This window comes from Glycine soja, chromosome 10 (genome assembly GCF_004193775.1).
Source record: "Glycine soja cultivar W05 chromosome 10, ASM419377v2, whole genome shotgun sequence".
NCBI lineage: Eukaryota > Viridiplantae > Streptophyta > Magnoliopsida > Fabales > Fabaceae > Glycine > Glycine soja.
In genome coordinates this window covers 38,907,586-38,979,674 of record NC_041011.1, presented here as the reverse complement: position 1 = coordinate 38,979,674, position 72,089 = coordinate 38,907,586, and the positions used below count along the sequence as shown (strand labels likewise).

Genomic DNA, 72,089 nt, shown 5'->3' with positions numbered 1-72,089 from the left:
CGCTATTTAAGTTTTATAAAATACTTTAATGATTTCAATTAATATGTTGCTCATAATTAATTTATTATTTATGTGCTTAGATTAATTTAATTATATGAGTTTGCATGTATAATTTTTATTGATGATTATACATATGATAAATAATTAAATTAAATGGTTTAGCACATATATGGTTATGAATTATTTAATGCATTTTAATGTATTTAATTATTTGTTTATTTATTTTAATTGTATGTTTAAATTTGATATTTATTTAAGCATGTAGTATTAAGTTAAATAATTTATGCACATTAAAATTAATGATTAAAGAGCTTGTGTGGTTTCCTTTATTCAATAATGATATGTATATATTGTTTATTTATTTCTTAAATTTTGTATGTATGATTTTATGATTAGTGTACATGCAAAATTATGTTAAATAATATTTATGTAATGTTATTCAATTATTTGCATTATTTAGGATATTATGTAAATATTTAGTTCTTTAAGAATTAATTAATGTTAAGTGATTAATATAATTTTTAATTGATTAGAGAGTAGCCACAACAACTTCAATTGATTAGAATTATAAATAAAGTTTTAGAATCACATTTAAGACATTAGTTGTAATTAATCATATGTGGTATAATGAAATCTAGCCATAGGAATTTTGTTATATTTGTATGATTAATTAGGATAAAATATCAGGTTATATTTCTTAATCTACCCTCAAGAATAAGAAAAGGGACATAATTTGGTAGTTTTGTCACAAGGTTATTGAATAGGACTTTAGTTCAAAGGCAAGTTTTATGTCACTAGATTTATACATTAAGACATGGTTTACATTGGTAAGGCACAACATTTTATTCTAGTCTCAAATTATGAGTAATGAGCATGTATGTTTGAACTTTGCAATTAATCAATTTGCGAACATTTCTTGTATTAAGTGTGATGCTCCCGAATTAAAAATGGGACAATTATAAGGTTTGGAGGGAGAGAGAAAGAGTTCTTCTCCATTTAGGCTGGATTGACATTGACTACGTCATTACTGAAACTAGCACTCCAGATACTATTGATCTTTTTGAAAAATAGGAGAGATCTAATCATCTCTCTATGATGTTCATAAAAATCAAATTATCTGCTACTTTTCGTAGTTCTGTCGATCAACATGAGAAAGTTAGGGGTCTTTTGAAGGGCATTGATGGTTAATTTGTTAGATCTGATAAGGCCCTTGCCAGCAGCATCCTTATAATGCAGTTCTCATCCTTAAGGCTCCATGGGATAAAAGGTGTGTGTGATCACATCATGCACATAAGGGATATAGTGGCTCAGCTTAAAGCCTTAGAGGTTACCATGCCAAATTCTTTCCTAGTACACAATATTAGGTGTACTCTACCTCTACAGTATGCCCCTTTCAAAATATCTTATAACACACATAAGGATAAGTGGTCAATTAATGAGTTATTGACTATGTGAGTTCAAGAAGAGGAAATGTTGTTTATGGAAGAGGGCGAAAGGGTGAACTTAACTCTTCATGGAAAAAAGAAAGGGGATCAAGCCAAGAATAAGGGCAAGATTCTTGATCATTCAGTTATAAAGAAAGAGCCAAAGTAATTCTTTTGCAAGAAGAAAGGACATATGAAGAAAGTGTTGGACAAGTGGCATCAATAACTTAAGAGGGGGGTGAATTAAGTTAAAAAATTTCTCATTTAATTGACTTCTAAATCCCCTTTTAAATCTATATGATAAGAATATTGAAGATGAAGATGAAAATTATATCAACAGAATACTTCAAGTGTGCAAGATAAATAAAATATGCAAGATAAAGTAATCAAGATAGGAAAGAGAGAAATGCAAACTCAGTTTATCCTGGTTTGGCCACTTCCTCTGCCTACGTTCAGTCCTCAAGCAACCCACTTGAGATTTCCACTAACTTTGTAAAAAATCCTTTTTACGACTTCTGAACACCCGAGAGATCCATTTCTCTTGTGTTCAGGAAACTCACAATTCAAGAGACAAACAACCTCTTGATCTCAATAGTCTTTAAAGAAAGTACAAATGTTTTTCTCTCTTTTAGAGAAGAAGATACAAGAGAAAGTTCTTAAAAGAATCCTTAATTAATTTGCAAGTGTTTAGCCAATGATTTGTTTTTGAGAGGATAAGACAATAATGTTATGAAAAACTCTCTAAAAACTTTTGTAGATAAGTCACATATTTATAGGCCCTTGGTGGTTTTTAAAAACTTATGAAGGGATGTGACTTTTTAGAGTAACTTTTAAAATTTCTCCACTGGTAATCGGTTACAACTCTTTGGTAATCGATTACATAGTTATATAATGAGGAGTCATGACTTTTCAATTTGAATTTTTGTAGTTCGGTTACTGGTAATCAATTACAGACAAGTGGTAATCGATTGCAGCTTTCAAATTTCAAATTTTAAAATTTAAATTTTAAATTTCAAATTTTCTAAAAAGCTTTTTAAAATAATTTTACTTCTGATAATTGATTACGAGGGGAAAATTCCTTTTTCAGAAATGTTAAAAAATATTTTAAAATCTTTTTATAATCAATTTAAAAACTATGTTGTGAGGTCAAACCTTTGCAATCACTAAGAGACTCTTTTAACAAAGATAGACTAAGACTTAGCTTTCTTCTTGATCTTTGTTTTCTTGGTCTTGATTTGGACTTGAAATCAAACTTGTGTTGCTTCTGTATTGGCATCATCAAAACCTTCATACACATACATTCACATTCTTCTCCTTTTTATGATGACAACCAACTGAAATCATTTACTGAAAATATTTCTTTTTTGAGACGATCACTCCCCCTTAAGTTTGCAATCATTGCTTAGTAGAAAATATTTTCAGAAAGGGTTGCAGGAAAAAAAATATACCTTGTACCTTATATGATTCTCTCCGCCTTTGGCAACATCAAAAAGACGATAACACCAGAATAGAAACAAGCATTCACATACTCAGGAGAAAAAAATAGAAGAAGCGAAATAAACCCATTCATGGACAGAAATAATCAAGAAGTCACAAAGGAATCAACCAATTGCAAAACACATCAAGTCTTAAACAGTAATAAGAATGACCAAAGCATTCAAGAACAACCAAGTCCAAAACAAAAATATAAAGAACCAAATCCGAAATAAACCCAATGCAGAAAGTTTGAAATATCATGGAAATTAAAGACAGATAATGCTAGAAATCAGGACAAATATGTGATTATAAGTAATCAATACACAATTAAGTAATCAAAAATATTTATGAGTATGAACAATCACAAAAAACAACCATCAAATTGCAATTATTATAAACATTCAAAGTGATCAATCATCATAAACAAGCAAAACAACCGTTTCACTCAACCAAAGTAAACAATCATCATAATCAAGCTTGAAAAATAACTATCAAACACAATCATTTTACTCAACCAAAGTAAACAATAATCATAATTAATCATGATAAACAATCAAAGTTAAACATTCATCACAATCATCATAATCAAGCATGATAATTAAACAGTATAAACATCCAAAGTGGCTAGGATTCTAAGTTATTTAGGTCTATGAGTCCTAATTCTCTTCTAATAGCAAAGAAGTTTTCTTTGGGGAAAGGTTTTGTGAAAATATCAGCTAACTGATTCTTTGTGTCAACAAATTCTAATATGCAATCCCCTTTTTGAACATGATCTCGAAGGAAGTGATGCCTTATTTCAATATGCTTTGTTCTAGAGTGCAAAATAGGATTTTTGGACAGATTAATTGCACTTGTATTGTCACAGTGGATAGGTATATGATCAAGTTTTAAACCATAGCAGAAAGTTGTTGTTTCATCCAGAGTATTCATGCACAACAACTTCTAGCAAAAATATATTCCGCCTCTGCAGTGGATAAGGCAACAGTATTTTGCTTTTTACTATGCCATGATACTAGAGTAAAACTAATGAAATGACAAGTGCCACTAGTACTTTTTCTATCAATTTTGTATCCAACAAAATCAGAGTCAGAGTATCCTACTAAGTTATAAGAGTAATTCTTAGGATACCATAACCCTAGATTTATAGTGCCTAACAAATATCTCATTATTCTTTTAACGACACTAAGGTGAGATTCTTTAGGATTTGCTTGATATCTTGCACACATACAAATACTAAACATTATATCAGGTCTACTTGTAGATAAATAAAGAAGAGATCTGATCATACCTCTATATTTCTTTTTGTCTATTGATTGACCGGTTTCATCCTTATCCAGATAACAAGTAGTGCTCATAGGAGTGGCCATTTGTTTTGCATTTTCCATCCTAAACCTGTTAATTAGTTCTTTGCAATATTTTGACTGACTAATAAATATTCCATTCTTTGTTTGCTTTATTTGTAGTCCAAGGAAGAAATTTAACTCATCCATCATGAACATTTCAAATTCATTTTGCATATCTTGAGAGAATTTTTGCATATAGAATCATTAGTTGACCCAAAAATTATATCATCAACATATATTTGTACTAAGAGAATATCATGAAATTTTCTTTTGATAAAAAGGGTGGTATCAACCTTTCCTCTTGAAAATCCATTTTCTAAAAGAAATTTACTTAGACGTTCATACCAAGCCCTTGGGGCTTATTTTAAACCATATAAAGCCTTTTTCAATTTAAAGACATGATTGGGCTTTTCTGAGTTTTCAAAACCAGGTGGTTGATCAACATATATTTCTTCTTGGATGAAACCATTTAAAAAAACACTTTTAACATCCATTTGATAAAGTTTAAAATACATTATGGATGCAAAGACCAATAGCATTCTAATGGCTTCTAATCTAGCTACTGGAGCATAGGTTTCCTCATAATCTATCATTCTTCTTGATTATATCCTTTGGCCATTAGCCTAGCCTTATTTCTAATTATTATTCCATGTTCATCCAATTTGTTTCTGAATACCCATTTAGTTCCTATAACTGGATGATTATTAGGTTTGTCAATTAATTCCCAGACTTTATTTCTTTCAAATTGATTTAACTCTTCTTGCATAGCAATAATCCAGTGTTCATCAATTATGACTTCATTTAAATTTTTAGGTTCAATTAAAGAAAAAAAAGTCATATTATGGCATGCATCTTTGCGAGAGTGTCGAGTTGTTACCCCTTTTGAGATGTCACTGATGATATTATCAAGAGGATGATGCTTTGAAGTTCTCCACTCTCTTGGAAGATCTATATTTGTTTTATTTTCATCAATTTGACAGCCTTCTTCATTTCCACTTCCTTTGCCTTTGTGCCCTTTCTCATCAATGTGCATGTCTTCTAATGAATTTGTAATATCATCAAGTGTTTCCTTTCTTGGCCTTATAGGGTTAGTCTCATAAAAAAACAACATGGATAGATTTTTCAATAATCATAGTTCTTTTGTTATAAATTCTAAAAGTTTTACTATTTAAGGAATAGCCAAGGAATATACCTTCATTAGATTTTGCATCAAACTTACCTAAGTTGACTTTCCCGTTGTTTAGCACAAAACACTTACATCCAAAAATATGAAGATGAGAAATGTTCAGTTTTCTTCCTTTGTACAATTCATATGGAATTTTCTTTAAGATTGACCTAATTAAAGCTTTATTCATTATATAGCATGCAGTATTAACAGCTTCAGCCCAAAAATATTTAGGAAGATTTGTATCATTAAGCAAAGTTATGGCTATTTCTTCTAAAGATCTATTTTTCCTCTTAACTACTCCATTTTGTTGAAAGGGTTCTAGGTGCAGAAAAATTATATTCAATGTTATTTTCATCACAAAATGATTCAAAATCCTTATTTTCAAATTCTCCTCCACGATCACTCCTAATAGATGCAATATTGAGATTTTTCTTGTTTTGAATGATTTTAGCAAGTTTCTTAAAAGCATGAAAAACATCTCTTTTGTGAGTGAGAAATAATGTCCATGTGAATCTTGAATAATCATCAACTATAACAAGAGCATAGTAATTTCCTCCAAAACTCATAGTTCTAGAGGGACCAAAAAGATCCATATGCAAAAGTTGTAAGGATTGAGTTGTAGAAACAATATTCTTTGATTTGAAAGAAACCCTTACTTGTTTCCCTTTTTGACATGCATCACACAATTTATCTTTTTCAAATTTGAGTTTTGGTAAACCAATTACTAAATCCTTAGAAATTAGTTTATTTAAATGTTCCATGTTTATATGAGCAATTCTTCTATGCCATAACCAAGAATCATCATCTTTACTAAGAAAACATTGAGCATGATTTGATGTTTTATCTAAATTTATCATGTATACATTATTAGTTCTATAGCCTATATGTTTTATATTTTTATCTTGTTTATTTTCAATAACACAATTATGAGAGTCAAATGATACTAGAAAGCCTTTATCACATAATTGACTAACACTTAGTAGACTATGCTTAAGACCATCAACAAGTAAAACATTTTCAATGAAGGTAGATAGATTCGTACCTATTTTTTCGATTCTAAGAATTTTACCTTTGTTGTTGTCTTCATAAGTCACATGTCCATTTTCCTTAGGATATATGAGTAAATTTTGATGCATCTCCCATCATGTATTTAGAGCATCCGCTATCAATGTACCAGCTTTTCTTCAAGAAATCCTTCATTCACATAATTATGTTTTTGACTTAGGTACCCAAATTTTTTTGGGTCCTTGATTGTAACTTTTGATCAAAGATTCATTTGGAACCCATATCATTTTAATGTTACTACTATTTTTCCTAAAATAAAATTTTGATGCACTATGTCCTTTCTTTCCACAGTAAAAACATGTTAAGAAAGGAGAACTATTCTTTTGAGAAGATGCAAAGAAGTTTTTATAGATTTTTGCCAAGAGTAAGTTTGGCAAGAGAATCTTTTAGATCTTTAATTTCTACTTTAAATTTATCGCAACATTTACATGAGTGAGATACTTTATTAATATCTTGTGTGGTAGAAGATTGATTTGTATCAATTTTTTTAATGTTTTGACTTCGGTTTCAAGATTTTTTAGTTCTATATTTAATTTCATAACTTCTTTTTCTAAATTTGAAATTTTTTTCTTAGAAACCGAAACTAGTTTAGCAAGTTTGACCGATTCTTTATGCAAGTCATTAAATGCATCTTGAAGTTCATCAAAGGAAATAGATAGGTTATTGTTAGAAGATGTTACCTCTTCTTCACTTTCATAATTTTTAGCCATGAGACTTAGATTCACGACTTCATTTTCTGAATCTCCGGATGAATTCATATTGTTATCTTCCCAAGTGATGTAAGCTTTCTTTGCCTTCTTATCTTTAAAGGTTTTCTTGTCAGATTTTTCCATTCTTCTCTTGAAACTAGGACAATCAACTCTTAGATGTCCAGGTTGATTACATTCATAACACTTTGGAATAGAAGATGAATCTTCTCCTCTTTTATTTGGATTGAAGTTTGTTCTTCTTTGATTTCCTTTGTTCCTTAGCAACTTATTGAATCTCTTTATGAAGAGACTGAAATCATCATCTTCTTCTATTTCATTCAAGTCCTCTTTGTCACTTTCTTCTTGAATGGAATATGAGGTTTTAAGTGCAATTCCTTTCTTTTTCTTGTCGTTTTCTTCATGTTGGTTTAGTCTCATAAGTTCCATTTCGTGTTCCTAAAGCTTTCCAAACAGAGTTGCAAAAGACATGTTAGCATGATCTCTCGATTCTGCAATTGCAATTACCTTTGGTTGTCATTCCCTACTTAAACATCTTAGTACTTTGTTAATGAGATCCTCGTTAGGAAATATCTTTCCTAATGATGCAAGATGATTAACTATACATGTGAATCTCTTTTGCATATCCTGTATGGTCTCATTTTGATTTATTCTAAAAAGTTCATATTCGTGTGTTAGGGTATTTATTCTAGATCTCTTAACACATGTTGTTCCTTCATGGGTTACTTGTAGTGTATCCCATATTTCTTTTGCATTCTTATAATTTGAGACTCTAAAGTATTCATTCATTCATAATGCAGAGGTAATTATATTTTTAGCATTTAAGTTATATTGTACCCTTCTTCTTTCCTCTTCATCCCATTATTCCCTAGGTTTTTCTATAGTTGCATTTCTCATTATCATTTTAAGGATGTAAGAACTGATTTCAAGAGCTTCCCAGATGTTTGAATCTATAGCCTCTATGAAGATTTGCATGTGGGTTTTCTAGTAATGATAACCTACACCATTAAATATAAGAGGCCTATCAATGGAGTTTCCTTTGGGAAATAGGAAGTTTGATGAGGTCATAATTATTCTTGAAGTTTCTAAACTTTATACAAGAATCAAGCTCTGATACCACTTGTAGGACAAGTGATTTCAATAACTTAAGAGGCGTGGAAGGGTGAATTAAGTTAAAAAATTTCTTGTTTAATTGACTTCTGAATCCCCTTTTAAATCTATATGATAAGAATATTGAAGATAAAGATGAAAATTATATCAACAGAATACTTCAAGTGTGCAAGATAAATAAAATATGCAAGATAAAGTAATCAAGATAGGGAGGAGAGAAATGCAAACTTAGTTTATCCTGGTTCGGACACTTCCTGTGCCTATGTCCAGTCCTCAAGCAACCCACTTAAGATTTCTACTAACTTTGTAAAAAATCATTTTTACAACTTTTGAACACCCGAGGGATCCCTTTCCCTTGTGTTAAGGAAACTCACAATTCAAGAGACAAACAACCTCTTGATCTCAATAGTCTTTAAAGAAAGTACAAATGTTTTTCTTTCTTTTAAAGAATAAGATACAAGATGAAGTTCTTAAAAGAATCCTTAATTGATTTGCAAGTGTTTGACCAATGATTTGTTTTTGAGAGGATAAGACAATAATGTTATGAAAAACTCTCTAAACACTTTTGTAGATAAGTCACATATTTATAGGCCCTTGGTGGCTTTTCAAAAACTTATTAAGGGATGTGACTTCTCTGAGTAACTTTTAAAATTTTCCCGCTGGTAATCGATTACAACTCCTTGGTAATCGATTGCACAGTTATGTAATGAGGAGTCATGACTTTTCAATTTGAATTTTTGTAGTTCCGTTACTGGTAATCAATTACAGACAAGTGATAATTGATTACAGCTTTCAAATTTTAAATTTCAAATATCAAGTTTTAAATTTCAAATTTCAAATTTTTTAAAAAAGCTTTTAAAATAATTTTACTTCAGGTAATCGATTACAATGCCTGGTAATCGATTACAATGGAAAAATGCCTTTTTCAGAAATGTCAAAAAATATTTTAAAACCTTTTTATAATAAATTTAAAATTATGTAGTGAGGCCAAACCTTTACAATCACTAAGAGACTTTTTTAACAAAGATAGACTAAGACTTAGCTTTCTTCTTAATCTTTGTTTTCTTGGTCTTGATTTGGACTTGAAATCAAACTTGTATTGCTTCTGTATTGGCATCATCAAAACCTTCATACACATACATTCATAGAAAGATTGCTCAAAATTTAAGAGCTGACTCAATAAGAAAGGTACTACATTTGCTTTTGTTTGTTATTAATCTAATATGGTTAATGTTAATCATAACACATGGTGGATTGATTCTTGTTCTACAATCCATGTTTCTAATACCTTATAAGGTGTGGAAAACCTAAGGAGGTCAATAGGAAGTGAACATTATATTTATTCAGGAGGCAAGATGAGCTTACATGTGGAAGCCATTGGGTCATGCAGCTTAGTTTTAAGCAGCGGTTTCATTTTGTGTTTAGCAAAGACATTTTATGTTTCATGTTTTTCTAAGAATTTGATTTTTGTATCAAGACTTGTATCATTGGGTTTTTCCTTTAATTTTCTGGATTCTGTTTTTTTTTAATAAATCTAGAATTATTGGTTTTGGTGCATTACTTGATGGGTTTTACTTTATTGAATTGCAAAATGATGTTGCTTATAATTCTATGCATGTTACTACTGGGTTAAAATGATGTGTTGTGAATGAGGAATCCTTTATGTTGTAGCACTAAAGATTAAGACACATCTCAATCGAGATAATTAAGAGATTGGTAAATAAATGGGTACTTAGTGCTTTGAATTTTGCTAATTTTGAAATTTGTATAGATTTCGTTAAGGGTAAGCAAACTAAAAAGTCTAAGAAGGGTGCAAAGAAAAGCTCACACACATTAGAAATCATAGACACAGATATTTGTTGTCCAGACATGGACTCAAGTTGTTTAAAATATTTTATCACTTTTATAAACGATTGTTCACGATATATGTATCTCTAATTACTTTATTCTAAAGATGAAGCTTTAGATGCCTTTAAAGTTTTTAAGGCCGAAGTGGAGAAACAATGAGGAGAGCAAATTAAGATCGTGAGATCCGATAGAGGTGGAGAGTACTATGGTAGATACATAGAGAATGGACAAACACCCAGTTTATTTATAAAGTTTCTTCAAGAACATGGAATTGTTGCCCAGTACATTATGTCTGGTTCTCTTGATCAGAATGGTGTGGCAGAAAGAAGAAATCGAACTTTAATGGACGTGGTAAGGAGTATGAAGAGTAATAGAAAACTTCCTCAATTCTTGTGGATTGAAGTACTAAAGACAATTGTGTATATATTAAATTGAGTTCCAACAAAGGTTGTCTCAAAGACACCTTTTGAGTTATTCAAAGGTTGAAAACCAAGTTTGTGACATATACACATTTGGTGATATCCTTCTGAAGTGAGTATTTATAACCCCACAAGAGAATAAACTAGATCCGAGGACTATTAGTGGTATTTCATTGGATATGCTGAAAGGTCCAAGGGGTATAGATTTTATTATCCATTACATAACACTAGGATTGTGGAATTAAGAAATGCAAAATTTCTTGAGAATGACTTGATCAGTGGGAGTTATCAATTTCAAGACATTGCTTCTAAAAAGGATTACTATGAAACTCAACCCTCTGGCTCAAGTGATAGATTGATTGTCATTCACACAAGCTATTGAAAATGACCCTATAGATCAAGTTGTTGATAAGGAACAAGAAGATAATGTTGAACAACCTATTGAACAATCGATTGAACAACAAGTTCCTCAAGAAGATGGTGAGGCAACATTGAGAAGATCTACTAGAGTCAAAAGATCAACAATTCCTAGTGATTATGTAGTGTATATAGAAGAATCGAACTACAACATTGGACTTGTAAATGATCCTGAAATGTTTTCATAGGCCATGAGTTCTAAGGAATTAAACTTGTGGTACAATGCCATGAAAGATGAGATGGATTCTATGGTGTCTAACCAAGTCTGGGATCTCATTGAGTTGCCTGATGGTGTAAAAGCCATTGGATGTATATGGGTCTTTAAAACCAAGAAAGACTCACAAGGCAACATTGAGAGACATAAGGCAAGACTTGTTGCCAAAGGTTTTACTCAAAGAGAAGGAATCAACTATATAAAGACATTTTCTCTTGTATCAAAGAAAGATTTTTTCCGAGTAATTATGACATTAATAACTCATTTTGACTTTGAGTTACATCAAATGGATGTGAAAACGATATTCCTTAATGGTCATCTAGAGGAAAAGGTTTACATGAAACAACCAGATGGATTCTCCTCTAGTGATAATGAACACTTAGTTTGCAAGCTTAATAAATCCATCTATGGATTGAATCAAGTCTCCCGCCAATGGTATTTGGAATTTCATGAGGTCCTCAGTTCATTCGATTTTGAAGATAACATCATGGATCAATGTATATACCAGAAGGTCAGTGGGAGTAAGATTTGTTTTCTTGTGTTATACGTGGATGACATTTTGCTTGTGACTAATGATAAGGATTTGCTATATGAGGTGAAACAATTTTTCTCGAAGAACTTTGATATGAAGGATATGGGAGAAACATCTTATGTCATTGGCATTAAGATCCATAGGGAAAGATCTCGAGGCATTTTGGGTTTGTCTCAAGAGACTTATATCAACAAAGTTCTAGAGAGGTTTAACATGAAAGATTGTTCACCTAGTGTAGCTCCTATTATAAAGGGTGACAAACTTGATTTGAGCCAATGCCTAAAAAAATGATTATGAGTGGGAACATATGAAGAACATTCCATATGCTTTAATTGTTGGAATCCTTATGTATGCTCAAGTTTGCACCAAACCAAACATTGCATATGATGATGGAGTTTTGGGAAGATATCAGAGTAATCTAGGTGTTGACCACCGAAAAGCTGCAAAGAAGGTGATCAGATATCTTCAAGGAACAAAAGACTACATGCTCATGTACAGACAAACTAATGATCTGTAGGTGATTGGCTACTCTGATTTAGACTACGCTGGCTGCATTGATTGTCGAAAATCAAAATCTAGTTACATTTTCATGCTAGCTGGTGGAGCTATATCTTGGAGAAATGCCAAGCAAACCTTGATTGCTACTTCTACTATGGAAGCGGAGTTCGTTTCCTGTTTCGAGGCTACCTCACATGGTGTATGGTTGAAGAGTTTCATATATGAGCTTAGAGTTGTGGACTCTATTTCTAGGCCATTGAAATTGTACTGTGGCAACTCTGTTGCAGTGTTTATGGCTAAGAACAATAAAAGCAGAAGTCGACGTAAGCACATCGACATTGAGTATTTAACCATAAGAGAACGTGTTAAGGAAAAGAAAATGGTCATCGAACACATGAGCACTGAGTTGATGATTGTCAATCCTTTGACTAAAGGCATGCCACCAAAGAATTTTAAGGACCATGTAGTACAAATGGGACTTGGTTCCATGATGTGATTTCATTGTACGTACAATTGTTATTTTTGAAACTCTTATTTAGTTTGATGTTTTCTCATATGGTTTTGTTCACATATTCATTTATTTATTTTGAGAAATACCATTAAGTTTAGATTTTGAATAAATATATGGTTTATTCATTAAGTTGAGAGCTAGCATTTAAAGACTTGATATATTGTGGTACATGGACGATAATACTTGCTATTAGAGAACCTATCACCATGACTCATATATTTTGTTTCTTATTATGACTAATGTTGGGTTAAATGGACCAAGTGGGAGAATGTTGGATTTTCCTGGTTTAGCGAAACAAACTTGCTTTGTTTTTGAATGAATTCCTATTTCTATTTTATGGGAAGAACCATTTCCATTATGGTCCATTTTCCTTTCACGTTCAACCCACGTTGAGCAATGTTCAACAACACCCCATGATCTTATCCATACCCACATTCTGATCCACGAAGGTTGAGCTCTGAGATGGGTAGATCTTTATAAATAGAATCGGGTGCTCTTAGTTTTGCATCACCAAACATACTTCTCTCTTCAGATAAACACACCATCGAGTTTGAGTGAGTGAAGGTATGAAAAACTAAAATTGTGAAGGCTGAAGAAGGTTAATAGCAATGGCTAGAGGTAGGTACCTATGAAATTTATTTTTCTTCTCTGCTTCTGCTGTTTGATCTAAATGTGTTGCTTATGGTTGTCAACATGTTTAGATCGATATTTAGATTTTATACTGTAACCATTCATCACAACAACACAAACACAATTTTATGCTATTAATGAATATAAGCAAATTATAAATAAGCAAATTATTTGGTGGCAATAGGATGTAGAACCATCCCTTAAAAAAAAAGATGCAGAATCAAACCCAAAATAAGGAAAAAAAATAAGGAAAAGTATATTAGAGAAAAAGGAAGATCAATGTGAACAACACCACTCCTTTCGTTTCAAACATGTTTTTGTTTTTATGCTAACTACCAATCATTGGACACAAATTAATTAACAAATAAAATCAAAGAAAATGAAAAAAGCTATGATAAACTAAAATGGCTAGGGTAAGTGTTCGAGTGCAATTATTGTTGTCGAAAACTCATCGACAAATTACAGGTTTGTCGGGGAGCACAAAGATTGGTGAACACTTCCTTCCTACTTCTATAGTGGCCTTCGACTAAGAGATGATGACAACAATGGACCCTTTACATTGCCACTTTGAGCTTTTCTTCAATTCGGTATGGGTCAGGTTTCCTCCCATAGATTGCAACTCATTTGCCTTTTTTGGGTGTGGCGAGGGAAAAATAAAACAAAAAACTACAACGCTAGAGGCGATGGCCATAATGCAGGATTTGGGGAAAAAGGGGAAGGAGGCAGTGAAGGAGGATTGGTGGGTAACAATGACATTTGTGGCAATGATGGGTGGTGACCCAATTGCCAGAGACAATGGAAAGGGAGACAGAGTAAAATAGGGAAAACTTTGATGTGGAGGGTGTATGATAAAAGTGTGTTGTACCTTAGATTAATCTAAGGATTCACAATAATTGTACACTGTGGATCACTTGTGATAGTGGTCCACCCTAAACACCATTCGTAAAATATATGTTTGTGCCTCCTTTTAATTTGATTTATGATTTTACTCCCTCATAATTTTTTTATTGCTTTTAATCCCTCATAAATTGTTATATTTTATTTTTAATTTTTGATATTAATTTAAATTGTGATAACTTAACGAATATAAATCGTGTGAAAAATCTTCTTTTTAAATGTTCATTTTTTTTAATATTTATGGGTGTTTCTTTTCATATGCTAGAAAATTTTCAGTAATTAAAAATCACAAGAAACTTAAATATAAAATTTCCAAGTATAAATTCTATTTATCAATTAACAATTAAAATTAACGTTAAAGATAAAAAATAAAACAAAATAACTTATGATGATTAAAATTGTTAATGAATAAAAGCATTAGGGACTAAAATTAGTTAATTTTTTTAATTAAAAACTAAAATCGAATATATTTAATTAGTAAATAAAAATATAATTAATTCAAATAAAATTGCGAGTAACGAAACACTTACATCAACATAAAATAAAAAACCTACTAGTCTAAAACATATTTTATCCTTTGTTATCAACATAAAGAGTTATTCAATACTTTGTTTCTTATGTGGATAAGACGTACATTTCACTAATTATTATTTTAACTAATAAAATAATAACTCTTTCAATTATTCTCGAAAGGAAAACTTTTTCAATTATGGATTTTATTGATATGCATAAATAAATTTTTACACCCTCAAATTATAACATTTATTTTTTATAAAAAAAATTGAATCTTATCCTAACTATTTTAAATTATGAATTGTAATTAGTTTACAGTATATAACAATTAAACTCTTAAATTATATGAAATTGTTTTATTTTTATTTTTAACTTTATTTACTAAGTTGTCTATTTTAATTTGAAATAATTTATATTTTAATTAAAATTATTCATTATAAATTCAAAATATAATTTTTTTATATATAAAAATATCTATTAATTATAAATTTCTATTATAATATTGTTCATATACTTAAATATATATATATATATATATATATATATATATATATATTAAATAATTGAATAAAAATTTTCATCACGTGCAATAATGCAAACTAGAATACTAGTCATATGTAATAAAAACATATCCATGTTATTGCATTATAGATAATAAATGATACATACACAATTTAGAGAATGAAACTTCCGCCATCTTCACTCTCTTGATTAAACATTATCAACATTTTTTCTTTCTTATCCTTTTGGGTATATCTCTACAACTAATTAAAAAAAAAATATATCATTCAATCATCTTAAACTCTTAAACTATCTTATTTTTTTTTTATCATTATATGTATAATTGATTTTTTAATCCTTTTTTTTAACATACACTCTTTTAATTAAATTTAAGCAATTTTTTTAAAAGAGGTTATAAAAATATAATCAGGAGTGATAGTCTCACTCTTCCACTCTTTTATTAACATTCTCAATACTTTTTTTCTATTTTTTGTTATAAAGTTGCATTTCACTGAGTAATTCTGCAATTAGCCAAAAACTTTTTCCCATAATCATATAAAATTATCTTGTATTCTTATTTTTATCTTAATATATTTTATCTCTATATCTAAATTATATTTTAACATTTTTCTCTTAAATAATCTCTTTTCACAAATTAATTTTTATAGTAAATTTAAAATATATTTTATACATAAAAAGTATTTAATTGCAATATTATTTACATGATTAATTTTTTTATTACAATTTTTAATTTTATAAATATAAGCATATCTTATATATTGCATATGTTAAAATACTACTTATTTATAAATAAGCTGTAATTAGTATTATCATTTGATTGTATATGGATATTATCTAAAAAGATTATAATTTAATTTTATTAATTTTGTTTTAATACAAATTTAACATGGTTTTTATTTGCTAGACATGCATTTTTACCAAAAAAAAAAATCCAAAATATATTTCATTTCTTCAAATAAGTCCTTCAACTTTGTCACTTACTATTAATCTAGTGCCCAAACAGGACTATATTGTTCTTTCGGACTACTTTTTGTTATAATTTTTACTATCTTCAAATACCTAAATATCTTATCTCAATTTCTCATATACATGGACACCAAATTAATTTTTCATGAATTAAATACCTAAATATCTTCTATCCTTCCTCTTTCCTAATCCTAAATATATCATAATTTAGTTTTTTTTAGAAATGACTAACTTTTTTTTTTTTGTAGCATATGACCTAACTTTGTGAAGCTTGACTATTCTAAAAACTTTTTTTCGTAAGCATGTTCTTCCATAAAGTATTTTAGTATCACACTTTGAAAAGGAAGAAAATATTCATATTCTTATTTCCTTATTTCATTCTTATTTGTTAGGAGGTTATTTGTCCTTTTCAATCTCTCAACTTTCTATTTATTTATTTATTTATTTATATACCTGATATTCGTAATCACACACCCTTTTTATTTTATTCTCTTTTATCTTTATCTCTAAATTGAATTATAATAATATAATAATCCATTATAATCCAAAAAGTATAGTTTACATATTCAAAATATTTAATAATTATAAATTTTAAATCTAATCTAATTTATATATTAAAAAATATTTATTTGTTATAAATTTAATCATATAAAGTTAAATATTTTTTTATATAAAAACTAAAATACTAATTTTTAAGAGTTTGTATATAAAAAATGTTTGGGGTCAATTTATTCTTTTTAAGAGAATAAAAATAAAAAATGAGTACGTGTGAAGCATTAATCACTTGTTTGTTAGCACCACTCATATTTCACTCAATGTATAAAAAAGGATTCTGCCAACGATTGTTATAAAATGGTTGACGTCATCAAAGAATTTTTAATATGTTAAACTCTACATTAAACATTTTTAATTTTTGAAAATAAAAATTAAATGGTGATTGTTATGTATTTAATTAATGCAACAAAATATTAATGTTTAATTTTCAATCAGTGTCATAGTTACTCATTTATTTGAACAGATAGCAAAAGAACAAAAGCATGAGGACCTCATAAAGTTGTTTTTAATTCGGAACGTGAATGAAAACAAGAGAAGTAGCAAAAATAAAGTTTGGATTAGGATTAGGAAAAAAAGAAGAAGAAGGATAAGAAGGAAGATAAAATTGAGAGTGATGAGAGTTGTTGTTTGAAGGAGCAGTAGAAGAAGAAGAAGAAGATGACATCGATACCGAAAGAGCCAGAGGAGGTGATGAAGCGGAGAGGAGGATCCGTGTTGGGAAAGAAAACCATTCTCAAGAGCGACCATTTCCCCGGTTGCCACAACAAGCGCTTGCATCCTCACATCGATGGCGCTCCAAATTACCGTCAAGTACGATCATAGGATCATCGTTTCTTTTCGCTTCTTTTCAATTCTCATCATGTTGTTGTTGTTGTTGTTGTTGTTGTTGATGCTGCTAACTAACTCTCTCTCAGGCTGAGTCGTTACACGTGCACGGTGTTGCCATCCCAACCACCGATGGAATTCGAAACGTTCTCAAGCACATTGGTGCTCGAGCTGAGGGCAAGAAAGCGCAAGTTCTTTGGATTAACCTTCGTGAGGAACCGGTATGTATTTATAATATTATTTTATATATTACGTTCTGTTTCTACTGAATTTTACTCTTCTGATAACTGATATATCCTCTACTTCAGTTTCTGCTAACACGAGAAGCTTATTTTATTTTTTCTTCTTCTTATTTTCTTCTCCCGTAAGTGCTTACGGGGAAGTTTATCTAAACTGGCCCGTACATGCACTACAAAATATGAATTACGTGTGTGCTCTTTGCTTGTGCTTCTGGATTTATGAGGAGGACTATCTAGGTCTAGGATCAGTTCAACGTAATCAATAAATATTCGCCACCAATATATTCGTGGCCGAGTTTTTGTTTGGCTGACATTCGTTGAACTTTTATTCTTCTGGCTCTGAATCTGATGATTGACTCTGTTTCAGTAAGATTCTCAGCAGCATCGATCACTCTTTAGTTTTCATTCTCTTACGCTCTTGAAATCAGGTTGTGTACATTAATGGACGTCCCTTTGTTTTGCGTGACGTGGAGAGGCCATTTTCCAACCTTGAATACACGGTATTGATTCATTTTGATATATCCTGTTCTCTTTGTGGTCGATATTCGTGAGGTTATTATGTCTTGGTTCTAAGCTGATGTATTGTGATTTGTGATACTCAACACTTTGGGATTAACTTGATTCAGTTGAATCGAGCTCATTGATGTTTCAACTGAAATTCGTCCGGCTTTTAATAGTTTTGCCTCTTTGTATGTAATCAGGGAATTAATAGGGAAAGAGTTGAACAAATGGAAGCTCGATTGAAAGAAGACATTTTGATGGAAGCTGCAAGGTATGGCTGTGGTTCCTTTTGGTACTTCCCCCTAGTATGCACTGTGGAATTCATGGCATGGATGCCTTAACTGCTATCTAAACTTGCATTGCATGACAAGCAATCTTATTTTTGAAATGGCATAACAGATATGAAAATAAGATCCTTGTGACTGATGAACTGCCAGATGGTCAGATGGTGGACCAATGGGAATCAGTGTCATGTAATTCTGTGAAGACACCACTAGAGGTATGGGTTAAACTTATTTACAGTGGGAGTGTGATTCTACTCAATCATTTTGCTGAACAAAATGCGCCGAAGTTATTTTCTTGGCTGTAGGTGTACCAGGAATTACAAGTGGCAGGATACCTTGTTGACTATGAACGTGTTCCTATAACTGATGAAAAATCCCCAAAGGAATGGGATTTTGATATTTTGGTTAGTTCTTGTGTATTAAATATTTATTCGAATAAAAGCTTATGAACAAGTTTTGTTTGCATGGCAATTATGCTTGATCCTGATTCATGATTTCATCCCATTTGTTTTGATGCCATTTCCTGGACATGTATTCCCTTAATCCAATCAAGAGCTTGGATGATGTAGTATCCTTTATTGTCTTCTCAATGACCGTCTAATAAACATTGTGATAATATTAATATATTTTATTTTGGTACAGTTGCAATAGTTATTGACATAGCAGAAATACTCATATTTAGTTTCCTGAAACCAATGACTTCATGTATCTTAGACACTCTTCGTCTTGATTTTAGGTTCATAAAATTTCACAAGCTGATGTAAATACAGAGATCATTTTTAATTGTCAAATGGGGCGTGGACGAACTACAACTGGAATGGTCATTGCAACTTTGTTTTACCTCAATCGAATTGGAGCTTCTGGTACCTATTTTATTTCAATTTTAACTTTTCTTATATCAACTTCTTTGCTTTTATTTTCCATTTAATTTCATGTATTTCATTGTTCATCACTTCAAATTTGATCTCAAGTTAATGATGTTTTGCATAGTTACATATTTAGCATCTGATGTTAAGATGCATATTTTTTCTGTTTGATGAAAAAATGATAATTTTCTTTAAGATGCACTGCTTTGCCACACTGATACAGTGATACCATAGCACATGAATAAGCATTCCAGTATTTGGTTAAAATGAAATGTCTATAGGTTTTTCAATTTATGTGGCAATTTTTTTGTAAAGCAACATTAGGCAGCAAGTGCATCCTTTTAGTACTTAGAATGTGTTTGAATAGCCATCACTCACATTGAACACTTATGACCATGAGAGTGGGATTGGTGTTCAACATGCCTCAGAAAGTTACAACGAAGTAAAACAAACATACCCTTAGTAGTACTACTGTCTACCCTGGTTGTGTTACATGTTATGAGTTTTCTGGAAGAGCAGCTAACTATTTCTCTAGCTTCTTGTAAAAAGTTATACTTACAGAAATACAGCTCTTTAGGTTTTTTCTGTAGGGTATATTTTTGTTCATACTACTTCTAGTTACAGGTTTCTTGTCTGGCTAGACCACAGGATTGCCATGTGAGTCAGTATATATGTATGAATGATTCTACCATATTACCAGAGAGCACTAACCTACAATAACAGTAAGAAAAAGCTCAATAGTCAATGCACCTGTTGGATTGAGCAATGATGGGCTGAACTAGGTAGTAGGTTGGGATTATCTGTTTTCAAATCCTTACCCATACATACATAAGGGATTTGTTCCAAGAAATTGAGGTTATGATGCATTTGGTAAACATGTTAGAATGGATCAGAACATGTGTTCTATTATAGGTTTGGTTTATTTTAAGAATAAGACAGATCTGGATACGAGGTTAAATAAGTAGTATATCTTGGTTGCACTAAAGGGTGGAAATAAAGAACTACTTTACCATTTATTTCTTTTTATTGAAAAAATTACTAACATTTCTCAATCAGACCGGACTCGCTGGAGTTGTTGCCAGTGCTGTCAGTGATGGAGGAGTGGCTGGGGGTAGAACTGGTGTAGACCCATTGCTGATACATGTGATTTTGTGGTGCTGCCAATTCTCTTTCACAGCTCAACATTCTGGCCATGAACCACCGAAAGCTCTCCTTCGTAGCTGGTCTATGGAATGGTCTCATAAACCAATTCCTTCTCTTTCCCTTCTACTTCACATAATAAATAGGTTTTCAATTTTCTTGAACTAGTTTCTATTTGGTGATTCAATGCCTTGAAACTGTGGCTTTTTCCTATTTTAGATTGTTGATTGTGATTTTCTCTCTCTGTTTTGGTTTTATTTTCAATAGTACCTTGAAAAATAAAAGCTTGGATTGATATGCTATGATGAAGTGTGCTCTTCTGGTATTTATTCATATTTTCAGAAGCAATCTTGATTATGGAATGACATGACTGATAGACTATTACTAGATAATGTAGGGATAGACTAATACTAAATAATCTAGGGGTGTCAGGAATTATTGTTTTGGAACCAAAGAGAAGTTGAAATTTGGGTCAGGATATGGTTATAAATTGAAGAAAGTATTATGTTCACTTAAATAGGTGTCAAATGCAAAATAGGACACTTGTTCCTGTTGTTCTAGAGTTTCTGAACACACTATGTAGTACATCAATGTCCCATGCTCTTCCCTCCTATCAGCATACCAAATGCTACCTGTTAGGGTATTTACTGAATTATCCTTGTTCACTTAGAAAAATAATTGGACTTAAGCTTACAATTATTGAATTTCTTTAATGATTTCAATCAATTTATCCTTTCTTCTTTGTCATTCAGTTTAGATCATAGGGTTACCGGTTGAATTTTCATTTAAAAAAATGTTGAATTTATCCAAATACATGATAGGGATTCCAAGAAGCAATTCAGTTGGTAGAGTTTCTCAATGCTTGACTAATGTTGCTGACTATATACCAAATTCAGAGGAGGCAATTCGAAGGGGAGAATATACAGTCATAAGAAGCTTGATTCGGGTGTTAGAGGTATTGCTGTATTGGTATCAGCTTTAATATTTCTTTTAGACAATATAACATGTTTGTCCTAAATAGTTGACTTACTTCCAGGGTGGTGTTGAGGGGAAAAGACAAGTGGACAAAGTCATTGATAAGTGTGCCTCAATGCAGGTATCTGTTTTGAGGATAGCCTCAGTATTCCAAGCGAGGAATAGTCTCACACCCAAAGGGTTTGAGAAAACCTTGCAAGGACAGGAACCCCCCTCCTAAGTTGGCTGTTTATACTGTTTCTTAGATGTTGCAAATTTCTTGTACTTGGAGGTTGGCATTTTGTGTATCATAAAATTACCTCATTTATTTCTTGTTTTGCTTTTATTTCAGAACTTGCGTGAAGCAATTGGCACCTACCGTAATAGCATTCTGTGGCAACCAGATGAGATGAAAAGAGAGGCATCACTTTCTTTTTTTGTGGAGTACTTGGAAAGATACTACTTTTTAATATGTTTTGCTGTATACATACATTCAGAAATGGCTACACTCTGTTCGAGTTCTGTGGATCGTAGTAGTTTTACTGACTGGATGAGGGACAGGCCAGAGCTCTACAGCATTATTCGCAGGTTACTTTTTTCCCCAATAATTATGTGAAGTCTTAATTTTGCTGATTTTCTTTCATAATGTCACTTGGTCTATGGACCCGTGTCTATTGGTTACTGAATCAAACTGATTGTGACCAGTGAATTGTTTTGGGCCAAGTATACCTACCTAGTGTCAAGTTTGTCAAACTCGATAATCTGTGTAAACTTTTGGAACTTTGATAGACTTGACTTGTAAAATCGTAAGAGTTTTCCTGGAAAAAAAATAATATTAAAAACCTATTAGTGGCATATATGCATAAAATAATACTCTTAGCACAATAATAATTCAACATTTCAACTCCATAATAAAGTAGAGTAGCAACCCACAATAATAAAGTGCGATAGTACAATAGTGCCAATTAAGACCAACCTACATAAATGACCAAATCATTTATTAGTTTCAAAACTGAAAACATTTCAGAAGAGTATTTCTTCAAATCATTTGTGTCCTAGTAAAACAGTCACTGTGGGGTCAATGAGGGGCAAAAATTCCATTTGATTTCAAACTTTAACTCGCTTCTTGACTCGAGAATTTATGTGAGTTTAAACTAGTTAAAGAGTTTATCTAAAAAATTAACTCGTTTTCTCTACCTTGAATTGTAAACTTGTAACAGTTTACTAGCTAACTTGAGAGTTTGACAGCCTTTCCTAGCATTGAAAAATTGAACTACATTAATGCATTTGAGCTTGCTTGTATATTGAGACATCATATTTTGTTCAGTCTGAGGTGGTAGTTGTTAGTTGTCCTTGCACATTGGTACTTCTATTAAAGAAATCCTTGATGTTGATATTGTTTTTTAGGCTCAAAAGTTTAAATAATCAATCAAGTCTTGTCATCAAATATGCTAGTGTGGTTCTTAGATTGCCATTAGCTTTTGATAGTGAAGATCTCTAACGAGTTGTGATGATTGCATGATGCATGGTTAAGTTGAAATGCTTCTTGATTTTCCCAAAGATATCCTTTAAGGATTCCAATTTTTTCCCCCAAAGAAATGAGCCTTGATCTGGAAAATCTATTGGGACATTATGCTATGATTCTGTAGTACCTTTTTGACCTAACTAAACTTTGGCTACTTTGTTTGCTCGTTTGTGTGGCTTGACATCAGTTATCTGGATAGAGGCAAGATGAACTTGACTCCTTATGAAATATTCACTAACCTTATAGTTTAGGGATTTTTTTGGTTGATATTTATTAGAATTGGGAATGGACTAGGCCTAACTCAATAGTCTCACTCTCAAAAGTTAGCTTAAGGGTGGACAAAGTCATTAGAATGAGTATTTGGTCATAGCCTTAGCCAATGAAGGATCGTACCACACCTCTCATGCCTAGGCCTGTACATTTGGATCATGAGGTTTTTAGGATTGGACATCTTATGGCTCAACATTAGGATTGAATTGGTTTTGATGCTGTATTAGAGTTAAGAATAGACTTAGCCTAACTCAACCCCAAAAGCTAGCTCAAGGTGAAAGGATTGCTCAAGCCATGATAGGGACTATTTTGGTCATATCTCTTGCTGATGTAGGATCTTAACAGTATTCACTGAAAGCTGCTATAGAGTCTGCTAACAGTATGGCCTTTTCTTATCTAGTGTTCACCCCTCTCATTAGTCATTACTTGAAAAAAATTTCCCTTCATATTAGTAGGCCAATTATTCATGAATTAGATTTCTGATTGTATTTGTTAACTTGTTGACCTTATGATTGCTAATATTTGGCATGAATCATTTATTTCCTATGCTGCTTATTTGCATTGCAGGTTGTTGAGGAGAAATCCAATGGGTGCACTTGGATATTCCAATTTGAAGCCATCTCTAAAGAAGATAGCTGAATCTACTGATGGTCGTCCTTCTGAGATGAGTGTGGTTGCTGCCTTGAGAAATGGCGAAGTTCTTGGCAGTCAAACTGTTTTGAAAAGTGATCACTGTCCTGGATGTCAACATCCAAGATTACCCGAGAGAGTGGAGGGAGCACCAAATTTCAGAGAAGTTCCTGGGTTTCCAGTTTATGGGTGGCAAATCCAACTATTGATGGTATTCGATCTGTCATTCGTAGGATTGGTAGCTCCAAAGGTGGACGCCCAGTACTTTGGCATAATATGAGAGAAGAACCTGTTATTTACATCAATGGGAAACCATTTGTTCTTCGTGAAGTTGAAAGACCATACAAAAACATGCTGGAATACACGGTAAAAATTACTTTGAATCTTTTACATACCTCTTCAATAAACTTTCAGGTTAAGGAAAGTGGTAGTGCAAACTAGATGTTGATTTTAGAAAAGTTGGTCTCTCCTGTGGTTTTCAATTCACTAGTTCATATACCTCATTTGGCTTTCCAAAATTATCTTGTAGACTGCAGTATGTCAATAGGATGTTGTCATTCTGTTGGCATGAGCTGGTGCATAATAGGGAGAATAGAGTGTCACTGGCATGGTGATATGTGTGTACAGTGTTGCCTTTATTATTTCTGCCAAAGATGCGATTGTGTCATTATAATACCGTCTGCTAGCTCTTAACTGCTTTACCTTGTATGAACACAGCACAGTTTCACTCCGAAATAATATTATGTGAGATAAACTGCAGAACTTATAATGTATGGTCTTGTCATGTGATTTGCTCTGACCTATCATACCCAAAGATTGAAATATGAAATTCATAGCTGAGTGTCGGTTGTAGGGGATATGTAACTGCACATGTGCACATACCTACACATACAGCATTGGTTGAATGCAATTTGACCCTATAAAATCTGGCCAAATCCCCTTCACTTTGTTTGCTGCAGGTTAGGGGAAATTTCAAAAAATATACACATTCATGCTAATGCTGAAGTAGATATAGCATGAAGCATATCTAAGTAGAATCTAAGATGCCATTTGGTGCCTCATAATTTCACAGCAGTTTGTCAATTTTGTGCCAAATTGTCTGAATTGGATATTGCAATTTGTGCTTTCAGGGAATTGGTCGTGAAAGGGTAGAGAAAATGGAGGCTCGATTAAAAGAAGATATCCTACGAGAAGCTGAACAGTATGGCAATGCAATAATGGTTATCCATGAAACAGATGATGGGCATATATATGATGCTTGGGAGCACGTCACTTCTGAAATGATTCAAACCCCACTTGAAGTTTTTAAAAGCCTGGAGGCTGATGGATTTCCGATTAAGTATGCACGTGTTCCCATCACTGATGGAAAAGCTCCTAAAAGCTCTGACTTTGACACTGTGGCTTTCAATATTGCTTCTGCTGCTAAGGACACTGCTTTTGTTTTCAATTGTCAGGTAGTTTCTTCATCCTTTATCTCCTCTTCTGTATTCTTTGTGGACATCTTCATTTATATTTCTGTCTATTGGTTCTTCTCTTGCCTAGTATTTCTCTTTTCGTCTTTTACTGCTAATATCCCTTTCATATATCAGATGGGTAGGGGCAGGACAACCACTGGCACTGTCATAGCATGCCTTGTGAAACTTCGAATTGATTATGGAAGACCTATTAAAATATTGAGAGATGATATGACCCGTGAAGAAGCGGATGGGGGTTTCTCGGGTGGAGATGAAGTTGGGGGCTATGTTACTGCATTAACTCCTGATACTTTGCAAATAATGCCTGACGAGAAACAAAGTCATGCTTTTGGTATAAATGACATTCTCTTGTTATGGAAGATAACAGCATTTTTTGATAATGGGGTGGAGTGCCGGGAGGCCTTAGATGCTATTATTGATAGATGTTCTGCACTTCAAAACATTCGCCAAGCTGTTTTGGAATATAGAAAAGTATTCAATCAGCAACATGTTGAGCCTAGGGTAAGGAGGGTGGCATTATATCGTGGTGCTGAGTACTTGGAACGGTACTTCCGTCTTATTGCTTTTGCAGCATATCTTGGAAGTGAAGCATTTGATGGGTTTTGTGGACAAGCAGAATACAAAATGGCATTTAAGAATTGGATGCATGAAAGGCCAGAGGTGCAGGCTATGAAATGGAGCATCAGATTGAGACCAGGGCGATTTTTTACTGTCCCTGTAATTTTTTTTTCCTACTTAAAGTTATTTTTCTCCTGCCCCCAAAGGATTGAAGTAATTAATATTTCCTATTGTCATTTAATTGTAGGAAGAGTTGAGAGCACCACAAGAATCTCAGCATGGAGATGCAGTAATGGAGGCTTTCGTCAAAGCCCGGAGTGGTTCTGTTCTTGGGAAAGGCTACATACTGAAAACGTATTTCTTTCCTGGTCAGAGAACTTCTAGCCACATACAAATACATGGTGCACCACACGTTTACAAGGTAAGCCTACATATGTAAGGACTGATAAAGAAACAAACTATCATCAAATTTGTGATCCAGAGGGTCAGGCAACACATCCAGTGGAGACCTGCAGGATCATAAGTTGTTGGTAGAATTAGCATCTTTAATGTGTTATTGGTGTAAGTGTATTCATAATTCGGTTGCAGATTTCATTCTGATATTTGTTATCTTGTAATTGGATAATCTCATCTTCCACTGTTACGTTAGAGGTGGTTTTGAGTATCCTTTCTAATTATAGAATAGCAAGTCTTTTCATTGTTTTATTAAATTTAAAGGCTACCGTAGTGACATATAAGCTTGTAAATTTCATCTTGATATTTCTTTTATCAACATAAGTGATATCATGGCAACCAAAAGAATTGGTAACAGAGTGCGATATATACAGGGTTTCTATGTCCAAAAGCTGGCCTCATTGTTTTAAAAACTGAAACTTACCTATTGCCAGATTAATCTGTTGAATTGTGAACTGGCCTGGTTATCAGTCTTTTGCCCCTGTAGATTGAGAACAGTGAAAAATTTGTCAACACTGGATTGAAACAATCAAAATACAGTTATAAAGTTATTTTTATCATTATGAATTCTAATCCATAAGTTTATGTATCTAATATCAATTTCTTTTTTTGATCTAATAATATATGAGCTTTACAATTACAACAATATTTTACTGATTGGGAAAGCTTATGGCCATTTTGTTTGAGAAAATGTTTTCTATTTTCATTTTCTGTTTTAAGTTTGTATAGGAAAAGTGAAAGCATAAAATGGAAAGGGAAAACAATAAAAAATGTTTTTACTGTTTCCTATATAAACTTTTTAAAACAGGAAACAAAGTGAAAATAATGTGGCACTTTTGTAAATAAAAGTGAAAATAGAAAACGAAAACAAAAAATGTTTTGTCAAACCAAACAACCCTTTATTTTCTTGGAAATAATCATTTCTTTTATTCAAAAGCTCTCTCAAGATGACAAAAAAAGGTGTTTAGTTCAACATAAACTGAATCAGAGATGTACTTAGACTATTGTATGTATTTAAATTCACTTACTATTAGATGTAACCCCTGGGCATGTCAATTCCCTTGTCCACCTTGGCTCTGATCCCCTGCAATTCTTCATGGCATACACTCTCACAGTAGGAGATTGCTAACATTTTTAGTTTTTTCTTTTTTTTATGTATACAATTAGCATTTGAGAAAGTAACTACCTACCTTTGAAAAGTAGGGAAGAAGTCTTATGATTTGTCCTTTGTACGAGTGTGTGAATTTTCACATGCTTATTATTTTTCTTGTGTGCATTATGAGAAGAGTATAATCAATGGAAATATAATGTGATATGGCGACTTTGGAAATATCATTATGCCTAAAACTTTTTTTCCCTGCCCAAGGTTGATGAATTCCCTGTGTATAGCATGGCAACTCCAACCATCTCTGGTGCGAAGGAGATACTATCCTATTTGGGTGCTAAGCCTAAAGCAAATGTCTCATCTGCTCAAAAAGTGATATTGACTGATCTGAGAGAGGAAGCAGTTGTCTATATCAAAGGCACTCCCTTTGTCCTAAGGGAGTTGAACAAACCTGTTGATACACTCAAGCATGTTGGAATCACTGGTCCTGCAGTATGTCATCTTGTACAATGTGTCTATTGGAACATATCACAAAATATAATATGTTGCACAACTCATGGTAACTGCAATGCAGGTGGAACACATGGAAGCACGATTGAAAGAAGATATACTAGCTGAGATTAGACAGTCTGGTGGGCTGATGCTGTTTCATCGTGAAGAATATGATCCTTCAACAAATAAGTCCAGCGTCGTTGGATACTGGGAAAATATTTTGGCAGATGATGTGAAAACACCTGCAGAAGTTTATTCCACCCTGAAAGATGAGGGATATGATATTATCTATTCGAGGATACCATTAACAAGAGAGAGAGATGCTTTGGCCTCTGACATTGATGCAATACAGTACTGTAAAGATGAGTAAGTATCCTTCTGTGTGTTAAGTGTTTATAAAGTTTGCTGATATTTTTTTTTCCTTGTGTGGACTGTGTCCATAAATACATTAACTAACCTATGGCTGTTAATAATTTAGCGGATGACTTTCTCTCCAAAATGCAATCACTAGAATCTAGTATTGTAAATTTATGATGGTTTGGATTATCACTAATGTATGGTGCTACTATCTAATGGGTTAAGGGAAGCAAAGATAAGAGTTGCTTTGTTCTTAATATGTTCCATGGGCATCTGTCTGCGTTCTGTTTAGGAACAATATCAATTGTTATTCTTTTGAAGTTATTCCTAGTTTATTTTTAATAATATACTTCTAAACTCTTGCCTTTTGTAGCTCTGCAGAGAGTTACCTTTTTGTATCACACACAGGTTTTGGGGGAGTTGCATATGCAATGGCCATAATCTGTATTAGACTAGGCGCAGAGGCAAGCTTTGCGTCCAAAGTCCCACAGCCATTGTTTGGTCCTCATCAGTGTGCTGCAACCGAAGAGAACTTGGCCTCTCGAGCTTCTAATGAAGCAGCACTCAAGATGGGTGACTATCGTGACATTTTGAGCCTTACAAGAGTTCTCATACGTGGTCCCCAAAGCAAAGCAGATGCTGATATTGTCATTGAAAGGTTATAAGCCAAAATTTGATCCCAAACTTTACTACCCTTATGATATTACCTATAAGAAAACATGTTTATCATCAAAGTGGATGTCATAATTATGTTCTTTCTGACCTTATTTTACCTTTGCAATTACTTTTTGTTTCGATCTTTGTGGTTATGAAATTTAGTAGATTTTGCTTCATTTTCCTGAAAAAAAATTAAATTGATTTGGAAACAGTTTAAATTATTTATTTTCATTGGATGTACTGAATTTTTCTTTGTTCAATAGATGTGCAGGTGCAGGGCATCTACGAGATGATATTCTTTATTATCATAAAGAATTTGAGAAGTTTACAGATGGTGATGACGAGGAACGAGCATATCTTATGGATATGGGTGTCAAGGCTTTGAGGTAAACTTACCTTCCCCACCTACTCAGTAATCAACATTAGTGTTAGAATTGGTACAATTGCACCACTCAACAACATTATTTTGATCATTACAACATTATAATCAATTATTATATAAAACTTGCTTGTGAAGTTTTGGAAAGTTAAAACAAGAATTAGTATAAGATCAAACAACCATTACTTTTGTTTCTTTGAAAAGTATAATTATATTCTAATTTCAATAAATGTTAATAGTGTAGAAAACTGTTTGAATAAACCATAATATCTTGCAATATTTTAGAGTATTTCTTCTCTTAGGATTAGATTCTCTATTTTCTTAGTTTCTTTGTTTCCTAATATTATATGATTGGTTAACGTATTTAGTTAGGATTATTAGTTAGTAAAAATTAGAGTTAGTACTTCAGTTTTATTAATGCATCACATCATCATAAGTCAACATCAATTTGATTGAATTTAGTCTTTGTTCACTCTTTTCTTCCTCCTACATCTAAAACCCCATAATTACAAGGCATCAAAGTGGTACCATTTTTAGGACTTGTCTCACCTTTCTTCCACTACCAAGTTCCTAAATGTGAAGCTCTCTTTATTTTACATGTTTTTTCCACTTCAAAATTAGTTGTCTCTCGCATTTGATATTCAGGTGTCCAAGGAAACTCCTCTTTCTTGTTTAGAAGTTACCGATCAGCCTCATAGGCTATTGGCCATCTTCAACATGTTCACAATGCTAAAATTGGTTGTTCATAACCTAGCTTAGCACTCTGCACTGTTGACCAATGCTGCCTTTCTGACCAGCGACTTTATCAAAAAGGTTTGTTCTATGTTCCTACAAAACCCAGAATCCCACTGCTATGCACATTAGATGATTTTGTCGTTGCTAGCATGTGAAGGCCTAGCTAGCACCACCCTGTCAATCTTGGTCTTGCCACTTCCACCATTTTGTTCACCGACATCCCTTGGATCTATTCTAGGGTTCAACCCATCCTTACCTGGTTCTAGTTTGTGGTTATTGAGAAACCCTATTTGAGTTTGTTGGGGGACATGTTTTGCTGCTGTTTTTAATCCCATTTCTCTGTAAACTCTTTCTCTTGACGTTTCCTATGTCCAAAATCCCACAATTGTGGGAGATCAAGAACCTACAAACTCAAAAACTCGTTCTATTAGGTGGAATTTCTAACATGATTCCTCACACAAGAGCCTTTTATTGTATTATATTTCTAACCCACCTTCTGTTGAAATCAAACTTTTATTAGAAGAACTGGGTAGTGGGGATTGAACTCTAGAGCACTTGATCGTAGAGGCATTGATACCATATTAAGAACCAACAGAGTCCCAAATGCCTTAGTTGTAAAGGTAAAGACTTGTAATTGGTTTTATATTAAATTTCTAACAAAATCAATGCTTGATTATGAAACTTTTGAACTGATGCACATTAAAAAAAAAAAATAGAAGCTTTTGAACATGATGTACATGATACATTCAATCCAATGGTGGATATTGTAAAAAAATAATTTTATAATACTTTCAACTCTATGTATATATTATATAATAGTTATACACACGTGGCCAGTGAATGTTGGCTTTTATATTTGTCGCATGTTGATGTAGGACATATATTATTTTGTTGTGTAGCTATTTTATGTTTCCCCCATCATTTGCAGGCGATATTTTTTCCTGATCACATTCAGATCTTACCTTTACTGCACCTCTCCTGCGAACATGAAATTTTCTGCATGGATGGATGCAAGACCTGAGCTTGGTCATCTATGTAACAATCTTAGAATTGATAAATAATATAGCAAAGCTTATAGTTATGTTAATAATGTACAGTTAGCATTTCGACATCCACTTCTTTCCCCTCCCCCTAGCCTGTCCAATACCCTAAAAATACATACTAGTTTGCAAACTTATGGCTCATAGGCAAAACAACGCATCCTTTAGTCAGCTTCTTTCTGACATTGGGGGCAAATATGGTACATAACTGTTGAAGGAGGAGCAATATCTGTTCGCGAAATCAAGTAGTCCAGAGCACAAGAATTTAGTTCACTGGACTCAATGAGCATTAGGTTACACTGTTAAGAGACGTTACATATTTTTATATATTGTATTGCTATTTTAGGGAGATTTGATTATAGGATCGGTGTAGTTAATTAGATTAATTACGTGGTCCTCCATGTCTTTGATTATTACTAGTTTCAAATCCATCTAGTATCTGTATAACCATTGGAATATGTTAGGTGGTAATTCTGCCAATGAACTTGGATGTATAACCGTATGAGAAGATATGGCCATCAATTTGAATAGTATGAAACTCTTGCCAATTCCCCTAATTAAAAACATTTCGAATGCCACAGGAGATACAGATTAATCAAATTATTTGTCTTAGACAACTAAGAAATTTACCTATCTCTAATTATTGAATTCCAGCAATTGAATGAAATTTTGAAAGGACAACAATATTATATGAATGTTATGCCGTTTACGTCAGTTTTAACTTTTAATGATTCTCTTGTTTGTTAGTGATAAATCACTTAAGACATTAATGATTTACTAAAAGAATGATATTTATATAACCGTATGTATTTTTTTTTTCTGTTGAAGATAGTATTTACCTTCCTTTCTTTATCTGTAATCAATTAAAAAATGTTAAAATAATTATGACTAAAATATTTTTTCTCATAAAATAAAAAATATTCATTTTTGGCCTTGTAAATTTGTTGTATGTTTTAGTCCCTATAAAATTGAAATATATCATTGTTTGATTTGGAATTAAGTTTGGCTTAATTGACCTTATCTTCAACTCATATAATGGTATATTTTAACTTTATAGGAATTAAAAACATCCTAAAAATATTTTAAGAGGATGTATTGGATTATGATTTAAAATAATTTTAAAAGATTTGTGGTATTTAATCAGTATTTTTAAATAATATAAATAAATCTTGTGATATTTAATTATGACTTTTAAATTTTTTTAAGCAAGACAACAAAATTTAATAATATTCAATTAGGATTTTTTTATAACTCATAATAAGTCATTTGATATTAAAAAATATACAAATTTTGATGGATTATTCAATGAATTTTAGTATAAAATATTTATCAAACAATCTTATTCAAACACTTGAAATTTTGTTAGCCTTTTTTCCTTTTTTTTCTCTACTGATTACCATACTTTCATTTTTTTCATCATACATATCCTCTTTTTTCTTTAATATTCTTCAAAAGGCATATATTATATATATTTTTCTTATTCTTTTGGAATAAAAAAATGTCAAATATACTTCTCTCCTCTGTACTTTTTTATTTGTTTTATAAATTAAATTAATGTTTGTCTTATGTGATAAGACTAATTATGCTTTTCTTATATTAATTATGATCATCATTTGCTCGATGTAATATTTTCATAAGTGTATCCCTTAATTTCGTCATCCCCATGATTCAATAATCTTCCTAATAATGCTCCTATCAATTTTTCACCATCACTAGTCTCTTAAAGTATGTTTGGATAGAAAATTTTAACTGAGGAAAGTAATTTATTAGAGAATTTGAATTTCTGTAATCTAGAATTCATTGTTTGGATGTTTTTTTGTGAAGAATTTAAAATTTTGGAATTTTAAAACAGAATTTTAAACAACTAAAAATCTGGAATTTTAATTTCCTTCTAAAAGGTGAGAAATTAAAATTCTCTTCTTACAATCTTCTTCAAGAAACACCGTATGAGATTGTGGAACATCGATCGGATCTGAACGTAGAGGAACACGTATAACTAACACACAAATCATATTTTTTCTTTTTTTCATTCATTTTTTTTCACCCTCATAATTTTAACTTTTTTATCCAAACACAAAATTTTGAAAATAAAAGAATTTCAATTAAAGTATTTGAAATTTTTAGAATTTAAAATTTTTCAAAATTTTAAATTTCTCTATCCAAACACACTCTTATAGTATATACTTATTATTACATCCCACTTAAACATGTCATTAGATTTATTTGAAATAATTATAGTAATTAAAAAAAATAATGTATAATTTTAAATCTATTATTCAAATCCAAAAAGTAAGAATGAAAAATGTTATTACAAAAAAAGTTAGTATATGATAATATAAAATTAGAATTAATATAATTATTAAAAGATTTAAAAAATTATATTAGTTTTACTTTTTTTATCCAAATATCATCTTTTCTTATTATTTTTTTTTTCACTAACTCTTATAATTATGAATATATTTTTAAAAATTCACATAATCCTTTCAAATCTTATAAATTTATAATCTTTTCAAATCTTTTGAATTATTATGATATAAATCCATTAAAATTTAAACTATCATAAAAGTCTTTATAGAATTTTGATAAGTCATAATATTTGTGCATAATTTTTAAAATCCACTAACTTTTTTATATTAAAATAATCTTTTAAAAATTCACAAATTTTTTTATAATAAAATAATATTTTTAAATCCTAATTATATACCCACTCTTACGACAACAAATGAACATTCTCTTTTGTTTTCGACTCCCGTTATCCTCAATTACATTCTTGTCAATGATGTTAATTGTTCTCTTCAATGCAATGTTCATATCACATGTACGATAGTCTCTAGCTATTTGTTAACACGTAAGGCTATAACAGAATAGAAATAAAACTATAGAAGTTAATTTCCTGTACAATGTATCGATGTCTATAAGCCTAAAGTTTTCCCTTTCACTTGCTACCAAGCAAAGCAACACTAAATTGGTAATGTTGAAACTTCTTTTCATTTAACCATCTATATATTTTCTTTTGTTTAACCATCAATATTAAGACTTTTTCTAACAATGCCCAAATGGGATCCAGGTAAAATGGTAGGACATTATATATCTCATGAGTTTTCACTCAATCCGCAAACGTTGGAAAACCTGCATGTGAACAAACTTCTCAATATCAAGCCTTTCAACAATCTTAGCATAGGTAAACTCAACATCAGGAAATTAATTGATCAAAGAAGTTGAATTCAAGAAAAGGCAAGTTCAGAGAAGAAGTCCATTAAAATAAAGGACTTGAGTTGACTCGTTCATCCTTTTACGGCGAAAAAATCCAAACACCACCTTCCTGTTAATTGCCATCTCTCAATTTAAATGCCACAAATTTGCCCGAGTGTCATTACTACTAAAGTTTCTATAACTCCCCCGCCTATATTAACCAATTGTGATGAGTATATATTGCACATTAAGATTTAGATGATGGGAAACAGCCCAATTCAAATTAATCCAATCTTAAATTCCTAATGATCCAATAGTGCCCGAGTATTCCCCAGGCTAGCATAGCACATTCAAACTCCTACCAAGGCATACATATTTCCTGATTAATGAATGTACATATACATCAGAAAATTACCCTCACTAATGATCGCGAGTGGGCTGAAGAAGATGTCGAGCATTATGCAGAAGAGCATTGGCTTCCTCATTTGAAGCATCGAGTGCACGCAGTTCTCTGATTTCTTCTTGCCATTTTTCCACTTGCTCCTTGTGAATCCTGAATATTGTAAAGTTAAAGTTAAAAGGATCGTACCACAGAAAGTCAATAGTATTAAAAGTAAAAGATGTTTAGTGACAACTTCACAGCTCACATAATCAGTTTCTCTTCAAATTCATCGCTTAGCTCCTTCAACATTGTTTTCCCTGATTCTAGGAGCTCAGATACCTACATGCAATCCATCATTCAGCAAGTCAAAAAGTTAGGTGACTTTTTTATACACTACGATTCCAAGCTTTACACGGTGTTCGGTGTATAACTATATATAGCTACCCTCTGAGTATAACTCTCAATCTTCTCAAGAATAAGAGAGACACTGAGTTCCATTTCTTCAGATCCAGCAATGTTGGTCTCGAATTCTTCCTCCTCTACAGTCTTTGATTCTGCTTCATCTCCCGCCTTTTCTGCCACCTATTTTTTGTGGAAAAAAAAATCGAAAAAGTAAAGGATGCTGAAAAGAACGGAAGGTAAATTCAAGACAGAGAAAGATTGAAAGACGATGAAACAAATACCTCATGTTTCATTCGTTTCCTCATAGCTCCGCTCTCTGTGCTTTCCCTTTGAGTTGACATCGGTTACGCCTAGAGATACTAGCCTAAAAGCACTTTTACGCCTATAACCGAAACATTCACAAAATAAATTAACAATAATAAAAAAAAATCAGCATATATTAGAATAAATTGCAATTAATTAGCACCGTGAGTGAACTTGAACATTTGAAACTAGAAAGGCAACGTAAAAGCATATATATTCAGGATAGAGCCGCTACAAACAACAGTAACACAAACACAATGTTAACGAGAACGCAAACTTTATGCGAAATCAGAATCGAAGACATTAAAATTTAAAAAAACGAAAGCAAACAGTATAGTAACGTAGATGATTGATTGAGTAGCAAGAATCAGTTAACCGGTAGAAAATCATAGAAAGGAAACAAAGAAGATCGATGAATTAGATTTTCCGTTCGATTTGTATTTTAAGAGCAAAGAATATGAATCAGTGTAGAAATGTTTTTACCGTTCAAGTCGAAGGTTGATCGTATCAGATCGCGTTGATTGGTTGCTCGCATAGAGTAGCAACTTCAAATCAGAAACATCTCTCGTCAGATTTTGAAATGCGCGCGTTTTCTCGTATTAGAAAGCAGAAGTGAAAGTAAAACCCCAAGATTGTTGGATTGGGCTCTAGTTGATTGGGCCTTCTAGGTTAAGATCCAATAACAATAAGAGTGCTGCTAGGTGCACCCAGCTTTTTTACTGGTGCACCCAGCACTTGTAGTGAAAAGTCCATAATACCCCTTACTTATTTTTTTAAAAATTAATCCGAGACTCTCTCTCTCCCGCCCCGCGTTTCCCCTTCTTCTTCCTGCGGTTTTCTTCTGTTCTTCCTCACAGGCTTTCTGCTTCTTCTTTCTCACATCATCAGCCGTTTCCATTTTCTTCTTCTTCGTTGCCGTTAAGAGGAGGTTGTGGGAAGAGGTTCTTCTTCTTCTTTTTCGTTGAGGAGCTTGCCACCATTGTTGCCGTGAATAGGAGGTTGTTGTGGTGCATCAAGGAGGCTTCCGCGAAGAGCAACGCCGTCGTCTACCGTCGAGGGAGCTTCGTCACCGTCCACTGTCGAGGTAAGTGTCGTGACCCTGTCATTTCCACCATTGTTGCCGGCAATAGTGTAGAATGCTGATCTGAAAGTGGAGTTGTGAGTGTTACGGATCAAGTTGATCCGTAAGCATGTTACGGTCCAAGTTGATCCAAAAGATGCTTACGGATCAACTTGATCCGTAAACTACTCAAAGATAGTTTACAGATCAACTTGATCCGTAATCATTTTCTGGATCAACTTGACCTGTAAAATGTTTACGGATCAACTTGATTCGTAACACCCACAACTTCATTTTAAAAATTGCCAAATATTTGATACATTGTGAATTTTTTTTTTTAAATTAGGAATTTTGGTTATTAGGATCACCTCTGAATGTAATTGCCTTTTATGTAATTGCCACTTAGAACTGAATGTCGTATCGAAAAACTGATTCAAACGCCCAGACAACCTTAGCAAATTAAGTTCAAAAGTAACATGATTAGGAAAAACATGTCTGCATAAAACATTTTTAGTGAAATGTGGATAAATAGATATTTTTTATATAAAAAAACAGTAAACAAAATATATATTGTCATGGTACCATAGGTACCCAAAATCTGTTACAAATCCCTATCCATGTGAAATGCATTCCTGGTTAGATTTATTCATACCTAAAAACAGTATAAAGAAGCTAACCAAAGCTATAGTCACATGTAAGTATGCCTTCGTATTTATTTGATTACCCTCAATTATTGGTAAATAATATTAGAGGAAAAAAATTAGTTAAGAATATTGAAATGTTTATTTAATCTAGGATAAAAAATCAGTCATTGTCCATGCTAAAAAATACATTTTAAATCTATAAAAAAAAAATCATATTTTAAAGAGTTTTAAATTTAGAGAGAAACTTAAAAAACCTTGGTCAGTTTGAAAAATAGAATAATGGGTAACCAAATAGCCAAATTTTATGGGGTGTTAATTATTATTTAACCACTCAAATTTTCCACTAATCAAAATTTGTTGAATACATGAATTAAAGCATACCTTCTTAGATACCTTTGGATGATCCAATGTCACATATTTTGCTTCAATTTCTAAAGCCTGTGCAGGCTCTTTGTTTACATTGTGTGGAATTTCCTTAACATCTTCAGCTTCAACGTTAGGATTTTCTTCTTTACTTCCCCCTTGTTCAACGTAGACAACTTCTTCAAGTTTCTCTATCTGGGAACTACCTGATCTGCTTTCTAGTTCTTCATTCTCTTTCTCTCCTTCAATAGATGAACCTTGATAATCTCTTGAAATTGCAACATCCTCCTCCAAATTACTCTCATCGGTCCTAACAATCTCACCAATTGAATTGGTTTCTTGCTTAAACTTAACCCCTTCCATAAAACCTTGAGTATCATCACATTCTGCATCAGTCCAACAAGTGTTACAACTCAGATCTTCACCATTTTGATGTTGTGATCTAGGAGAATCTTTCTCCTTCTGCTTCGCTTGAGCCAGCAATTCGGCTTTCCGAGCCGCAACATTCTTGTAATGAGCTTCAAAGTAAGCTTTCTTCTAAGCAACTGATCCAGGAGTGGCGCACTTCTCAACTTCTTCCAAGTACTTGTTTGGTGAGAAAGCAGACCATTTCTCCCAAGACAAGGAATCATTCTCAAATCTACCAAATGAAACAGACACTTGCAAAGTAGGATTGGAAGCTATTGTCTCCCCCATCTGCTTACACAGCAGAGAGAAAAGGCATAAACAAAACACAAAAACAAAAACTTTGCATAAATACAAGGAACCAACATAAAGACAATTCACAATAACACAAAAAGCACAAATTTTAACAAATATAAATTGGGGAATCAACAAATCAGTCATTGTCCATGCTAAAAAATACATTTTAAATCTGTAAAAAAAAAAACATATTTTAAAGAGTTTTAAATTTAGAGAGAAACTTTAAAAACCTTAAACTAAACTTAAACTAAACTTTTCAAATACATAAATGTAATGCCGACAACTTTGCAAATAAATAATAGACTGAATGACAGCCCTACAGTCAATGAAATCCTGACAACTTGCGTGACTTTGAGTCAATGAAATTTGCGTTAGACCAATGAAATTTGAGTGAATGAAATCAGTGATGGAATTTGTGGTACTCATTTGCAGATCATGGTTAGGACCAGAGGATTAGGTCATGCCTTAGGTCACGTTACTGGCAGAGGTGTGGGTAGAGGAGATCGTGATGATTCCGATGATGCTCTGCAACGTCGATGGCCTACCGCATCCGCACAGAGGCAGCGAGTACCTGTGACTGCGGCGCATGATGAGCCAGTGGTCCCTATGCCAGATGTAGAGGCTGATGTATTTCCAGATGACCCGATTGCACCAGCTAATGTAGAGGACACTGGGGCAGACATTCCTGCAGACACACGCGCGCAAGCTGTTGAGGATAAGCATGAGGAATTTTCGGGTGGTCCGAGCGACCCATCTGTGCTGACCCAGTATGTGGATCACGTTGCTTGCAGCGTATGGGCGGGAGAGGTATTTATAATATTTATTTTTAGTTATTTGTTAATTATACTTTATGATTGAAATTAGTTTTCCTTTAAATGATGATTTTAACAAATTTTGCATTCCTTTATACTTCAATTCATGAGCGTCCTGAGTTGACGTTATCGTCTCACGGGAGGAAGGTCCATAGTTTAGGTAGGCCTGTCCCTGCCATTGAGGGACTAGTTGCTGGGACAGGACTAAGTCCTTTGATCGTGTGTTCGGTAGACATTGGTGATCGGGGACTTTTGTCCTCGTTTGTCGAGCGGTGGCACCGGGAGACGTCTAGTTTCCATCTCCCTATGGGAGAGTTGACGATTACGCTGGACGACATCTCCTCACTTCTGCATCTGCCCGTGGTTGGCGACTTGCATGCCTTTCAGCCCTTGCACGTGGATGATGCGATTCAGATGCTGGTCGACTTATTGATGGTCTATGCAGAGGCTGTCAAGGCTGAGACAGGGCAGTGTCGTGGACTGTACGTACGCTTACAATGGTACGTGATATCTACGAGCGCCGATGCCAGGCAGGTCATTGGACAGTTGCGGCTCGCGCATATCTTCTTCATCTTCTGGGTTGCACTCTGTTTGCTAACAAGAGTGAAACCAATGTGCATGTTGTGTATTTAGAGGCCCTTCGTGACCTCAGTCAGACCGAGAGGTACGTCTGGGGAGTGGCTGCGCTGGTGCATATGTACGACCAGCTGAGCGATGCCTCTATCAGCAGTAGCCGACAGCTTGGCGGTGACATCACACTACTGCAGGTGACAAACATGTTTTTCAATCGTTGAGGTTCAACAATGTTTAACTTTAAATTTTGTTAGACTTTCATTATTAATGTTTATCATTTTGATGTTACCTCTATAGTGTTGGATATACGAGCATTTTCCCTTAGTCGTAGAGTCCACTGCTGATCAGGACTACGAAGAGAATTCCCCATGTGCCTGTAGGTGGATTGCGACAAAGAAGATCGTGAAGAGCATACGTACACCGGTGTACAGGGAGCGCCTGAACCGACTCTGGATTCTGGATGTCTGTTGTATCCCATATAGGGAGCACTGACCGGTCCGAGACTTCCATTTGATTTCGTTCTATTCCGGTCTCTTGCGCTGGGGGCTTGTTGCTGTGTATTACTAACCAGATAGGGTCGTGCGGAAGTTTGGATACACCCAGACCATTCCTGCTCCGCTTGTCGATTCATGGGTGTCGTATGATGATATACACGACAAGTGGATGCACTACTCGGATCATATGGTTCCAGCAGGTGAGGTGTGCGCTGTGCTAGGTCAGTGTGCCAGCGACTACATGGACTGGTTTTTCCGCATCTCGCATCCTTTCATGACACTAGGCCACGCATCAGATCCTATACCAGATGGTCATGCTCCGCAGCCCCGAGTCGTCCCTCAGACCCCACAGATAGATATCCCTCAAGTGCCGGAGCCAGGAGCACCGTCGACATCTGCGAGTCCCGCTGTGGAGGAGCCTAGACATGCAGTGATAACTAATACTAATAATTTATGTCATTTACATCAATGTTTTCATAATAATTTGTGTAATCTGTTTGTTTTGTATTTAACAGGAAGTTTGCCATGGGATTGCTGAGAGGTTGGAGCGCTATCTGAGCTTAAGGGTGGTCACGCCAGGCTCATCAACACATGAGGTGATCGAAGAATACCTCAGGATGGCCAGGAGTGTAACACAGGACCAGCTAGTATATGTTAGGTCTCGACGCAGGCGGCGCACAGATCAGGCATAGTTTATTTACATAGTTTATATTGATATTCGATGTATATACAGATATTGTACTTGAACTGACTTCATTAGTAATGTTTGTTTTATTTATTTCCATTAGTAATGTTAGTTTTATTTATTTCCATTGATTGTGTATTCCCTTTGCCTAATCTAACTTATACAATTTTATAATTTTATTCTATCAAATTAAAAACCTAGAATCTTATCTCATATTTTACATTTGTGTCTATTTACACGTGTGTTAGTAAAATGGTCTAGTTAACTTAGTTATAGTATATGTAAATTATTATAAATGGTCTAGTTAACTTAGTTTACCAACTAATAAAAACTAATTTTTAATATAACTTTAAATATAATTGAAATAAAGAAGTTGAAAAGGGTGTAGAAAAGAATAAATTAAACAAAAAATGGAAATTGAAATAAAGAAGTTGAAAACATGGACACACATGCTTCAAAAACTTCTAATTAAAAAAAAATTATAATTTTATTCTATCAAATTAAAAAAATATTTTTTTAAAATTTTTCTCCTCAGATAAAAATTCGTATATATATTTTATAATTTTATAATTAGGTGTAACATTTATATTTTATTTTAAGAGACTAAAAAACAAAACCTTCTAATTTGAGATACTAAAAAATAAAACCTTCTCATTTGAAGCATTATACAACATATTAAATTAATAATTGACTCATATAATTTATTTATTTTCTTCATTTCCATATTTTGCATCAGAGTTAAATGTAATTTGTTAAATATTTTTAATTAGTTCAACATTAAATTATTTTTAATTGATGACAAAATGTATTTTACTTAAATTTTAATTTTATAGTAATTTCTTTAAAAAAATGAACTACCCGAGTTTAAATAATTAATTTTTATTTTGTCAGTTGCTGTAGTTGTTTTTTTTTATATTTAAAATAAAATTACAAGACCGACAAAAAAAATAAAAGTAGTAGAAATCAAATTTAACAGAGAACGACAACTCATCTTCCATTTCCAGAAAAAAAACAATTATTTGATACATGAATTCAAATAGTACATTAACTTCAACATAGTCGAACGAAATTAAATTTGCATCAAATACTACAACTAACTCATGCTAATTTTGCGACAAGGACAACTCGTCTTCCATTTCCGGTACAGGTTTACTGAAAACAGCTAAAATTTCTATTGACCCAATCTTTTTCCAGTAGTTAGACTCAATCAACACCTTCATCACGTCATCGTTGGTTTTGAGTTCAATTATTTCGAATTTTATAACTTTTTCTGAATACTCATGGTGACTTGGTTTCCGAAAAAACAATCGCCTTACCATTTGTGTTTCATGAATACCATAAGGGGGAATCCCAGTAGGCGCAACTTGCTTGATCAAATCCTTCAGTTCATCCATGGTACATCCGGTTTTGGGATTTTTTCCTGTGAACGAGTAACCAACAAACTCATTTTGGCGTGACATGTTCCACCTCCCATTGTAATATAGCAGGGCATCATGAGTAGGGGTCATAGTAGCTTAAAGTAAGTTTAAAATACCATCTGCGGTTCTAACAATGCTACATAATAACTCAATCGGACCAACAAACAAAAATTCATGATTACACATTAACATTGTGTTAACATTAGCATCATCTTTTAGTTGCATACATTGAAACTGAAATTGATTACCTGCATACGTGGAAGGCTGCCGGTAGTAAATTCCATCCAAAAATTGCTTGTCAGTTATCTTAAGGGTATTGTGTATTCTAGTTTTTAATGTTTGAAAATCACACCCGTTAGGTACTCAAATGGGAACTGGAGTGGAAGCTTGAAAGGAAACACCACTGTCGTTGTGAACAATGGATCCATTTGGAAAAATAAAACCTAATGTGGAGTTCACAACTGTCTGACTGCTTGTCTCTCCCAAGAATGCCATAGTTTTTTGTAAGAGTTGGGTTGAAACTGAAACTTGTGCTTTCTTACAGTGTTAGGCTGTGTCATATATATAGATGAGTTTTAATATCAGTGCTACATATTTTAAAGATTAACAATATGCATGCATATGGTTTTTGTATGTGTTGTCAACTACACCAATGACGTGACATGCTTTAGCTTGCATCAGATCTGCATGTGTAGTCATGCTGTGCAAGGTCCTTTCACGTGCTTTATGTTAATGCAGACAACAATTTATCATACACGTTTTTTCGCAATGTGTTGTCAACTCAGACAATGATATATCATACATGCTTTTTTAGAATTAAGTAATAATTTTGTTGTGGATGTAACAAATAAATGTGAATATCCAATTCAAAACGATCAGTCATTATAAATTACATGTTCAATCATCATTTATGTCAACATAGTCTCTCTTGAACATCACGAAGCTCTTGTAATGTTGCATTCTGCTAATATATGGATTTGACCACGATTTCGCCTGAGGATGACAATTGCTAGACCATAACAATGCTACAGGCGATAAGGGACAACGTTCTTTTAAATAAACCCGTTGTACATGCGAAAAATGTGTTAACTCAATCCTACAAAACTCATTGCATAAATATAAAAAAAACACTTCATATCTACAATGTACCTCAACAAAATGATTGCCATACACATGACCGATACAAATTATACGATGCAATGAAGAATTTGCCAGCGGTTGACTTCTAAGAGGAAAAAATGTCGTGCTTTGTTGTTTAGACAAGGATACAACGATTACGTTATACCTTGATGCAAAGACATGTCCCATGTCCGTTATATCCATCCACTTATCTGTAGTCACCTGAATGAAACAAATATACATGTCAAACTTAATTTCAAAGTAAAGTCTTAAAAATCAAATACATAAATTACATACCTTGGCTAACCCATCAACAAGTAGTGACATCCTTAATTCCTCAAATCTCTCTGTGCTACCAAAGAGCTTGATATAGTCTTCTAAGAATTTTGCAAGTTCTTTAAGCAGATGGTTGTGGACCACCGACCAAGAGTCTTGACCCATACCTAATAAACCGGCAACCGACCGATATCCACAATTACCATCAGCTTTGACATCAACAATCTTATCAATGAAGTCGTGCATAAATGGCTGAAACTAGTCCAACATGGGCATCATCATTCTTCGATTTGGTTACTCAGAGGATGATGCAGTATGCCTCACTGATGAAGTACTATTTTGCATAGATTCAAAGGCATATACATACTCCAGTAAGATGGATCGCACTTTGTTGACCTTGGGTTCTTGCTCATAGCTTTCTTCGGTGCCCCCTTTGTGTTAACCTTTGCTGGAGGAGGACACATCGAATTCTGATCAGGGTATGCAATTTCCCAAAGTTTAGTCCTCAGAGTAAACTTGCCACAAACATCAAGTTCTTCGAATCTTTTGGATATTGTTTCCATTACTTCCTTGATGCTTTAATCTATGTGTGCTGCAACGTGATCATGTTGTTCACGGCATCCCACACACTGCATAAGTCTCCAATGCTATTTTGTAACAGTCTTTTTAAAGACGAGTGAGCAGATTCAACCCTACATTTCAAATACACAAATAAAAATAAACATATACAATAATACAATTCCATAAATTCGTCAACGTTAATAGAAATAGTTGAACAGTTTCATACCTGTTTGTTGTTGTGTTTCCTAAGTGCATCACCTTATTAGTCCAGGCAGAAACAAATTTTTCCTTGTGTGGTATTATCCATGTTTCCTTGACATAGTCAACAAACATTGACCAAGGTGCGCAAACCATTTCGAACTTCTTCAGGCATTCATCAAACTGTTGTTCTGAAGGACAATCAGTCAGACATCCCCAACAATCTATGACATAATCCCAAGCATTTTTTTGCGCGATTAGTGATTTACATTTGTTCTTCACATTCTTGTTTATGTGAAAGTTGCACAACAAATTTGTGCATTCAGGGAATACATCCTTCACTGCATTCATCAATGCTTGGTCTCTATCAGTAACAAAAACTCCAGGGAGGGCATCACGCTTTAAAAAAAGGCCTCGAAAGCGTTGTAAAGCCCAGACCAAATTATTAACGCGTTCACCATCCAGATATGCAAAACTGGCAGAGAATGTCATCCCAGTTGGTGTCACCCCAACAAAATCGAGCAGTGGGAGTCTGTACCGGTTTGTTTTGTAGGTGTTGTCTATCAAAAATACCAAATTACATGCGTTGACTAACTTCACTGCATCAGGGTGACACCAAAACATATCACGAACCACATCTTCATCCTTTATTATGTGCCAATGAATATACTGCTCACGTTCAAGAAGCTTCATCAGATGTTGCATTTCAAGATCGCTTCCTCTTATGGAAGAACGGAATGCACTTCTTGCATTCTATATCTGTTTAATGGTCGTACAACTATTGGCATTGTGTTCCTTCAGAGTTAGCATAATGTTTCTTGGCTTCACCATGGACTTCGTCATATCAACAATAAGTGTTTTTTCAGCTTTAGTCAATCGCCCCGCATATGGATGTCCAACTAATGACTTGGCCAATTCATGATTATACACTCCACAAATCAACTTCACCATCCAACCTTCTCCTCCAACCACTGGCTTGTAACGAAGCTTGAAGGGACACCCACATTTCCTAGTCCCAGTGTCTCTTCTGATAAATTCTTTTTTCCTACACCTATACTCGCCACTCCTTTCACAACCAATTAACACAAACGTAGTCCTTCCTCTACTACCTGTGTTTGTGTCCAACCTTAAAATCACCGCCACAAATCCGTTTTCATGAGCCACGGATCGAGCTCACCGCAAAACATCCTCTCGGCACTCAAACACCTACAAAGCAATCCACATAATTTAAGTTTTCTAATAGTATTCATTTTATTAAATCTGTGACAAACATTAACATTATAACCTGAGAAGTATTGAACACGTCCGAACAATCAACATGTGGTTCATTCTCACCACATGCTTCTGCATTTTCATAATTCATATCTGCTCGTTCAGACATTATTTCATACATCCACTCATCTTCGTCCATCTAACCAACTCAAACAAAAAATGGTCATACCAAAAAATTAGTAATTTAAAAGAAAAATAGGAAACTAAATTCAAAAAACATCAAATACTAAAAATAAGTCTCTTACGAATCAAGTTGATTCGTAAGTCTCTTACGGATCAACTTGATCCGTAAATGCTCTGTACGTTCGCGACATAGCAACCACCTTCTGCGTACCTCGTTTGTCGCCACTGACCATCGCAACGCACCTTCACCTTCACCGCACCTAACCGTTCACAACGAACCAATGAACCCGAGACAATGCCACACCAAAACCACAAAAACAGAGAAAAACAGCGAACAAAAATGGCAGCTGTGAAGCGTAGGAAAAAAAGCTTTTATAAGGAAAAAAAAACACAGGGGCATTTTTGGCATTTACAAATTTTGCTGGGTGCACCAGCAAAAATGCTGGGTGCACCTAGCAGCACTTTAACAATAAACAAGGACTTGAATCTTGTACCTCCTTGTCTTTATCCTACACCTTCCTCTTCCACTTGAAATTATAATAATACCCTTAATGAAATAGGACTCCTTCCCCAACCGTAACATCTCCCTCCCTCAGAAGCCAATCACCTCCATCCCCCAATGGCGCACCTCCCCTTGCTTCTTCTTTCATCGCCTTCATCGTTTAGCTTGTAAGGTAAGCCCCTACTTCCTTCCTCTTTCGTTTGTTTCTAGTGGGTGTGGGTTTGGGTTCTGGGTTGGATGGGGGTGGGGTGGGGGTGGGTTCTGGTTTGAATGGGGGTCGAGGTGGGTTCATAATAGGCTTCCAAAACAGGCATTTTGGAACATTATTCCTATATGGTTATTCCATAAAATGCATTCCAGAATGCTTGTTCCAGGATGGATTTATGAGCATTTTGTAACCATTGGCGCTAGGAACAATGTCTTGGGATATAAAGAAAAGTCTCCATGTGTCAGCCGATGGTCAAATAAGTCATCTTTGTCAGTAATCCATTACAAGAAACTAATTGATGAGCTTACCATCAAGGGAGTTAGGTGGACTCCATATGAGACGCAGAGGAATCATCGTTCGTTTGAGAATATATCCTTATTCTTCAGGTATATTCGTTTGGGCCTAGATTTGCACCTTCATTTGCTAGATAGGGTGTTGCGCCAGTATGAGTATCGTTAGAATGATCCCCGACACCTTTTTGTCTTCACTGATGAGATTCCCACCCCACAACAGGTTGACGATAGATGGTTGCACTCGCAAAATCACTTGATCCAGCCCACGGTGCGTGTAGTTCAACCAATAGATTGTAATACTAGTTACTATGTGTGGTTCTACAGAGTCTCGCATCCTTTTGTACAACCAATATATTTTGCTCCACCCCTTGATGCAACTATGGATCAGGCACATCTTGCAATTGTATGTGTAAATGAATTTACTTGTATAATGTGTATACTATTATGACATTTAATTACTTCTTTGTTGTATTTATGGCAGGAAACATGTTATAGGATTGGTCGACTATTGCAACGTGTGATTGATCATAGGTTGGTTACCTAAGGCACTGATGCATATTCTGTGACTGAAGAGGCATTGGCATTAGCGCGTGGAGTAACTGATGATGGTCCTATGAACACCAGTAGGGCATGGGGTGGCACCAGAGGTGGGCATGGCAGAGGAGAACATATGCCCATATTGTTTGTTTACTTGTTCCCTTTATGTCTATGTTGAGATTGATTGATCAATTGCGATAATAGATTTATCATATTTATCTTCATAGGCAAACTCTGTAGGAAAATCCATAACAGAAATCCAAGTCTCCATCGCTTAATCCCAAGCCTTTTTGAGAGTTACATGTTGTTTGCACTTTTCTTTCACATTATTATCATTATGAAATTGGCACAACAAATTACATGAAACAAGGAACACAATTTTTACTACATTCATCAATCTAGATCTCTATTTGTGGCAATCACTTTTGGCAATTCATCATGTCTGTGAAAAGGCCTCTGAACCTTTCAAATGCCCACACAGTTTTTTTCACGTTCAACTTCCATATAAGCAAAAGCAGTAGAAAATATCAGCCCAGTACAAGTAACACCAACAATCTCATGCAAAGGTAGCGTATACCTGTTGGTTGTATGTACTATCCATGAAGAACACTATGTTAAATGCATTCAACAACTTTAACGCATCAGGATGTGTCCAAAAAAATGTCACACACAACTTCTTCATCATTTGTTACATGCCAACAAATATGCATATCAAGCTCTAACAAATACATTAAATGTTACATTTCTATTCTAGGGCCTCTAAGAGATCTTCGATATGTAGTTCTAGTAATATACACTTGTCTGACGGTGGTGACATTTTTGTCATTGTGTTCTTTCAATGTTAGAAGAATATTTTTAGGCTTCACCATACTTTTTGTCATATCAATAAGCATTGTCTTCTCATCTAGAGTTAGTCGACCGACATATGGATAGTCAACCAATGTCTTAGCAATATCATGATTATGAGACCCACACAGAACCCTAAGTACCCATCCTTCACTAGTCTTTAGTGGTCTTCCTTTCAACCTAAAAAGGCAATAACATTTTTTAGTCCTAGTGACTATCTTTGTATCTTTTTTGTATTGTCTATATTTGTCACCCTTCTCATAACCCAAGATGACAAATGTCTTCCTTCCAGGTTGTTTTCCTATGTCTAACCTTAAAATGACAACAACAAAATCCCCTCAAATGCAACCTCCCGAACCCATTTCAATAATTCATCTTAAGTATCAAAAACCTACATAAACAACATACAACATTTTTTTGGTCGAAGTTCACCTTCCAAGTATTAAATACATCAACAATTAAATAAACTACCTATTAAATGATGATATTATTACCTCTGTAGTTGTAAATTTTTTTTTACAATCTTCATTTTTAACGGTATCATTCTGATAACGGCTAAATATGAGTTATTTTTTATGATAAAAATATATTGAAAATATCTTTAAAAATATTTATTTAGCAGTTATTGTTGGCTTAAATGATAGGAATTAATATTTTTCTTATTTATGGCTTGCAGATATGAAAAAGAGGGATTAAAAGCAACAAAAATTCAGAAGATATCAAAAATATAAATAAGGAAGATTTTTTGGCATTAGACTCAAGTCCACTCCAACAACTATAAAAAGGGAGTCAAGCCCAAATCGACTCCAGCAGCTATAAAAAGGGAGTCAAGCCAAGGAGAAAAGACACACTGAGTCTCAGAGCACTCTAATACACACCTAAAGCCTGAGAACTCTTACTTAGGGAATTCTTTCTTCTCTTTCATCATTTTCTATTCCCTTTTTCCATCCTTTCTTCTCCATCAGTTCTTATACCCCTCTTTTATTATAAGGCCCTTTATGGCTATGAGAGGCTAAACCCTTAGTTAGGGCCTGACAGGCCTAAAAAGCCAAAAGATGTATTGTACATTTCATATTTATCAATGCAAACAAGTGTTTTATTTCCTATTATCCTTTCTTACTTTTAATTTTATGCATTATTCATCCTTGCATCATCATTGGGGGTTAGGTGCTTGAGAGAGGGTAATCCTTAATAGAAAAACAAGGAAGGTTTTGCATGCATCTGTTTTAGGAATTAGTCGCTCGACAGAGGATAATTTCTAATAGAACTAAAAGGAAGGAGTATCTTAATAAAATCATTACTATACATAGAGTGATTGCATTATGCCCTTGCATCAAAGCAAACATCTAGAATTAAAACTTCATGCATTTTATCTATTGACTCTTTGCAAAGACATTTGGGAGATAGATAGGTAAAATAGGCTTGTCATCGTGAGACATCAGGGACAAGTATTCTAACAGATGTGGGTAGGATAAATTCACCTGATTGATAGAGAAAAATCACAAATAATACATCTTAGGCAAATAAGGCATGCTAGGTCCTAACATTCTCATCCCATTAAATTCCCTATTTTTTCTTTTGTTTTCTATTAATAGTTATTATTTTATACTTTGTTCTTTTAAATTTATCTTTTATACCTCATCTTATCTTTTTCTCTTATAAATTGGAAATTATCCAACACTAGTACAAAACAAAGTCCCTGTGGAAATCGACACTCGAACTTTCGAGTCTTTATTATTTAGACTTTTGGTACACTTGTCAATCAGTTAACACATTCATATCCATGCCAACTTCATCTGACATCTTGTTGAAGTAATCATCCTCCATACAAATCAAGAATAAATCTATAAAATAAAAAATTACTAAAACTGTAAAATAACAAAATCAAATCTAATTATATGTTAAACAACTTCCGGAAGGACCATCCCATAACCAAAAATGCTTTTGGAATAGCGTTTCCATAACTAGGAAAAGGTGTTCCAAAAAGGCTTTTTCAGAAGCACGAAGTACATTCCAAAATAGGCTTTACAGAAAGGATAAGCTTCCAGAAAACCTTTTTCCAGAATGTTCATTTCAGAAGCAAAAATTTTAGGAATAAGATTCTAGAAATGGTGTTCCAGAAAGTATTATTGGGCTTATGGAAAGTCCACTTTGGAAGAAGCACCTGCATTTTGGAACAGGCTTTACGGAACGAATTTTTGACTTTCGAAAAGGTGTTCCAAGAAAAAAAAGATTTTGAAACAAGCTTCCTGAAAAGGAATTACTTCTGGAATAGGTGTTCTAAAAACAATAAAAAAGGGAGGTACATGATTTCTGTGTTGAAACGTACCTAGTGTGGAGAGTTGGAGGAGGAGAGCGCTAGAACCTCTGGCATAGTTGGAAGAAGACTTCAATTAGAACCTCTAGTGTTCAATTAGAACCTCTAGTGCAGGAAAAGATGTGTTGTGAGAAGAAGAAATGAAAGGGTTTGGGGGAGGAAGAAGGGGAAGAAGATAGAAAGGGTAGGTTGGGATTTTTCAAAAGATGGGAGGTGTAGGATGTGATAAGGGAGGTGTAGAATATAAATACCTAATACACATCAATCCACATTTGACACTTAGTAGTTTGTACTAAGCGGTTATTTGGATTTGGAACTCAGAAAGAAAAGAAGTTAATAATTGGTTTAGTTCTATTTTATATAAAAATTTGAATCAATTAAATTAAAAAATAATAATTTGGCTTAGTTTTATAATTGTTTTCACCAAATTCGAACAAATAAGTCCATAAAGAAAACCAGTTGGTTTGATTTAATTTATTGGATTATATATGTGGGTGTACGTATTAAACATATCAGTGAGAGTGTTAGATATGAAAGAGTAAATCTTGGTATTTTTTGGATTCATACGATTTAGTATATTTTACATTCCATATAAATTAACTCTTTTTTACAAAAAAAAGATACTTGACTTTTTTTTTTGAAAAAAAAACTTTACTGAACACATGCTTTAGTTTAGGCCTTCATTTTCTCCTAATTCTTTAGAAAATTTGTAGCTTTTTTGTTTGTTTGTTTGAAGAAGATTTTAAATTCTATAAAAGGAGGATATGCAGTTCACATTCAGAAATGGTTAATGGGGCCCTCGTATGTGAAGCTATCGTATGGTGAACATGGCAAGGGATGCCATCAGCCATGTGCCATATGGGCGTAGTTCCACGAGATAAGGCACAATATTTGGCATAAATTCATGAGCATTTTCATATAGCTGACTTATTCATGCTAGTCAAAGCTTCTTTAATAGTAGCTACTATTTGCTAATATAAAAAACTCCCATTTCTCGATAAACAAGGTAAGGCCATTGCACATACTAAGGCATTGCATGTTACTACTAACTACCGTTATGCTCATGTTTTCTTCAATGCTCTTGCGTGTAAGAACCGACTTTGTAAAGTATCATAAAAAAAATAGCAATAAATTTTTAATATGTTTTTATGTTATTAAATAAAATTTATACCAGACTTATTAAATAAAGAATTTGATTAAAAAAACTAGTGAAATTTACTTCAGTGATGCTTACAAATTCTCTCTAATAATAATTAGTGTGTTAAAAAAATGTTTGGAAACGTGTGTTGTTAGCCTTCTCCTTTCTATTATCAGCATTGTTATTAAGTCATGAACAGACTGTACGAATTTAGACAAAATGTGAAAAGCTACAATATATTTTTTTGTAAACATAATGATTAAAAAAACTCAAAGAATATGAAATATAGTACTATAATTTAACAGAAATCACCATTAGCGCGTTGTAGCAAACAACAATTTTCAATGTATAATTATATAAATGAACACAAGAGTAATAAATATGGCTTGAACTTTTAAAAATTGTGCTTCTTTGGTTGACTATGCTGGGTTTGATATCTTAAAGGATTTTTCCTAAAATTTGTTTTAGCTTTGAGCTTTTAAAATTACTGATTTAAAAACTAAGTATGTGTTTCAATAATTATGTATGTTAAAATTTGTATACTTTTCATTCCTCCATTAAATATTTTAAAGATCTATCCTTGTTCCATGTTGTGCTTCAACTGATTCAAGTGATTAAATTTGTAATTAAATCATTATTGATTTGGATAGTATTCAAATTAAAAACATAGCCGAACTAATTAGTTTAATCACTACCGTTTCAGTTCAATTTTTTTCAACATATCAGTTAAAAATATTGGTCTTTTGACATTGAGTGAGGAGAAGAATCTTCTATCTGTTAGTTAGTTAGTTTGTCATTAAAATAGAGTAGTACTCTGACAATACTCAAAAGAAATTTATTCATTATATTATGCACGGTTTACTTCGAACCAAGATGTGCTGCAAGTTGCATTTGACTGTACCACTTACGTACCACGGATCCTATGACCATCAAAGCATGTTCTTTCACTGCACAATGAGTATGATCAAATCATATGCAGAAAATATAAGATGAATATTAATATTAATCTGAAGACGGCGAGTTTAGCTATTAACATCCATGTTGTGCATAATTTTAATGGGTTGAGTCTTCTTCACACCTACCTAACTGCCTTCTATTTTTTAATGCGTGCATTACATACTAATTCTTTTTATAATAAGAGAGCAACTTTTTGGGTCAACTACAACATTTTGTTCGATAATACGAATTTGAGTCCGAGTTAATTTTTTCTATGGGCCAAACGTCCGTAACAGCAACTATAAATACCTCATAGGAGTTTGTCATCTTAAGCACCAAATTAAGAAAGTCCTAATATCATACTCAGAAAGAGGGAGAGAGTGAGATAGAGAGGATGGAAAAACTAATTTTCAGTGGTCTAATTGTGCTTGTGGGGTTATTAACCACAGAAATCAAAGTAGCATCTGCAATTTGGCTGCGAGCTCATGCAACTTTCTATGGTGGAAGTGATGCCTCAGGAACAATGGGTAAAAAATTGTTCTACATTTTCTGTTTCTTTTATCATCATTTCTAAAGTTCATTAAAACACCCTTCATTCAATTCAAAATTTTAAGTACAAAATAAGAGCAATTAATTCCACATGATATGAAAGAGTAACTTACTAACAACAGTTGACACAAGTGGTAGTAGCTTATGTCTCTTAATCAAGTGGTTCAAGCTAGAATCTTGGTTGATCCTTGAGTATGGAATATGAAAGAGTGACTTGTTTTAACTTTTAGGTGGGGCATGTGGGTATGGAAATTTGTACACTGATGGTTATGGAATAAAAACAGCTGCCTTGAGTACTGCTTTGTTTAATGATGGCAAGTCATGCGGTGGTTGCTATCAGATTGTTTGCGACGCAAGCCAAGTGCCCCAATGGTGCCTTAGGGGAACTTCCATCACAATCACTGCCACAAATTTCTGCCCTCCAAACTATGCACTCCCTAGTGACAATGGTGGTTGGTGTAATCCTCCTAGACCACACTTTGACATGTCTCAACCTGCCTTTGAGACCATCGCCAAATACAAGGCTGGAATTGTTCCAATTATCTACAGAAAGTATGTTATGTCATATCCTTACTAAGTGTTCTCCTTTTGTTTTCTAAAAAGTGAAAAAGATTTCTAGTGTGTTTGGTTCCATGTCGTGTCTACTAAGAAAGAAATTAGTTATAGCTTCCACATTCCAGACGTAATTTCTTAATTCCTCAAATTTTGTGTTGCATCTATGCAGGGTTGGGTGCAAAAGAACTGGAGGCATCAGATTTAGCATCAATGGGAGAGACTATTTTGAACTAGTGCTTATAAGCAACGTGGGAGGAGCAGGGGATATTTCAAGAGTTTGGATCAAAGGGTCCAAAATGAGTAACTGGGAACCAATGTCAAGAAATTGGGGATCTAACTGGCAGAGCTTAAGCTATCTCAATGGTCAGAGCTTGTCCTTCAGAGTACAACTCAGCAATGGAAGGATTCGCACAGCTTATAATGTGGCACCTTCCTCTTGGAGATTTGGCCAGTCTTTCATAAGCAAGGTTCAGTTCTGAAGGGGAGAATACATATAAATATTACTCGGTATTCTTCCACTTCATCCTTTTTAAAATTATATATCCAGTTTCTGATTTGTTTTATGTTATATTTGTATGCTTGCCAAGGAGTTGTGGCTCAGCAATTTTAGCATTTTGCGATGAGGCCCACCAACTTGGGTAATGGTTTTTCTTTTTCTTTTTTTTTCCTACTTGGGCAAATATGTAAGCCAAACAAGTGAATCTAGTAACACATTGCAATGATTGAAAAAAAGAAAACAGCTTGTAATTCTAATTTATCTTGTAAAATGATATGCGCACCTTGTATTACTTTTTTCTAAGACAATGAAGGCCAATTACTCAGTACGGCCACCCCTTAAAAGTTCTTGTAGTTCAAATACACTGGTAAAAATATCCTCATGAAGCAGAACATCATTCTTTACTAACTGTTCTTAATCTGAACATGTCTGTTACTTTATAATTGGTTCACCCAGAAGAACAGAATCAATAAATAAAGGCAAAGTAACCAAATGTTTTAAATTCTAGAAGGCTTTTGGCACGACGGTATGTTATTTTATATTTTGGTAGAATTAAAAATGATACTTTTATTTGGACAAGGTAAAATCGCACACAATTAATTCTGTTCACCTTAAAAGCTAAATAGTTAACCTAGTCAGAATCAATTTTAATCAAATTATGGAACAGAATCGAAAATCTAAAGCAAACCACAACATTAGTTAGTTACTTGATGGAATGCCGAAATTTGATTTTGTTCGACCTTTGGCCGCCTCTGCGGCTTCAATAGTTTATAATTCATATATCTGCAAACATTGAATCAAACCCTATTAAGACAAATCACCATTTTTCATCCTCAATAAATAGATTGGTAAAAGGAACATTAGCCAAAGACCACCAGGTACTTGCAAGAGAAACTATTACAGTTCCAAAGCAATGAATCATCTGGAATATAAATCATTGAAAAAAAGAACCTTCAAATGAGAAGTCAGTTCATAAAATTTGGTTGCTTGTTTCCGACAATGGGTACTAAGAATCACTCAGATAATCACACGCAGCCAAAGTTTAATTTGACAGAAAAACCAAGTCAATAAAAAGAAAATGAAGACCTATATGAGAGAACAAAATGCCACACATAGGTAAGAAATAGTGAACAAAAAATAGTACACTTCTATTTGATTTTATTATTTACTCCTCACCAAAGAAGATGCTAAAACAAATAGAAAATCCTACACCATAGGTTAATTTGCAATAAGTTTATCTATGGCGTAGGATGCAATGGCGCTAAGCAACATTATACGGTTGTTAAGAGCAGAAATTGCAGGGTCAACAATATGTTCATCAGCTAATGCTCTCTCACAGGTTGCAGGTCCATCACTAACAACACCGGCATCATAGTTAGCCGTCATAGGATCATCTTTCAGCTCATTCATGGCACCTTTGAAACCGTTAACCACCGCATCATAACAAAAGTTTGCACATTCCGCAATGGCCGGAGAAGATTTTGCCTTCACCAATCCCTTAAGAAACTTCTGCCCTTCTATTCCCTTGTGCATCCCTAACTCCAGGACCGCTGATGAAAATTCAAGATAGTTTTTTGCACGCAAGATTTTGGGATTTGCTCTCAGAATGATCGGGCATTTTATCTTGTCCTCCTGCCTTGTTAATTGCTTGCAAATTTGGCCAATCATGTAATGACCATGAGCTCTAGCATTTGTTGGCAAAGGAGACTGGGAAATTATAAGGATCAAGCAAAGGGTGAACAATAATGAACATGGTGTTGAAGAATTCATTTTGTGATAGAGTCTCAACTCAATCAAGGGATCTTGGTTGTACGTGGTGGGAGAGAGTGAGCTATTTCTTCAAGCATGTGGATTTATATACTTCCTCTCTCATGTTGTCAAATATAAGAATTTTTTTTATATCAAATATAAGAAAATTTAAATTAGTTCTATTTTATTTAATGCTATTTTATTTTATTTAATGTTACTATATCTAAAATATAATTCATTTAATTGAGATTAATTTTAAGGATTATTTCTTATCCTTATATCAAATTCTAATAAAAGATAAGTTGTGAAAAAAAAAACTTTAATTGGATTGATGTAATTAAATCTAATTAATTATAACTTTCTTAGTATTCAACACTCTTTATATTATTGGGATATTATTGTAACCTGTCACTTAATCAAATGGTTCAGAGTAGTCATCATGTTTATTAAAATGCATTTATATTTTTTTATTTTAAAATATATGTTTTGTAGTGTATTTTTAAAAAATAATAAATTTTTAATGTGTGTCTATATAAATAACACGTTATTTGGTTTTCTATTATCGCCAAAAGTAACACATCCTTTGTCCTTTATCATTTAATGCAATATACACCAAGCACAAAACTTTAAAATGGAAAAGGGACAAAACTTTTCCTCCAAAACTTTAAGGGACACGTAAGTTAAGTGTTTGTATTACGAGTATTGTTTGATTAGCAATAAATAATGTGATACCCTCTACCCCGACATATAAAATAAATAAAATATATAAAAAAAATATAGGTAACCAAATTCACACGGGTAAAAGATTCACATTCATTTCACTATTATCAATTAAAACTTATTAAAAAAATATATTCAGCTCGAAACAAGGCCGTCAAAATTTACAAAAATATTTTGTTAAATCAGTGAGATAAAATAAAATAGACTAACATTATGCAATTAATATAAAACTTATGCCCCACTGTCACATCCTATCAGAGCATTGTGTCCCGACGTCCTTCAGCACAAGGTTCCTTTAAGCACTTCACCTAGCCATCTGCTCCCCCGAACATAAGGTTCAAGATCATCACAGGATCCAAACACAAACAACAAACCGGGAGTGAGTTATCACATTCCTAACTACTAGAGAGAAACAAAACAACATATAGTAACCAAATACAATTTACTTAGCATGTCTCACATTATTTCATCACTTTGTCATTCAAAATTCACTTTTCAATCATCAATTAAACATTTCAATCATTAATCACAATACACAAGAATCACACACTCCAATCAAGACATAATAACACATCAATTTCATAATGAACAATTAGCAAGCACATGAGACAGTTATGCTAAGACTCAAGCCTATATGCAATGTGGTACCATGTCAGTGAAAAACCACCCTGGGACGCTTAGGAGTACATAACAAGACACACCACACAATGGGTTTGTCAGGTCACTCTCACTAAGTAAGATCATAGGGAGACCAGTCAGGGTCACGATGTTTTGCGAGAATGCTCCAACCATATGGAATCAGCATAGGCTTAAAGGAGCACTCAAACCCGATGACCCCCAAGGCCTACACTCCGAAGAGTCCGTCAGGGCCTCTCCCTCCTGATTCAGGTCCAACCCCTAAAATTATTTTAGCACACAGACACTGCTAGTGAATTATACAATACACACGACCTCACACTCGTGTCTTAAATACGTACAACATATTGCGCTACAATTTAACACTGGTTCCTAAATAGGAACCTACACTTTCTCTTTAACACTGGTTCCTAAATAGGAAACCTACACTTTCTCTTTAACACTGCGCATTTACACTTTTATCAAGATAACACTGGTCGGGTTATTGTACAATTCACAGCTTACAATACAAATAATGTCGCATCAAGAATTAATCACACTTATTCACAACCAAAACTCATTCACAATTTCACATCTCATAATGTCACAATCCACCATCACATGTTTTCACGTATCTCACAATTCAACACCTGTTCTACATTACACTTTTACTCAATCTCAATAACAATATTATAATCTCAAGGCAACATATTATTCCACAATTCATCACATATTTCATTTATAAGCACTGCTCATGAATTACACAATACAACGACCTCACACTCATGTTTCAAACATGTTTAACACAATTGCGCTACAATTTAACACTGGTTCCTAACTAGGAACCTACACTTTCTCTTTAACAATGCGCATAAACATTGATCGGATTATTGTATAATTCATAGCTCACGATATAATTAATGTAACATCAAGTGTTAAATACATCCACTTATTTACAATCGAATATCATGTCCACACTTTAACATCTCATAACATCACATCAACCATCTCATAACATTCCTAATGGTATTCATAAGGTACAACATACACATGTTCATCAAATTTAACCATAATATTCTCAAACTCCAACACTTAATAATTTTTGGAATCATACTATAATACTCTACAATATTATTTACATAAATTATTAATATAAATAACTATCTCTCTATATATATAAACTAGCATACATCATATTGAATCACAAATTACAAAGTAAACTTTTAATGCACAAATTCTAAATAATTATATGAACACTTTGGTCAATTTTAATTATGATATTAACTTTTTAAATTATATATAAAAAACCTAAACAGCAAGAAAAAGAGAAAATACAAAATCAATATCTCTCTCTAAATTTCTCCTTTATTTCATCAATTCATATTAATTAGAAAAAGTATTCGATTTATAGGGTTCACGCTCAACACAATAGCATATCAATTCCACAACAATTGGTCTGTCAAACATATATAATTCACTGTAATAATTATAAGGATAAAATGAAAATTGCAAAAACACCCTAAAACCCATTCTAATTGATATCTCTAAGGATCCCTACACATGTTCTCACTAATTCCCAATTGTGAATAACTCATCCCTTACCTTTAAGCGGACTCACGTGTCTTCAGCCAGCGATAGCAGCATCTCTAGCGGTTCCCTGAGATTCCTCCAATTTTTTTCCTCTAACTGCTCCGATAGAGTTCCCAAACGTCAAAGAGACAAAGAAGGGATGGAAGCCTCCACTTGTATTGTCATCATGCGATTTATTTGTCTCCCTCCACAAATATTATCTCACAAATCCCAACGGTGACAGCGTGCAAAATTGAATTTCGAACAACATATCCAAATTTTATGAAAATCCAACGGTTAACAAAACCGATATTTTAGTTTTACCGAGACAGCTCTGGATCATTTTTTTTAGACAGGTTAGGTGGCCTGCGGGAAAAAGAGAGGATTTTGGGAGAAGAGTTAGGACATTTACGACCTATTATTTACTCTATTTATTTATTTATTTATTATTTTATAAAAACAAACTTTATTTTATTCTCTATCAACCAAATAAAAAAAATACCCTCTTATTTTCTCTCAAATCATTATTTAAATTAATAATTATATCTCCTTATTTATTTATTTATAAAATCTCATCATTTTTTTTAAATTTTATTTATTTATAAATAACAATCCTTTTTAATCTAGTTTACGAAAATTGGGATGTTACAAATATCATAAGCAAAATAATATAAATTTTATTAAAATATTTTTGTAATATTAATTATCATATTATAATTTACATTATTATTGTATTTTATGAGAATTTAAATTATATATGAGTAAACTAGCTAGTCAATAGTATAAATTCAAAATACATGATAAATTCATTGTATTCCGTGTGAATGAAATCAAAATACCACATGATATAATTATGAATTTTAATACTGTATATGGAATAAAAAGTTGTCCATGATTTTCTTTGCAACAAGAAGTGAAGTTTTTTTTTTTCTGTCTTCATCTAACTAATGTGTTGTTTTATAATTTTTTTTTTAAATCAAACTGGAACAAAAATATTTATCGTACCATAAATTTTAGAAAATCAAACTTATCCTTAGGTAATTTTAGATGGGTCATAAAAGTAACAAAATTTTAAAATTTAAAATGTAACAAAAATTCACGGTCATATTTTATTTTTTTAACGTGAATTACTTAAAATTTAAAATACTATTAACTGCTTGATTTATAGTACAATATCTTTTATGTAATTGAAGCGATAGTTAATTTTGAACAATTCCTTAAATAATAATCTTTGAGGAGTAAATAAAATTTAACAAAAAATTAAATAAATTTTATTTGAGAGAAAGATTTATTCAAAACAAATAATTTGAAATTTAATAACTTTTGTTTGTTTCGGTAACAATATAATCATACAATAAAACCCAAAAAGCTCGATATATTTAATATATAATTATTAGTTTCCTATGGCATATTGATTGTGATTTATTAAGATTTAACACATAAAATAAGAGATATACAAAAAATATTATTATAAACTATAAATTAGTATTTTTAATAACTTCATATTTTATTATATATTATATTTTTATTGTTGTTTTTTATAAATAATATTTTAGGTTTTTTTTAAGATAATTTTTTATTTTAGTTAAAAAAATTATTAATAAAAAAACAACTTAAAAATTATTTTATAAAAATGAACAAATAAAAAATTGATAAAAAAAATCATATATTTAGAGATGACTATAATTTATATATTATATTGATTCGACCTTTAACTCATTAGCCAACACTTTAACCGGATTGAAGACTAGTTCGATTTTAATAACCATTTGAATTATGAATCCCATTTGATTAGTACCGTTTGAATTCTGAATTTCACTTGGTGATGAAGGGACGACATTGCGGCAGATGGAACACTTGTCAGGGAGAAGTCGAAAGAGAAAAGAGGGTCCATCAAAGCAACTTGGGAAACAGAGAAAAACATGAGAAAAAATTATCAATACTTAATTTTACCAACATTTAATCACAACTCATCATATAAAATAAATTTATTAATTATTAAAATAATTTGAACAATATTTCATATTAAATGATAATCCGTAAATAGACATTAAATTCTAATTGCAAATTCTTTCTCACCATGGGAGAACTATCTTCCTTTTCCCACGGTAGAACCCGTCAATGCAAATTGTCAAACGGAAAAGTTAAATATTTTGAATGTCAGTAAAATGCATACAGTCTGATACAGATCCTCTTACAAGGAACCTGGTGGCATCACCACCATTCTTCTAACCATTGCCAAAACTGTTCATACCATATCTTACAGGCTAACAGCAACTTATTGATGACCAATCAAAGGAGTGCTGAATATTACAATTCTTTTGCTGCCTCTTGACATAAGGCCTCTCATTCGGTCAGTGATTAAAATAATATAATCTTGATAATTCTTAACAGTTGTTCTTAAAAGGAAAAGAACCAACAGAAATTAACGCTCAAGTAGCCCAATGATCTTCTGCTACAGTTTGAATAAGGAACTGGTGCAAATCAGTGGCATCCCAATCAACAGAAGCTCAACTTCCACCAATCTTTGATGTACTGTCGTAAAGTGCACCATAAATATAGCATTCATGTCATCTTCGCATTACACGGTGACGTTCTCGTTTCCTGAAGCGCTCTAACATGAATTCATCGGTTGCAGCCTGCCTCTGGACTGCTCCAGCTGCATCAGTGCTGGAATCATTTTTCTTGGATCCAGAACTATCATCCTGGTGATTTCTATCTTTGTACAACTCTGGATGTTCTGCAAATTGGGGGCTTTTCCAGTCAGTAACCAGAAATCAGAATGATGCTTTAAAACTACTAAAAACAATCAACAAAGTGTCAACCACTATCTATAACGGCAAATGTCACAAGATGAATTCATTGATAACTAAATCAAGGCTGACAATGACACAGCAAACAAGCAACATACATATGTACTCTGAAATTACAGAATCAAGAAAATGCAACCTCTTCTAAGTTTTTCCGCATAATCCCTGCCACGCTGGAAATAATCAGCACTGTAACTTGATGGAATGCTGAAATCTGATTTTGTTCGACCCATAAGCCTCTTTTCCTGTAGAAGCTTTTTGGCGGCTTCTGTTTCTTCAATATTTTTTAATTTATATCTGCAAAAATTGAATCAAACCCCATTAAGACACATCACCATTTTTCTTCCTCAATAAATAGACTCATGAAAGTAAAATTAGACAAAGACCACCAGGCACTTGCAACATATAAGTTATTACAGTTAAAAAGCAATGAACCAAGGACAAGATGAATCTGAAATATAAATCATAGGAAAAAAAAGAACCTTCAGCTGAAAAGCCAAAGTTCATAAAATTTGGTAGTTAGTTTCCAACTATGGGTACTACCTACTAAGAAATTAAGAATCACCCAGATAAAATATGCAAAAGCATAGCCAAATCCATTGAAAAAGTTCACCATTTTTTTCCTCAATGAAATAGATTAAATAAGATACGATAAACTAGAACCATCAAATACTAGTAACATATAAGAAAAAGAAGAAAAAATATTACCCTAAAAAAAATCAACCAAGGAGGCCAGGACAAGATGAACCATCTTAAATATAGAACATGAAAAATATAAGCTTTAGTTGAAAAGCCAACAACAACAACAACAACAACAACGCCTTATCCCACTAGGTGGGGTCGGCTACATGGATCAACTTCCGCCATAATGTTCTATCAAGTACCATACTTCTATCCAAACCATTAATGCCCTTAAAATCTGGTTGTTTGTTTCCAACTATAGGCATTGAGTTAGCATTTGTTTTGACTTAAAAACTATACCAATCTGTGACTCCCTGTCCCGCTATGATCTATTTAAAAAATGCACCTAACATAGAATAAAACTTATATGTTTTGTCCCGTTTTAATCAGTCTACAAAAGGCTACCATAGTAATCATAAAGATCAATTTATCACCCAGATGAATAACAGATAGCCTACTATAGGCATTGAGTTAGCATTTGTTTTGACTTAAAAACTATACCAATCTGTAACTCCCTGTCCCACTATGATCTATTTAAAAAATGCACCAAACATAGAATAAAACTTATATGTTTTGTCCCGTTTTAACTGGTCTACAAAATGCTACCATAGCAATCATAAAGATCAATTTATCAACCAGATGAATAACAGATAGCCAAGGATTGACTTGAAAGAAAAATACGAGGAAAAAAATGCTGGATTATTATATGCTTCTCCAACAGATAATTCAACCTACAACCTACAAATACAGCCCAACACAACAAATATGAGAATGCTTACTCGATTGGAAGCTGAACCTCAGCAATACCAGTAGTCCACTGAGTAGAGCTTTCTTCTGAATTTCGCCTTTTTACCTGACAGGAAACCATAGTTTTAAAAGAAAGAAGATATGAATCCAAGAAAAGGGCAATGCACACTGGGAGTAAGAGGTATCAGACACTGACTATAGTACACATAATTGATATCCTTAAATAGTACCTACAAACTAGAAAGTGAAAAAAGAACAATAAAGAGGAGACACTCACTTTAAGATGCTCAGGGATCTTATATAGTTCATCTTCAGCACGTTTCAGCTCATTCTCAGCTTGATCCGCTGCATCAATTTTCCTTCCCCTCTTCTTCGCTAACTCGTGCTCGATATAATTCACCCTGTTCAACAAACAAGTTGCAACAACCACATCTAAATTCAAAAACCACAGCCACAAACACAATAATAATAATAGTATATTTTACACACATATTGGGGTCTTCATCCATAACAGCGGTCTCTTGAGCGAAGGTGTCTTGAAGAACGAGCTCGTCCTTGTCGCCGCCATCGCCATCGTTCTTTTCGGCGGCTTTAGCAGCTAAACCGCCGCCGGTTCCACTCTGCACCTGCAAACTAGGGTTTGCTGGAATTCCCGATTTCCTTTCCCGCTGCTTCTGGAGGAGCTTAATTTCCTCCAATGCCATTCTGTTCAATGTAATTGGAGCAGTGAAATCGAAACCCTAACATAAAATTTTCCCTATTAGAAATTGTGGAATTGAAATGAGAGAAACCTTCTTTCTCGTTCGTCGTCGGATTCATTGTTACTTTGAGATTGAGGAAGTTCATCTTCGTCTGTTGGAGCGCTTCTCTTTCGGTAGTTTTTTTTCCGTTGCTGCTGCTGCTTCGAATCATCCATCGTTGTTGCTAACGGTAACGGATCATATGCGAATGCAATGCAGAGAGGTTTAAACGTAACGTTTTAACCTTCAACACTCGCTCGCCACCAAGTAGTATCAACATTTCTCACATATATATATATATATATATATATATATATTGTAAATACCCAATTTTATCGGGTTTATTTATATCTTTTAAATTAAAAGTATTTTAATATTGTTGAAAAAAATAAAAAGATAGAAGATATGGTCGTTATCACCCGAGGATATTTCAGTTACACTGAATTAGAGGTTGTTCAACTGAGAAAAAATAAAACGATTACTAAACATAGGTTATGAAGATACAAGCCTAAAAACAAAGAGATCATGGGATAGTGGGATCAATTGGTTAGTGGAGATCAAGTTAATTTTTTTTTATCTACTGTACCCATTAGCACTCAGAAAGGAGATGAAAAAAATAGAGACGAGGAGAAATAATGAGAAAAGAAAAATTAGAGAGAAAAAATAATAACTTTTTTTTTGCAATAGACTACCGTAAACGTATCATCTTCACATCGTTATTGCATCTCTCACGTTCAGATGTTCATCATCATATCCAAGAGGTGTGTTTCCTCGATGTGCTTGATAGTGGTTTTATGTATGCTTTTTTTTTTTTTTTTTCTTTTTCTCTTTCTCTTTTTCCTTTATTCTCATGTAAACAATAGACATGCAATGTTATAAGCATTATTCCATTTTTAATGCATTAATTTTGTTTCTTATACACAACACTTGGTCTATGCATGTGCAATTTTTAGTTTGTTTCTAAAATAGTAAAGAGGGCTTATAATATAATTTGTTTCATTCGCTTTTGATTTCCTTGTGTTTAAAAGACAATAGTATAGGCACAAAATGGATTCTTATCTAACTGGTTTTGTCTTCTATTTTGGTTATTTGTACAATAAAGTTTTTGTTTTTCTTTCTTTCTCTTTTGGTTTCAAATAAAATATTTATTTCAATTTGTGCAATGATTTGTAATTATCAATTGAGCTGCAGTTCTACCTTTGATATTACTTATCATAAGCATTTATAGAATAGTCATTTGTTATCATAAACCCTTGTGCATAAAAATTGATTTAGATACTAAAATTTGATTTCGGTCTTTAAATAAGATAATCTTAAAATTTTTATTTGTGTGAGAAAAATAATTGAACTCATGCAATTATGTACGACATTAATTGAGTGACATTTCTACCTTTTAATTTTGCTTAAATCATGAATATTTTTGGAATAACCATTTGCTATCTAAAACTTTTGGCATAGAGTTATGTTCATTTGACAAGTAAACATGTTCTCTTTTTGGGGTGAAACAAATGAGTATAAAATTATATAATCTTGTGAAAATAGTTAAATGTATCATTTTCTTTTGTAGGGTGCTAATATCTTCCCTATAAGTAATCGACTCCCGAACCTATCTTTGATTTCAAAGATCATTTTGAAAAGGGTTTTCCAATGTTTTTCTTTCCAAATAAAATGTTGGTGGCAAATCCATTTTTATTTTTATTTTACATCATCTATGTCGTGACCACAGTTGCAACATATGACGACTCCACTAGGGACATTAAGAGAGTCAAGCCTTATATGATTGATTGCACAAAATTATATTTTTTAAAATATATTGTTTTACCCCTATTTTCTTTTTCTTGTGTATTGTGCTCTATTTTTAGATATTCTATTTTTTTTAGCTTTGTCTCAACTTTAGGATAGAAGATTATTACTTTGTATACATTTGTTTGTTTCTTTTTTGTACAGATTTGGATAGTTGTTAGGATCAAAGGTTTGTATGTTCCCTTACACACTTCACAATCACTTACTTCACACACTTTTGGGGCTTTATACCCAAGCCTGTGTCCACTTGACAGTTGTTGGGTTACCGCTTAGATTTTTACCAATATCATGAGACAATCATATTGAAAGGATATTATTCCTTCTTGTGATTGAATCATGGGTTGGGTCTTTGTCTATCTAATAAAGGCAATCTAGGGACCACTTAAATCTTTAAGAATATAGCTCCACCTGAAAATTGTTCACTGACAGTTGAACTAGTGACCACCAAAATTCAAAGCATGACCTTAATGAATACCTTACCCTAGGTTTTTACCTTGATAGGTCACAAAGGGATGTACTTTTCTTTATCCTTTCATTCCTATGCACCTCATGCATTCATAATTAGCTTGGCATATATTTTCTTTATTTTATACATACGTAAAAAAAATTATTATCCCATGCATCATGTTGCACCTTATGATTTATGCGTATGCTTATTTATAAATAAATAGAACTCATCATTTCATTCAAGTGAAAATCATGCATGCATATTAGGACCATGTACATGTAGGTTACATCCATGTTTGTATATCTCTCATCTTACTTTCTGATTTTAGAATACACAAGTTTAGTAGTGTTTAACATGGAGGAGATTCAAAATCTTGCTAGCAATACACCGAGGCCTAGAAAGAACATAAGAATTAATGGGCTAAAAAATGATTTTTAAAGAATAAATTATATTCATGGAAAGATGACCAAGGAAGCATGCATGAGTTTTGAGAAGAAATATTGTCAAATTATGGATTTATTGTCGATCCCCATTAAAGCTTCGATACTAAGCACTTTAGCTCAATTTTGGAATTCGAACTTGAGATGTTTTGAGCTACTTGCTTTGGACCTTGTACCAACAATAGAGGAGTACAAAATCATGTTGAAGTTGCCAACTAACAAAAAGGCCAGGGTGTATCTCTATTAAGGGAGTTATGTAGCCAAGAGGAAAGTGGTCGAGTTGATTGGCCTACCAATGGGTCAAACTGATTTCAAAAGTAGAGAAACAATCCAAGGGTGGAATAGAAATTTCCTAGAAGATTATTTGGAGACTTTAGCCGAAAAGAAGAATTGGGAATTTTTTAATACAACTCTAGCATTACTTCTTTATGGATTGATTCTTTTCCCATTCACTATAGGCATGATCGATCACACAACCATGGATGTATTCTTTGCTTATGAAACTCGAGGAGAAAATCCAATTTTGGCTATCTTGGCAAATACATTCCTTTCCATGGAGATATGCCACCAGAAGAAGAGAGAGATGCTACGATGTTGTGATTACTTGTTGTTTGTTTGGTTGGTGACTCATTTATATGCATCCAATCATATGGGTTACTTTCTGAATCCTTTGAGAAGTTTTCATCACATCCCTTTGAAGAAACAAGAAGCTATGGAGTGGAACAAAGATTTATCAAAATTGGAGGTGGAACATTTTCAATGGGTATGCCTTTGGTATCATTCCCATGATAGGATTTTCAGTTGTGGCTATTTTCCAAATGTGTCGTTAATAGGGCCAAGAGGATGCATAGCCTACACCTCGACAATAGCTCTTAGGCAACTCAAATGGACTCAAGTTATGCCAAATGTTGAAGAATTAAGAGGTTTGATTTTCCAGTATGCTTCAGGTGATAGTCATGGGCAACAAGTAAAAGTCAGAATGGCTTGGGGAAATGTTAGAAAGAAAGAGGGAAAAGAGCTTGTAAAACCTCGTGTGGCTACCTCACAAGAGTATAAAGAATAAAGGAAAGCCATAGTAGTCTTTATTTGCAAAGAAATCTCATGAAGAGAGTCTATCTCGAGAATCTAGTCAAAATTTTGCTTCTTTGAATTCTCAATTGGAAATCTTGTGGGCTTAGATGAGGTTATGGAGGAAAAAGAAGAAAGTGCGAAGATAAAAATAGAAATTCTCAAGCGATAGTGCCAAAAGAAAGATAGAGAGATAGGGCACTTAAAAGATGAGTGTGTTGACGACCATGAAAGCTCAACCATGCCTAGAAGGCAAGGAATATTGCTATTTCTATTATGATGGAATTGCAAGATAAAGTTGAAGCAATGGAAAGAGAGATGGCCAAAATTTATAAAGAAAAAGAAGACCTGGAGATAAAAAAATGTATTCAAGAGCAAAGATTGGAGTGCCTAAGCAAAAAGTTAGTCGAGAGAGGCCTTGATGCAGAGAAAGGATGGGGATTAGTTAAAGAATATCTTAACTTCATCCCATAATCAAATCAAAAAGGGAAACACCTTTAAAAAACAATTGTTGAGTTGGCATGTGAGCAAGACAAGTTGAGCTCTGGCATCCAAGGGTTACACTTGGTTTCCAAGCATCACTTTGAAAAGAAGAATGAGTGGATGAAAACTTTTGAAGATATGACTCGTTGTGTTTAGCATCATGTCACAAACTTAGTAGCATAGGTCTAAGTGGTCAATGAGGAGATCAACTCAAATCCAAGATAAAGCTTCCTTTGGAGGGTTTTCAGTTATTAAAGTATTTCCAAAATCTAAGTAGAAGCTTCATGTAGAATGAGATGCAATTTCATGTACTCCATTTCAAAAAGAGATTGTATTTCAATATTTCGATTAATAAAATGAGCTTGGATTTTTTCACTTTCGTTCTAAACATTATTCATCGAGGATAGAATTTCCCCTTGGGTAATTGTTAACCACATTTTTAACTTGAGATGTTTAGTCCTTGATTGGAAATGTGGGGCACACCTTATATTGCTAACATATGAGGCCTCTTCTATTGAGGAAGAAATACTCCCTTGGAATGAGTGTCAACCACTTGGTGGCCTAAGAGGGAACATACCTCTAGTGCCAAAATGTGGGGAATCTCCTTCAAAATTGAACACTAGGTTTTTTCTGTCTTCTTGTTTCTTATTTCTTTTGCTTATGGTTTTTTCTACACAGAAACGCTAAAATCAAGAAAGAAACTGTATCCTCGACACCCTTATAGAACGTGGTCCCAAGAAAAAGATTATGGATGAGATAGAAGAGCGCCACGAGGAGTTGAGAAACAATGTCAACTAGATGAAAGAGCAAATTGTGCAAATCCTAGAGGCGCTACATGGCTTAGAAAAGAATAGCTCTGAGGGCATTGTTCACAACAAAAACTTGTTTGCTAATATTCTGCGATGCTAATCAGCAAGTGTACTGAGTTGCACAAGTAATATAAAATAGTAAGAATCGAGTATCGTATCCACATGGAACTTGTTTCACTCAGAAGATATATGTTCAATGAGCAAACATTTGTGTAAAGCAAGTAAATGTTGAGTTGGATTTATGTATTAAAATCTAGTTAAACACAAATTAAAATATCTAGAGGTTGAGAAGTAAAAAAAGTCAAGTAAAAAAGCACGTTGGATCGTCCTACTGAATTTCCTTTGATGTTTTTAAATATTTTTCTCTATTTAATGTTATCCTAGTGCTCTTATGCTGAGAAATTACCCAAATCAAGATCCCTCGAGTGAATGAGCCTAACTCTATTTAAATCTCATCCTTGATCCCTCAACAAACTTAGTCTAAAAGAGTTGCATTACGATTACAACATAATAAGGACTAGATCGCTGCACTCCGTTCCTAGATATAAAGTTTTCTAGCTTTCTCTATCAAGTTCTAAGGTTTTAAAGCACTTCTGGTACTAAAAATCCTAACTATACATACAAATGGGTGATCAAGCCACAAGCATGCGAAAATAAGCGTAGATGGAAGCAATGAACACATAAAAACAACATTAAATAGATAGTAAGAAAGTTTTACATCAAAGGTTTAGCATGACTCCCCAACAAGAGGTTTAGCCTTCCATTACAAGTAATGAACTTTCAACACAAAGGATAGATTTTGAGGGAAGAAAATGGCTAAGAATGATTGAGGATGTCTCCTTCAACCTCTAGAACCCTAATCTCACTCCTCTAACCTAAACTCTCTTGGAGGCTTGTTTCTGTCACTTTGGCTTTTCTCTTGGCTCTGTTTTTTGACTCTTCCCTTAGTTTTCGCCAACTCCAGTGTTTTAAAGGCTCCTTGACATTTCAGATTCTGAAGGCTCGCTTAGCGATATTGGCTCGCTAAGTGCGAGTTAGTGAAATTTGGCTTAGCGAGTTGGGCGCGCGAAGAGACAAACGACTCGCTAGGCGAGCTTGCGGCGCGCTGGGCGAGCACATCTCAGACTGATCCTCTTCTAGGGTTTCTCATCACGCTAAGCGAACTGAGTGTCTCGCTTAGCGGATATCACTTGCTAAGCGTATATGCCTCGCTTAGTGAGACACCAGTTGTTTGACCTTCTCTTCTTTTAGCCTGAAACTGAAGTGGTTTCAACATTAATTCACAAAATGGGAGTATCTACTATATAAAATCAAACTAAACATGAAAATATGTACAATTCCTACAAAAAAAGAACCATAAATTGGGGGAAAGAGGCTAATTTCATGTAACTATTCAATACAAAAGTTAGTCATAGATAACTGTTAGAGTTCGTGGTCTTAGTTCCTTTGTCCCACATCGCTTGGTCTGTAAAACTTGTGTGGTCTTAGTCCCACATCGCTTGGTTTGTAAAAACTTGTGTCTCATTAGTGTTATATATAGAGACACCATGTAAGCTTTTATGTGCAAGAAAAAAAAGTTCTCCTAGTGTAGTCATGGACGTAGGCACATACATTGTGTGCTGAACCACGTTAAAACTTTGTGTCTTTTCTCTCTTCCCTTTATTTCTTTCTCTTCTTTTATTGCTCTATACTAACAACTGGTATCAAGAGCTTTTGGTTACTCCACGAGATTTCCTTAGTTTAAAGGAATTAGTGGGAGTCTTCTCAGTTTAGAGGAGACAGTGGGAGCAATGGCATTAGAAGAGGGGAAGGTGAAGATCGAGAAGTTCGATGGCAGAGATTTCAACTTTTGGAAGATGCAGATAGAGGATTATCTATATCAGAAGAAGTTGTATCAGCCCTTATCAGGGGTTAAGCCAGACGACATGAAGCAAGAAGAATGTAACTTGCTGGATCGACAGGCTCTTGGCGTGATCAGATTGACATTAGCCAAGAACGTCACGTTCAACATCGTAAACGAGAAGACTACTACAGGCTTAATGAAGGCGTTATTAGATATGTACGAGAAGCCGTCAGCAGTCAACAAAGTATACTTGATGCGCCGGTTGTTCAACCTCAAGATGGGAGAAGGTATGTCTGTAACTAATCATATTAATGAATTTAATACTATTCTTGCCCAGTTGGAATCAGTGCAAATTAAATTTGAGGATGAGGTGAAGGCATTGATTCTATTGTCATCACTACTGGATAGTTGGGCTGCAACTGTTACTGCAGTTAGTAGTTCTATAAGGGAGAACACATTAAAGCTTAGTGACATCCGTGACTTGATCTTAAGCGAAGATGTTCGCAAGAGAGATTCAAGAGAATCTTCCAGTCATGTTTCCAATTCAGCATTGAATACTGAAGGCAGGGGAAGGACTACCCAGAAAGGTCAGAATGGTCGAGGCAGATCAAAGTCAAGAGGGAAAGGTCAGAGAAAATTTCAAAGTGACGTTATTTGCTGGAATTGTGACAAGAGAGGTCACTTTAGCAATCAGTGCAAGGCACCAAAGAAGAACAAGTCACACAAAAAATAAGAAGCGCGATGATGATGAATCCACAAATGCAGCAACTGATGAACTTGATGATGCATTAATTTGCAGTTTGGATAGTCCTGTTGATTCATGGATCATGGACTCAGGTGCGTTGTTCCACACTACTCCCTCTAAAGATTTATTGTCTAACTATATTTCTGGAACATTTGGGAAAGTTTACCTTGCAGATGGAAAATCTCTTGACATTGTCGGAAGAGGTGATATCAACATCAAGACCTCCAGTGGATCCCTATGGACATTGCACAATGTCAGACATATTCCCGCCTTAAAGAGAAATTTAATATCTATAGGGCACTTGGATGATGAGGGACATCACACCACTTTTGGAGATGGAGCTTGGAAGGTAACAAAAGGCAATCTCGTTGTGGCTCGTGGAAAGAAGTGAGGATCTCTTTACATGATTGCAAATGAGGATATGGTAGCAGTTACTGAGGCTGTCAATAATTCAACCATGTGGCATCAAAGACTTGGACACATGAGTGAAAAAGGAATGAAGCTTATGGCGGCAAAGGGTAAGCTATCAAGCCTCAAGCATGTTGATGTTGGTGCTTGTGAAC

General features: G+C 33.5%; 5 protein-coding genes and 2 pseudogenes across 6 annotated transcripts; 3 read left to right on the top strand and 4 right to left on the bottom strand.

Moving 5' to 3' along the window:
• The first annotated feature begins 17,319 nt into the window (after positions 1-17,319).
• Positions 17,320-31,838, top strand: LOC114369265 (annotated as a pseudogene). Its single transcript, XR_003657567.1, has 19 exons — positions 17,320-17,625; positions 17,730-17,861; positions 18,308-18,379; positions 18,581-18,651; positions 18,780-18,879; positions 18,970-19,068; positions 19,401-19,527; positions 21,492-21,625; positions 21,707-21,766; positions 21,977-22,212; positions 23,987-24,415; positions 25,180-25,503; positions 25,639-26,241; positions 26,330-26,503; positions 27,902-28,132; positions 28,215-28,498; positions 28,863-29,147; positions 29,410-29,532; positions 31,189-31,838. The product of XR_003657567.1 is annotated as a paladin-like (transcript).
• Positions 31,839-34,689: 2,851 nt separating this feature from the next.
• LOC114369709 lies at positions 34,690-36,151 on the bottom strand. The gene is made up of 5 exons (XM_028326954.1): positions 36,063-36,151; positions 35,558-35,658; positions 35,319-35,456; positions 35,140-35,213; positions 34,690-35,045 (listed from the first exon to the last, which is right to left on the bottom strand). Exons 2-5 carry the CDS (start codon positions 35,615-35,617, stop codon positions 34,913-34,915), a joined length of 405 nt encoding a protein of 134 aa, XP_028182755.1. The 5' UTR covers positions 35,618-35,658; positions 36,063-36,151; the 3' UTR covers positions 34,690-34,912.
• Positions 36,152-36,497: 346 nt separating this feature from the next.
• On the bottom strand, positions 36,498-38,351 carry LOC114371737 (annotated as a pseudogene).
• Positions 38,352-38,783: 432 nt separating this feature from the next.
• On the top strand, positions 38,784-40,919 carry LOC114371736 (protein MAIN-LIKE 1-like). Its single transcript, XM_028329087.1, has 6 exons — positions 38,784-39,155; positions 39,272-39,642; positions 39,813-39,927; positions 40,031-40,202; positions 40,305-40,657; positions 40,743-40,919. The coding sequence occupies exons 1-6, from the start codon at positions 38,784-38,786 to the stop codon at positions 40,917-40,919; spliced, it is 1,560 nt and encodes a 519-aa protein (XP_028184888.1).
• A 12,057-nt stretch (positions 40,920-52,976) lies between these two features.
• Positions 52,977-54,603, top strand: LOC114370335 (putative expansin-A17). Its single transcript, XM_028327649.1, has 3 exons — positions 52,977-53,183; positions 53,436-53,757; positions 53,930-54,603. The coding sequence occupies exons 1-3, from the start codon at positions 53,051-53,053 to the stop codon at positions 54,237-54,239; spliced, it is 765 nt and encodes a 254-aa protein (XP_028183450.1). The 5' UTR covers positions 52,977-53,050; the 3' UTR covers positions 54,240-54,603.
• A 590-nt stretch (positions 54,604-55,193) lies between these two features.
• LOC114369268 lies at positions 55,194-56,092 on the bottom strand. The gene has a single exon (XM_028326461.1). It carries the CDS (start codon positions 56,024-56,026, stop codon positions 55,475-55,477), a length of 552 nt encoding a protein of 183 aa, XP_028182262.1. The 5' UTR covers positions 56,027-56,092; the 3' UTR covers positions 55,194-55,474.
• Positions 56,093-61,037: 4,945 nt separating this feature from the next.
• LOC114372643 (protein COP1 SUPPRESSOR 2-like) lies at positions 61,038-64,166 on the bottom strand. The gene is made up of 6 exons (XM_028330322.1): positions 63,939-64,166; positions 63,637-63,852; positions 63,425-63,548; positions 63,180-63,253; positions 61,859-62,016; positions 61,038-61,649 (listed from the first exon to the last, which is right to left on the bottom strand). Exons 1-6 carry the CDS (start codon positions 64,061-64,063, stop codon positions 61,480-61,482), a joined length of 867 nt encoding a protein of 288 aa, XP_028186123.1. The 5' UTR covers positions 64,064-64,166; the 3' UTR covers positions 61,038-61,479.
• Between the last annotated feature and the right edge of the window lie 7,923 nt (positions 64,167-72,089).

Coding starts and splice junctions, on each gene's coding strand:
- LOC114369709 (XM_028326954.1), bottom strand. CDS start 35,617: ATGTCAACTCAAAGGGAAAGCACAGAGAGCGGAGCTATGAGGAAACGA. Junction 35,457..35,557: donor GGAAACGAATGAAACATGAG/GTATTTGTTTCA, acceptor CACAAAAAATAG/GTGGCAGAAAAGGCGGGAGA. Junction 35,046..35,139: donor TTTGAAGAGAAACTGATTAT/GTGAGCTGTGAA, acceptor TACAATATTCAG/GATTCACAAGGAGCAAGTGG.
- LOC114371736 (XM_028329087.1), top strand. CDS start 38,784: ATGGTTAGGACCAGAGGATTAGGTCATGCCTTAGGTCACGTTACTGGC. Junction 39,156..39,271: donor GCAGCGTATGGGCGGGAGAG/GTATTTATAATA, acceptor TCAATTCATGAG/CGTCCTGAGTTGACGTTATC. Junction 40,203..40,304: donor CTGGATTCTGGATGTCTGTT/GTATCCCATATA, acceptor ATTACTAACCAG/ATAGGGTCGTGCGGAAGTTT.
- LOC114370335 (XM_028327649.1), top strand. CDS start 53,051: ATGGAAAAACTAATTTTCAGTGGTCTAATTGTGCTTGTGGGGTTATTA. Junction 53,184..53,435: donor TGATGCCTCAGGAACAATGG/GTAAAAAATTGT, acceptor TTTAACTTTTAG/GTGGGGCATGTGGGTATGGA. Junction 53,758..53,929: donor GTTCCAATTATCTACAGAAA/GTATGTTATGTC, acceptor GCATCTATGCAG/GGTTGGGTGCAAAAGAACTG.
- LOC114369268 (XM_028326461.1), bottom strand. CDS start 56,026: ATGAATTCTTCAACACCATGTTCATTATTGTTCACCCTTTGCTTGATC.
- LOC114372643 (XM_028330322.1), bottom strand. CDS start 64,063: ATGGATGATTCGAAGCAGCAGCAGCAACGGAAAAAAAACTACCGAAAG. Junction 63,853..63,938: donor GACGACGAACGAGAAAGAAG/GTTTCTCTCATT, acceptor TACATTGAACAG/AATGGCATTGGAGGAAATTA. Junction 63,549..63,636: donor ATGGATGAAGACCCCAATAT/GTGTGTAAAATA, acceptor TTTGTTGAACAG/GGTGAATTATATCGAGCACG.